This window comes from Struthio camelus, chromosome 20 (genome assembly GCF_040807025.1).
Source record: "Struthio camelus isolate bStrCam1 chromosome 20, bStrCam1.hap1, whole genome shotgun sequence".
NCBI lineage: Eukaryota > Metazoa > Chordata > Aves > Struthioniformes > Struthionidae > Struthio > Struthio camelus.
Window position 1 is genome coordinate 11,832,480 of NC_090961.1, and position 60,948 is coordinate 11,893,427.

The window sequence follows — 60,948 nt, forward strand, 5'->3', positions numbered from 1 at the left end:
GGGTCTTGCTTTGCTGTACTCAGTTGTGAGATTTTTTCAGGGCATTTCAAGTTCAAGGGCAAAAACATCTGCCATTCTCTTGGAATTCCCTGTTCTGCACTAGCTCTGAGAGAGCAGGACCCTGTAGCAGGGACTCTATCGGTAAAACTGAATTTTAGCATTAAAAAAAAAAAAACAAAAAAAACCAAAAGGACACCAGCCTTCCACTTTCTACTGAAGCTTCTGTGAACTGCACCTATGTGCACGCATCCTGGTCCTGAGCCAGAGGCCACGGTGACCGTAGGAATGAGTTATCCCTGGCCAACCGCTGGAGCCTCCCCACCAGCTCAGCTTTTCAGTGTTTACCAGGTAAGAACTGTTCCACAAGTAGAACAACACATCCATTTTTGCACAACCATAGGGGGAAGATCACATTCAAACACCAAAAAAACCACAGACACCAGGGAGCAGGGGAGAGGCTGTGCTAGCAGGTTATTGCTGTACATCATAGGCTGGGCAGCCCCATTACACAGAATAAAAGGTTGGATCCACTGGCTGCTCGAGGGTCCGTGGGAAGATGTTCATTAAACGCCGAGCAGTGCACACGCAAAGGATCCTCTTACTAAAAGGTTTACAGGGCCATTAATACTGTGATTAACCACCCCTTCAAGACAAAAATCTCTTTGGACACTGAGATAAGGAAGAAAGACCAGAGAGCCAATTAACTCTCTAAATAAGGCTTGCCTCACCACCGTGATAACGTAAGGCAACCCAGAATGCTTTTCGTCTGTCCTTACGGCTATCAATTTTAAAGATACTCTAAAAGCAATACAATAATATGGCAAATTGTGTTGTAGTATTAGTTCTTTATCATTTACTAAGTATGCATGGAAAAATGCAATGTCACTTCCCTTCAGGTAGATTTTTAATGTCCATTATTTCTATTCCTTGTGATCTTTTTAAGTTTTTCACACTGATTTGTAGTATGTTGGGCAGAATTTATTTTCGACTCAAAACAGCTACTGGTTACTATCACTCTTTGATATCTAACGCATGATCTCCACAAGAGATTGTGCATTGGCATTTTTAGGCAGGCAGCAAAATCTGATGTTTTAATATTAATTCTGCTGATTACACAGCAGGATTACGTGGGAGTAACCATGATCACAATCAGGCTCACAGTCATTAAACCACCCATTTACTCATTCAGCTCCAGCACACAGAGTTATCAGCAGGCCGATTTGTCATTGAATCGTAACAGTTTCCACTTGACTTTGGCTTGCGTTTCCACAGCCGAGAAGTAAAAAACAGACTACAGATGTAGAAAGCCATGGATATTCTGGGATCAGCGGCACAAAACACAGACTCATGCACAACTTGTCACAGATGGCTTGGAAAATGATATTGCTGCTTGATATCCATCAGGAGGATATCGGTATGGTATCCTACAGGGAGGTCTGGCTGATTCACCAATTCCTGGGAACGTCATTGTGAAACCCAGGGTACAAAGTGGTTCCGCTTAGCATGTACCTGTAAATCTTGCTTCCCAATACTGGCAACGTGTCCTGATCGCTTGAGGAAGGACGACACTATCGAACACATCCTCTGATGCACAATTTCGACGACGCGTGCCAATTGCCAGTGACCCTGGAAGGATTTTTTTTTTTTTTTTTATGATAACATACCTTATCCTGGACCAATGCACCATTAATAACATGTCACTCTTAAACCAGGTTTTGATGGGTTGACTGTTTACTGCTAAACCAAGCGAGCAGAGCAAGGCTGTCGTTCCACCTCCTGCCTGGGTTGGGGGTAAGGGCAGACTCCCCCTTCCCGATCCGGTCGTGTTGGCTATTCAAATCAGCCATTTCCAGTCTTTCAACTCACCCCGCTTACGTTGCCCGGAGATGATGAAGCAGCATTTGCCGTTGTGCTGCCAAGCAGAGCCCTGGGAACAGGAACTCCCGGCCACAGGTCAGTAAGGCAGCAACGTCCCAAAACAGCAAGCAGCTCTTTGCCAAATGAGTGCGGGCCAAGAGCCAGGGAGACGCTGAGCGAGCGAAGGCAAACAAGGAGGAGCATCTCCCATACTCGCAGGGACTGTATGGGAAGAGACGGTGTGAGCACACATGCGCGCGTGCTGTCCCGATGCCGCTGGAGCCGAAGTCCAGGCTGAGAAATGAAGAACAAATTCCTTTCCAGAGTCTCCTCAGCAAAGCAGCGTTACCCGGAGGCAGAGCGAAGCCCACCCCGGGCCCGCGGGACGCGGCTCGAGCCGCTCTCGAGGCACTCGGAGGCAGGACTGGATAGGACGCCTGGGCACACGCAGCAGAGCCCTCGCACGGAGGCAGGGCAAGGTGGCTGGTTGGCTTTTGCAGTCAGGTGGTTCGCTAGAGCTACAAGGACTTTTTTGGTTTTGGTTTTATGCAACGAGGGCTGGTCTGCTAACTTCTCGTCTCGGGTGCAGAGGTAGGATGCAAAGGGAAGTTGGTGGCTGCAGCATAAGGAGAGGCCGAGGAAGCCGTATCTAAATTCCCCACTTATTTCTACATTTCTCAGGTAACCGAATTTTCTTCTCTCTTTCCCAGCCAAACGAGAGGGAAAGAAAAACCTCTCTGGGAAACCCTGTATAAGACAGGTGCTACATGCCAAAAGAGGAACCCTCCAAAGCCGCTGTAGCAGCACGAACACTCGCTGCACACTGATGCAGTCGCATCCTTTTCTGCTGTCTTGCTACAAGGCAACAACTCCCACACGTGGTTGGGGTGAACAGCCGGGGACAGGACCCAATTTAGCTATCCTGACTATCTGCTCCTCTCCAGGGTTAACCAAGCGTCCCTGTTATCAGGGTTTCTCCTGGCCGTGCTAAGGGCGAATCCTGACCACACAGGAGCTGCGGCGATGCCGGCTGGGCCACAGCACTTCCCCGCGGCAGGGCTGAGCTGGAGAGCAGAGCCTGCAGAAAAGCGCGGGGCGCCACGGGATCCTGGCGCGAGGGGGCTCCTGATCCGCTAGCACGGCAACGTGGGGACTCGAGCTCAACCACAGCGTAACGCGCTCACGAGCATTAACGTTAATTAGAGGTGAGCTCCAGCAAACCAATTCAGACAGCAGTTGCAGACTGCGCGTGAGCAAACCAGTCGCATGGATGCGCAGACAGGCGCATCCGAACAACATAGTTCAAAGGCAAGAGAAGCATTTTGGAGTGGAAGGACAAACTGTCCTGTGCGCTCAGCAGCCAGGGTCCCCCAGGCCCAGGGCTGCATGGGTGCACAGGGCGCAGGGATGGGTGCTCGACCCCAGCGGAGGGGATGTGCCAGGTCCGACTGTGCTGCGTGCCAACTGGGAAGCACCTGCCCCAGAGGTCGTCCTTTATAGGGTGGTCCAGTGGAGGAAGTCCCAGCACGTATTTTCACTCTAAAATTTAAATAATGCAATTTTTTTGCATCCTATCCTCTGCTGATCCCTTCCTTTCTCAGCAGCCACTTAAAATTCAAGCTAAAAGGGGAAGACTTTTTTTTTCTCCTTTTCAAAAGTGGCTCACTCCAATGCTCCTATTAGCACAAAGAACTTTACACGTCCAAATTCTATGGTCTTTCCAATCATAGGTTTTAGAGTATTCCATCTCTTTAGTCAAATGAACACTACAAAGGAAATAATATGCTCATGTCATAACATCACAAACTACGTGGAATATAGATCTTTGGAAAAGAGAGAAATGCATTCATCATTTGTCATTTTACTATACTATAGTCAACTGCACCAGTAAAACAGTCCGTTATGTTCATTCACGCATACATCTTCCTACAGAAGTTCTGCAACTGTACAAGCTACCTTTCCACTTTGCAACCCTAGCTCTACACATGTTCAATGATAATAGATATACAATAGGTCTACAGATAAATCACTGAAGTGGATACATAAATGGGCCCTTTCAGAGTTACATAGGATTTTCAATAGTTCCACAATGCTACATTCATGCTACCAAGTTCACTGGATTAGGGTTTTACTTTAGAAAGGAGAGAGGAAGAGCAATTTATCTTTCTCTAGTTAGGAGCATAAACATAGGAGGTGAAAAGGTCAGAAAGGGAGGGAGTTTTGTGTCAGCGTTTTAATCCTGCCACTATCGTTTTCTTCTCTCAATAACACATGGCTTTTTGCTTGCATAGCACCTACGACTCCCCCCTCTCGCAAGTACAGCTGGCGGAAGCCACCGTGCTAGGTAAGAGCTAATAACAGCAAATCAATGTAATTTTTTTTTGTTTTTAAAACGTGGCATTTTCTTCCACAAGTCAGACTGGTGCCAACTATCCCTTTCACTACAAATCTGGAAAGCGTGACTGCGAGTCAAGAGGACGAGAGTCCAGCCAGGGATGAAACGTAGCCACCGTGGGTCGTTACTGCGGGGTGGGCAGGCCCAGCTCCCAAGCAGAGCGGCGGGAAGCAGCTCAGACCCAGTTAGTTCAATGTGCGAATTTCAAGGACTCCCAACTCTCTCTTTCCACCCATTCCCTTACTTACTGTATGTACATTATGTCTCCAAAAATTTTGCTATAAAAATACTATAAACGTACAGGGTTCAGCAGTTCTAGCCAGAGGCCTGCTCCCCAAAATTACCACCACAGATACGTCACGGAGGGAAGGAGTACTCTACAGATCAGAACAAGTAGTTCTTTTTGTAAGTATTTAAAAGATTTGTACATGTACTTTCTTTCACTTCACGATCAACTGATTTTAGATACCAGGAAATCGGGAAACCAAGGTAATCTTTCCCTATTATTCTCCAGTATATTTTACTTATATAAGAAATAAATCGTGTACTCCCCCAGAATAGCCAGAGTGACTTAGGCAGACTTTGAGTAATGTTTATCCTCTGAACAGGTGCGTTGAAGACTACAAAACCTCCCAAAACAAAAAACAACGCCCAAAACAAACAAAACGTAAATATATTCCAAAATACGTCCTCAAATGTTAACAACAAACCTGGGTTCTCAAACCACAGCTGCTCTGACAAAGCTCCGGGTTACTCTGTCCTGCACAGGAAGGGACGTGGAGGATGGCAGCCGAGCTCAACAAACAGGTCATTTTAGCATCGGAAAGGAGGTGGTTTGTGCGCAAACAACTGGCATTTAAGTGAATGTAGGGAAAATTCAGACTCGTGCTACGAACCCGTGCTGTATCCCTCGAGAAGCGTTTCTTCCAGATGCTTCAGTAAAAGTCTCCTTGGAGGATTTCCGATGGTCCTGTAACCTCCCCGCTCCGTACAGCAGACGAGAAAGCAAACTCGTCTTCCAACACGTAGTAAAACGCTGGCATGAACACGAAATTACCATGGTTATTAGTTTCTAACTCATTGTAACACCATAATGAACCTTACTGAATTCTCAGTCATGTAACTGTATTTCTAACCTAAAATACTCCAGCAAAACTAAAGTCATATAGTTTTGCAAGCAGCAAAATAGAAAGTAACAAAGTTGTGTCTAATTGGAGGAGAAATACACATTCGTGAGAGCACATACAGTTAGTGCAACACAGCTACTCTGAAAGTACCAAACCAAACTGGATTAATCAATGCAGCAGACATGCAGGGTCTGCTAAGTTACGTTAAAACCATGTTTGCTGGTGATTAAATATGTCTACAGAAGATATATTACCATTTTGAATATATTTTCAAGCAGACCAAAAATACCTCATCTATTGGTTACTGGTGTGTTATTTTTAACTAATTAAATATTGGGAGGGATTTTACCCCTCTCTCTATAAAAATTGCACTTATTTTCTATTAAACAAAACAAAAAAGTTAGACTTCAATTCTATATTCCAGTATATATGCACATTGAAACTGGATCGTTTTGATCTAAGCTTGCAGGAGTAGGTGTAGCAGTCCTTGCTCTCCAAGATCCCCAGCACAGAAGGTCCCATCAGTACAAACCCCTCCTTCCTCTGTGCTCTGGTCACTTCTTTACTGTAGTGCATGGGTAATTTGTTTTATTTTTTGTAAGAAAACCTGAGCTTCAAAAGTCTTTAAAAGGACCTGGAATCAAATCTGGCCCATTCTGACCCAAAACAGCTCAGTTCTGCAAGGAACTCCATCCTGTCCTCGTTTCACACAGCTCCTCCTGAGACACCACGGCTCTGCCCTGAGGCGAGCGAGGTGTCAAACCCTTTCCCTCCAGTCTCTCTTGACCCAGGAGACTTTCCTCCTGATACACTTCTGAGGGCTCCTTCTTCCCTCCCTTCAGCGCTGCTGCCTCCTCTAGGGCTTTGAAGGGCTCCCTGTGCCAGTAAAAAAGTCTCTCTGCAGTAAGCATGACTTCTTAGACACCGGTGATCAACTACTTCTTGCAAAGTCTTCTCCAGCTCATAAAATGTCATCATAATCCAATAGCTTAGAGTGCTGGCGGGTCTTCCAGAGGCGGTAAAGGCGGAAGTCAAAGTAAGTCTCAATCATCTGCTTACCTAGGAGGAGAAGGGAGACGAAGCAGAGGGGTTACAGCCCGCAGCACGAGGGAGAGACCAGACAGGCTGCAGCAGCAGCAAACCCACCCGCAGGTATAGGCACAGGAGAACCCATCTGGATACCTCATTTGGGGAATACTGCCATGCCACATGTGCCCAGGGCACGTAAAGGTGCCCGTAAGACCCAAGTATCTTTTTAGGTATCCTCAAACACAGAAAGGCTCCTCAAAATCCCTTGCAGGGTCTGTCCATGGCGGTGGGAACTGAACTGCGTCTGTCTCCAGACTTTGACCTCTCTGCATTGACTGCAAGAAGGAGGGGCTGTGGGGTGTCAGCAACAGCCCCGACACCCTGCACGAGAAAACCTGGGAGTCCTGTGAAGGGCTGACAACCCACAAGAGCAATATTTGGGCATAAGATGTAACAACAAAGGTCCTTCCCTTCAGTTGGGGAGTACTTTTAAATTGGGTTTCTTTCAGGTGCAGGACAGCTCCAGCCTCCACAGGCTTGTGGGATCTTAGAAAATTACCAAAAAAAAAAAAAAAAGTAACGGTTTGTGGGAAGTGTTAAAAATAACTAAATTTTAAAATTCAAAACAAAAAGTATTTAGGGAAAATTAACAGTTAAAATTAACAGGGTCTCTCTGCCCTGCAGAGCTGTCTCTTCTTGCAGCAATAAGCTCATTTTTGAACGCGTGTTCTGCACTGTTGGCACCTCTGACTGAGAGCGGGGCAGCGGGGGCTGTCTTACAAGGCAGTCACAGACTCAAGGCCATGCAGGGCTGGTGCTGGAGGCAACACATGTACCTGAAAACACCAGGGACAAACAACCCTGGACTCTAGCACAAGGTTCAAGGAGGGGATTTTCGCTTTTGAGGGCTGATTAAGATTAGTTTCAGATGACTTTGCAAAGGATTAGAGAGGTTACATTATTAGTGCATCCCAGATTGATTAAAAGGGATAAATTCAGACGTGTTCTTCAGCCTGGAAGATCAAATGCTCAAACAAATGCCTGCAGAACCCGTGGATTCACCTGCCAGGCTGCATACAAAACCAGAAATTTGCCTGCAAGTTGCTTCTTGGCACACATGTACAAGCACGTTTGCTGTGAGATCTGCGCAAGCACTGGATAAAGGTGGGTCCAAGCCTCGGTGGGATTTGCACAGAAAACCCTGTGCAGTGCTAATGCGCTCAACCCCTGTACATTCCTATGACAGTAAGTGGGAGTTAAGAATAACTCATCAGTGCTGAGGCCAGCAGTGAACAGGAGAGGAAGTATCTACAGTGTTACAGCCTAATGTCTTTCTCTTCCAAAAGAACAAAGTACCAAGGACCGTGGCAAAGATGAAGTAACAAGGGCAACTTCAGAACAAGCTGACTACATGTCCCTCAATAAACTGCACCCACAATTATTTACATTGACCAGAGAGGAAGGACTCTGTAGTCCTTTGAATTTTTGAGCTGCAGGCAAAAAAAGTGAAGCAAGCTGAGATACTGAATGGCTACACCAGGCTCCATTCAAGCCTCCCTCCTGTTGATGTGACAACCCACTTGGTACCAGTGGTATGAGTCCTCTGGAGAAACTTGGTTACAGACAGGGTTCTGCTCCCATTTGCCTCTCTCCCGTGGATGTCATATACCCTAGTAATCTAGGGTGAATCTCCTAAACTCAGCCCAGAAGGCACGGTGGTATTTAGACACCTTTGCCCTTGCCAGTAGTCTGGAAAGGGACTCTGCAGCCTCAGACATAATAAAGCTGAAAATGTAAACAGGAAGAATTGTGAGGGGCAAACCAGGTTCTGCAAATGAACAACACAAGGTGATTACAAGCAAGAAGGCAGCTGTGGTATGTGCTTTTCTCCTGGCAGGGCTCACGGGAACTCAAAATTGCTTTTTCATGAAGATGCTCACTGAAGGAGGCAGGCTGATGAGGAAGACATGCTTATTCGTACAGAAAAGAAGTTACCTTGAGCTGAGAGTTCAAGTGGAGACTCAAAGGCAACCCTATAAGGATTCATTAAGTTTTTCAGATTCTGAAATAGCTGAAAGGAAAACATTTTGAGAGTTAGCAGGTGAAAACAATGAAGAACTCCAGGACACCCAGGATTGCCCATCCTTATTTCCTACCTTTAGGAAACCTCTCACTACATGCCCTTGAAAACATCTAGCTTGAAAACATCTAGCTCATCACCAAACTACAAGTGTTTGGACTGACTAGTCTCCCCTGAGGATCTGTCCCTTCCTGCATGTCCGTTGCTCTAACCATTCCTCCCGTGCCCTCTGGGAAAGACACAATCCACTGGGTGGCTCGTCCATTTACAGCCACTCACGGGATAGGACGGCAGCATGTTTCCACCCAGCAGAAAAGAAGGGGTTAGACCGCTCAGTGTGATTTTTGCCTCCCTGGGGTTGGTACTTCTTAGCAGTCATTCCCAGAGAGGCAACTTGGGAAGCTCTTACCTTCTCCCCATTGGGGTTTCCAAGAACATAGCAGCCCATGATGTGAATGATATTTGGTTCAGGATTGATTTTACTCATCAGCCGGCTCAACCTCTTCCAGAAGCTGGAAGAAACAGGAAAAAACAAAATGGATCATTTAAAAATCTATCCAATCACATGCAAGCACGTGCAGCCTCAGGAGCAAGCTGCCCAGAAAGAGCCTCTTGTTCTTAGACAAGGAAGAGCAAGGGCAGAGCAAGGGCCTGAGGAGCAGGTCCAAGTCACATAGTGGAGAAGGAGGAACACCCATTCAAGCCAAGAATGGGCCAGAAAGTTCCAAGGAGAAGGGAGAAAAGCCCACCAGAAGTTTTTTTTTTTTGACTAACAATTTTACTAAGCGTTCTCTTCTCATGACAGTTCCCTCCAATTTCCCCTCTCCTGTTTTTACCAACACCACTCTTTCTAAATACGAATGTTATCAGTACACTGGTTCATTTCCAGGGCATGAAATCAGCAGAGAATAGCTAGAGAGATTCTTCTTCTACGTAGCTAGAGCGATAACACCAAAATAGACAGTTCTATGTTAGCCAGTGCTTGTTGCTGCTCACCGGAGTCAGACCTGGTTTATTTAGTGACTGTTGATCAGGTGCACTGTGAGATACAACCTCCTTCTCTGCACAGTGGGTCACAGCAGATCCTCTGGTGGGCTCTGAAGCCCAGCAGTTCTTCTGTGGAGTTTGTGATGGGATGTTGGTTTGCAACATTACCTTCTCCTAGGCATGTACATGTTGGATGGAAGCATTCACCTACAAGCCTGCAATACTGCAGCTCTGTGTTCACAGCTGAAGGTCCCTGAATTACTGATCTCAGATCATTTATGCTTGGAGTGTGTTCAGAAGCCATGTGTTTGTGAGTGCACGTGCACACATGCCTATGAATTTCAGTAAGGGTGTTTGTGCCAGAGCATGAGAGTGTTGAACAGATGTTGATTTTAATACTCAGCTCTCATGCCAACACTAAGCTGTGCATGAGCAGGTTGGTGTACATGCTTTCCCCCACAATGAAGTGCTGTTAGCCAAGTGAGTTTGAGCCAGCACAAGCAAGCAGATATCAAAACAGGCGAAGTTTAACTCTCTGCAAGGAGAAGCAGAATTGCCTCAGCGACCACAGTTCACAGGCTGGCATGCTAGTTAAAACCCTCCCTCCCCCCGTCAGCGGTTTACAGTAAGGTGCTGGACTTTGAGCAGACTTTGCAGAGACTGAGAGACAGATTCCAGTTCCCCCTGCCACTGGATGCTGCCTTTAGACAGCTGAAGGGGGAACAGTTTGGATTTCTGCTACTAGTCGCCTGCTGAGAAATGCTACCTCAGCCACTTCAGAGCAACAGAGGCATGAGTGCACGTTCTGGTTTCTGCTGCAGGAAGGAAACCTGCAGCAGAACAACAGAGCAAGTATCTGGGTGGTCAGCAAAGCCTTTGTTAGGAGAGAAACTTTTTTTCCTCTTTTGGTAATCTATAGCTGAAAGCCCAGAGACACTACACAGCAGATAAAAGCACGAATCTACCAGTGCCCCCCTACCCAAGGGTTAGCGTAGAAACACAGTCAGGGAAGTGTTCGGTGGGAGAGACCTCTGGAGGTCTCTAGGCTAACCTCCAGCTCAGGGCAGGACAATTGCCAACACTACGTCACGTTGGCCGCAGCTTTGTCTAGCTGAGTCTCAACAGCCTCCGAGGCTGGAGATCCCCCAGGTTTCTGATGATCTGTCCCAAGGCTGCACCACCCCGGAAGAGCTTCATTCTGCTATCTTTGAATTCCCCTTCAAGGAGTTGTGAGCTGCTATTAGATCCCCCCCCCCCCCCATCAGCTTCCTCTTTCCCAGACAACGCCAGCTCAGCTCCCTCCATCTCTCCTGGTAGGCTACAAACATTAAGTAAATAGAGTAGAAAAATGCTATGCAACTCTGCAGTGTAACCAAGCCACTCACAGGATCATATCTTCCTCCTTCTCCACTTTGGCAAAGGTGGCAACTTTGTTCTTTAACAAGTATAAGTGACCAGGACCTCCCTGCAAGAAAAAGAGACAGACGCAAACTACCTTGCACAGGCTTTAAAGAAACAGACCCTGGATGTGTTTCTTGCTCTGCGCAGCCATACCCAGAAGTACCACAAGGGAGCAGAACGGACACGCCAGGCTGGTGTCGCTGCTACAACCTCCATAGCACAGACACCCCAGCCCTTATCCAGGAAATATTCACATACAGTTGTGTTGTGGGTTGGATTCTCCGTTTTCTACTATTATATAACTCACCTCACTCTAGAGAGACACAATAATAGACAAAAAAAAGTCTTCACTGTGGTGGCTGGAGAGTAATAGGGACGACCAAAGAAAGTCCCTTTCATTTGGGGACGTTAGGGGACTTGCTGTGGTCGGCAGACAAGGAGCTGAGCAAAGCAGGGATAAGCAGGTAAGAAGTTGCTGCAGAACTGGGATTTGGAGGTTAAAAGAATAACAAGGAGATCCAGCACAACATCGGGAAAATTAAGAGTTGCAATATTCAGGTCACTAAACTGCAAACTATTTTGCAGAACTAGGCATTTGGGAGGAAGTTCAAGTTAGGTTAGCTTCCTAACTACTCACTTCAAGGTTCCCTGCACTGCTGCTGGGGGAGTCCAGTGCTGGCCACCCTCAAGAACCAGATACTTGCAAAAGAAATCCCCAGCCAAGCACCAGATGCAGCAGGGCCTGTCCCACCCACAGCTCAGTGAGCCTCATACCTGACCCCTCTCTCCAGCAGTATGCTAGCCTCCACCGTGGCTCCAAGCCATGCCACCTGCTGTTCTTATCCACAGCACCCACCACTGTCAGTGTCATGATGAAGCCATGTGAAAACTACGACCATCACATTGCAAATATCTGATCCTTTCTCTGAAAGCTTCCTTTTGAGGTCCGTTCTAACATTAGTTTGCCCAGGTTTCCTTGAAAGCAGCTGAGAAGCAGCCAAGCCCTGGAGCTGGCTACACTAACTCAAATTTTATTTGCTGCCTTCGCAGCAGCTTGAGACCGCTCACTGTCTGGGGAAATGAGAAGTGGAAGCTGTACACATGGGGTTACTTTAACAGAACCTGGCTTTGGAATACCAGTTCCTCCATTTAATTTCCCCGACAAAGAAATCTGTAACAAACAACCCAAGGGCTTAACAACTGTCATGTACCTGGCAAAATATTAGCATCTTCCAGATCTTGCAGCCTTTCCGATAAATGTTGAGTTTCTTCTCTATTTCCTCTGCAAAAAAGCATGTTGGGAAAGATGAGCCATGGAAGAAGATAAAAACAAGTCTTGCAGAATAGGTCTTATTTCTTCTCATTACTGCTTAATCTTGAAGGTGGCGGGGGGGGGGGGGGGGGGGAAGCTGTGAGGGGTGCTCAGCATGCACATTCCCACTAATGTCAAAGCAAACCCTTTGCTTTCATGCTGTGGGAAGTAGAAAACCACAGCAGAAAAATTGCAGAGCAGGTAAGGTATGGTGCAGCACCAGACAGTGTTTTCTAGTAATCACAGCACTGGACCAGACTCAGAATGTCCTGACCCTCTGTTAATACTTTTACTCACCTACTGGGATGCACTGAACAGCTCCCTTTGCTGCCCTGTGCCTCAGCTTCCCCTTCATAAACTGGGAGCACAGATATAGAAAACACACTATGGAAGTGAAGTTTTATTACTGCAGCATATCCAACATCAGTTGACTGACTGTCAGATGTCACTGGGCTGATAAAATGCCTTTGTGAATGACAGCTGAAGCACAGGGCAGTGGAGTGACATTAACATACTGCTCCGTTATATTTGCAATGGGCAGAAGTTAAGAAAAGGGAAGCAACACTCACATACCTAGGATGTCATCAAAGGTGGCGTGTTCGTGGTCCTGGAAACCAACAGAGAACATTAATCAAGACTAGCTGTCACTATGCCAGCTTCCATGACATTATCTACAGAGATGTCTCTAACACAGCATGCAGTCATGTTTCCAGGGAAACACATGCTCTAAAGCACAATCAAACCAACTGATGACCTCTGGGCACATCACAGGAATTACCACCCTGAAAACTGTCTCAGCAGAGAAGCTGAAGACTGAACGATCTGTGAAGACCAACTCCATCCAAAGGTTCAGAGATGAATCCCACAGACTGATGAGGGGGACACAGGTCCAATGCAAATACCACAAATACCATCAGATATGGTCAGCACCAACAGTGCATACTTGCCTCTCGGCCCAGGTTTTGTAGCCAACCCATGGCTTTACGCATGCCCAAGGTGGCTGACAACAGCCACACTCCCAACACACCTGCCTCAAGCACTGCAGTTAGATCTGGACCAGCAGGGTCACTACAACAGTACAACTCGCCAAGGAAGAGAGAGGCAACGAAGCTAGATGCCCAGCAGCACTATCTGCTGCACACTGAAACTGAGTTTTCTGGGCAGTCCAACCCTTCCCTTTCAAATTAAGTGAATATTAAGCAATGAGGAAAAGAGACCCATGATTTCCTGCTGGTGTTTCGGGCACCTGCTCAGGCCTTCAGACTCCTAGGGAGGCCTGTGTAAAAATCAAGGTTAAATTCATGACTGGCAGGGATGTACCTGTGCACATGGCGTGATGGTTCAGTCCATTCTCCACTACAGAGCTCTGTGGTCCTGCACTATCTAAGAATGAGCATAAGAAGTCCTGAGACTGGCAACATACGCCTCTGCCCATGTGCTCAGGCCTGCCCCCCTTTCCCTTGTTCACCTTCTCATACCACCTGGCTGGGCTTGCACAGTCTGGCAGCCCACATGTGTAATCTTCACTCCACCTTGCCCTTCTCCCTAGATCTGAGCCCCTCACAGAGCGGCCCTAACAAATCCCAAACTGGGCCTGACACACCCCTGGCCCTTTTCTGCCAGCTTTTCTGAATCACATCTGTGTTTCAGAATCACCTTACCAGGAAAGGGGGACAGGGACAGAATAAATCACTGTATGGAGCCAGCGCCCACACTCCCAGAGGTAGAAGAAGTGATATACTTACATAGAGAATGGGGATGATGGAAGGGTCGTCCCTGCGGATAATCGTTGGGACATATTCAGCTTTGGGCACCTTAGAAGAAATGAGCTGAAAGAAACAAGTGCACCAGGGTTAGGAGGAGCAGTAGAGCCTGGACAGAAGCACAAAGGCCATGATAACAGTGCCCTGTTCAGTCGCTCCCAGGTGTTACCCAAACTAGCAGCTAATCCAGCCTATCTGCATCCCCGTGGATGTGGATCAGCGCAAGAGCCTGAGCTGAAGGGCCTGCTACCATTACAAGCTGAAGAGCTACGGGAACACAGGCAACTCGGCTGCGTTGTGATTTCAGGCACCTCTGTTCATCCCTCTGAGTGGAACAGGCACCGTGCTGGCAGGCCTATGCGTGCAGCTCGGACTCCAGCACAAGGCTGCCTCATGCTTCAGAGCATGCCCTCCTGGCAGGTGGCACATCGCTGGTTTGGTCACAGGGGAGCTTGTCAAGAGGCAGCGTGCCCAGAGGGAGAGACACTAGGGCAGGCTGTACAGCGCAGGCCACAGAGGTACTCTGGTGACCCAAGTAACTCCAGGAAGGACACTCCTCACAGACACCACCAGGGGAGACGCACTGGTGGTGCCAAGGACTGAACCATCCCAAGGTTTCCTAGCGATCAGCTCTCACCTTGTTACCTTGCCCTGAGAACGCTTCAGGGCTGAGACTGCACAGACAGCCTGGGAACACATACTCATGGGCAGAACACATACGTAGACGTAGCCACACCAGGACAATGCAAATATAGCCAAAGGAACCCTGGACAACATTTCATTCCAGGTGCAGGGCTGTTTCTACCCCTGCTAGGGACGAAATAGCCATGGTATTCACGAGCCACTCTTTGTTCTGGAAGGATAAAGTAGCTAAAGGCACTTCTTTGTTCATCTGCAGAACGAACCAGTGGGTTTCCTACCCTTTCCTCGCTGACATTACACAGAAGCCATGGCTTATCCTCCTCTCATTGACCAACTAAAGTTTCAAGCCAAGCAAGACTTGATAACTAGAGGGAGACAGGAACCCCACTTCCTGTTCACGTGGATGTGTCCATGGCAAGGCTGGTGACAGCACTGCATATTCTCAGCTTGGTCACTCTCTGAAGGGCCCCTGCTGGACTCTGCCCTGGCTTCACCAATTGCAAGCCCTGCTGCTCCCAGGCTGCTGGTTTCCATTCAGGCTGTGCTGAGGACACCAGGCATGTAAGAGCTAAAGGAGCCAGCAATGGCAGAGAGGCTAGTCTGAACCCAGCAGTTCTGTACCTGCCCCAAACGTTGCCAAGGCACCTGCTCAGGAACCAACCTCCTCTGGGCCTTCAGCTCATGTGAATTTTATGGAACAAGTTGCATGCTCTGACCTTTCTTCCTGTTCCAAATAACTGTGGAATTTTATGCCAAGCATGGTTCTCAAGTCCTCCCCAAATTTACATGGTAGCAATTGCATATAAGATGTCAATTTGGCCTCAACTTTCCATTTTCTGCTCAGACTCTGGGGAAAAAAACTCTTTTGTAACGTATTAAAGCAGACTGTCTCCATGCCCCTCACTTCTCCAAGTCTTAGCCCAACCTGTTCAAATACAGCATTGCCTGACTGGCAACGCTGCCCAGAAACCAAGCTGGAAGCTTAAGACTTCATTTTTGCTGATTACCCTATGCATTTTTCCAAAGAAGGGATGTGCCAGAACCTAGCCCTATCTGAAGGGCCCCAGAGAGCAGGGGGGAAGCGCAGGGGCGAGCCTTGCGTCTAGGAATGATAAAACAGCAGAAAGCATCTCAAAGGATGACACGTGGCTCCAGAAGAAAACAGGGGAGTAACAACAACTGGAGGAAGGGATCACTGGAACTGGAGACTCAGGCCTACATCATCAGCGACTGTCAAGATTCCTGCTGACCTGATCCAGCGTTGGTAACAATCCTGGTCTCAACGAGGCTTGGACTACAGGTCTTTTCACTTCTCGTTTTCTTTCAATACATTATCCCCAATGATAACAGATGCTGAAGACCATGTCATGTCTTGGCTGATCTCTGAGTGACACTTGTACACACTCTAGAGTTGCCCACAGGTAACCAAGAGACCTGTCTTCCCCATAAACATCCTAAAACTAGCAGCTGTGAAAAGACGGACGGGATCTGAGCAGAAAAGGTAACTGGGTTGGAAAGCCTCACCATTATTTTTGGTGGAATAAAGTCTTCTCCGTCACACGCCATGGCTTCAATCTCCTTTTCTGCTTCCCAGTTCAAGTCAAAGTCTCCATCCAAAGTGCCAGAGGAATCCTGAAGGTCATGGCCTGCCAGAACACAGCATGCATTACAAGGGCAGAACAGCTTGCCTTCACCACTCGATCCTCTTTGTCTGGCAGCTACATTGCAAGATGTACCACAAGCCATGAGACTTGTGCCTTCCTTTCCTACATAGGGTGACAGACACCACAACTTCAGGGCTGGCATCCCTGAACAGACAAACACTCTTATCAAGTAAGAGTACACAGAGCCTGATATCACATATCACATAACATTTCATCACTCTCACAATCACCAGTTTTAACTTTCAAATGCTAATTCACGACAATCCTCCTGTCATTTCAGAAATGGAGAAGGGGATGAAACGAAAAAAGCTCTCTACACTTTAACACTGCCAAGTTGATGAACAAGGGGACTCAAGACTTCAAAGGTGGTCTCCTTGTAATAATTACTGCTCTCACTACATCTTCCAAGTGGCTTTAAAGAAGCTCCACCTCGTTAGCCAAGCTGATCCTGGCAGAGAAGTTCCAGAGTATGAGGACAGCCATAGCAAACACAGTAGTAACGCAACGATATACTTGAATTTGCTCTCCAACTTACCTGTTGGCCTTCAACGCTTCCTGGGGGAAAAAAAACATCTGGAAGGAATATAATTGACTGTTAAAAGTTAAAAATAGAAAGGATGCCTCCTTGAAGCCAGGGACTGAGGAAGAAAACTGAGATGTCTCTAGTTGTGCCTTTTGGGATGTCCGAATGTCACTGGCCAGTGCCTGGAGCACAGATCACGCCTGTCTGAATCATGTCTTTTCCATTCGCCTCTGAGTTAGCTGAGGGAGCGGGGAGGAATCAGACTGCAAAGGAACAATCGGGTCATGTTTTTGAACCTGGCCTTTCATACAGCTCCCCCTACAACCTGGTGCAGTGTCCTCTATAGCTAGGAGGGCTGAACCCTGTGCTTACCTGAAAGGTCCGTATGTTTCATTAGTGAAATTCATTTATGATCTAACCCTTTTCAACACGGGCAAACTCATATCCGCAAAGTCCCTAGAGGACTTTAGGGCACAAGCCTAGAGGACTTCATTAAATAAAGTCTGAGGAGACAGGTAAAACAGTCACTCCCTTTACAAAAAGACAGTGGGAAGATGCTGGCATTTCCTCCTGCAAATTAACACAACAGCATCTCGGTCCCTGCACACAGAAAATCGTAGCATTACCGGGGATTCCCAGAGGAATTCCTAGCTGCCCAAGCAGAGATCAGATTGCCCCAAGCTATCATCTGTGCAGCAAGCACGGGCAGGAAATCAAAGCTACACCTCAGGGAGCACTGCAGCTGTGCTCAGAGCTACTATAGCCTATGAAAGAGCTCAGAAAAGGCTCTTGCCTAGGAAGCTGGGCAGGTTAGCCCCACTACGGTGAACATTAGCCTAGACTGGTGTGTGTCAGCATCTGCAGATGAGGTGTTTGATCCCAAGCAAATAAGGTATGATGGGAACAGATGGCCATAAGAGAGCTGTGCCACTGGGTGTCCTTTGGCAACTGTACATGAGGTTAGAGCACATGTGCATCTATATGTAAATACAGGTACACACAGATGAACATGTGCATATACCTGGAGTCTTATTTGCTCAGATCTCCGTAAAACTAAAGGATCACAGGTGGGGAAAAAGGACACAGAGAAGCTTCTCCAGTGGGACTCCAGTCAACGCCTCAGCTGGAGGGTTTGGCCACAGGAGGAAGCTCAGAGGACTCAGAACTCACTTTCTCGAGAGTCATGGAAGGAATCAGCTTTGATGGGAGTCGGGTCACTCCAGGACCTGCTGAAGCTCCTCTCACGCCGTTCGGCAAATGCTAGGATAAAACCAAAGCATGACATTAACAGACTCCAAAGCCACCTCGTTGCTGCCAGCAAAACAAAACATCCAGTAGATTTCCACCAAAGCTAAACATCACGAATTCCCCTGTACTTGTTCTTCCACTTGCCAAATACGAGTCCTTTGCAAACAGCAAAACAAGGGTCTACCTTCCAAACAGCAGCACACACAGCGCCCACCTTCCGAGCAGGGCCATTGTGGAGCAAGTAACAGAAAAAGGAGGACGCTTGGTGGTCTCTCCGTAAGCGCATACTGCTCAAACCTCAATTTAATCAGGCCTATTCCAGTGTCTCAGCGTAAATGCTCTGACTCAAAGGCCTCACAGGAAGATGTATTCCATACCTAATGACCTATGTGACCAGAAAAAGGCAGTAGTTGTCCAGTCAGTTCTCCCTTCACATCTGTTTTCGGGCATGCTTTTCGCATTTTAGTGATACGCCAGTCAGAGCTGGACTGAACAGAAAGGCCTTTGGAAAGCTCACATTTCCTAAATTTTGTTGCAAAAGAAGAATTCCTTCAGTTTTTGCTTGCCAGAAATATTGTGAGCAATTTTTCTCGCCCTTTTCTTCCCCCCAGAGATGTTGTATTTTTGGAAATGGCTTTTCCCAAGCAAAATCCAGGGAGCTCTCGCCCAGCTGGCTGCCCCATTGACAAATTCCTGGGAACTGCCAACCACGATGTCTGACTAGGCAAGTCTGCATGAAAGCCGTTCGATCAACAGCAACTTATAGCCACTAATACCTATTTCTGGTAGCAGGCAGGCCAAGCTTGCTGTAGTTTATCTAGTAATGGCATGGCATGTCAGCAGCACAAGAAAACACTGCAGATCTGTGTTACAAGAGCTGAAAGGCAATCTGTCCTCTGCTGCAGTGTGTCCAAGTGTGGCTGTACTCTCCAGGGAGACAAATCACACAGGAAGCTCTTCAGGTGTTCTCCATCCTCAGCTTTCATTTAAAACCAGGCATTTAGCCATTAGGCACATGAAGAATGCTTTGAAAACATGACCCGAGAGTTACCAAGGCAGAGAGACATGCCTGAACTTTCAGACAGCTCTGGGAGAGGTGGGCCCTGTTCGCTTCAGGCAGTGCTAACTCAGATGCCAATAAAGACACTTTAAAGGACAATGCTGTTTACTATCAACTTCCTAAAGCATATGAGAAAGGAAACGAAAGAATGCAAATCCAGTTCGGCAACACTTTGCTCCGGGCAGTCCTTGCATGACGGCTGGCCAGGAAGGGAAGAACAAGCCGTTTCCTCTTCTGGAATAATTCTCATTACTCATGAGCTCTCAGGCCTGGGCAGGTTACAGCAACAAGGGAGCTGCCCCAAGCAAGCTCTGGAGGAGTGCTGTCTTCCTCAGGGAAACCGAACTGCCATTTCCCAGGGCCAAGAGCTGACTTTTTCCTCCAGTGAGGCATAGCACACCCTTATTTCCCCCCTTTCTCCGATCTGTTCTCTCTGATGTTCCTCTTCTTTCTCTTCCACCTTCCTCTCATCTCCCTGGGCAACTTTCCCCCAGGTCCTGCTGTGGAGAAGAGATGGTGCTGGGACAGGAGAAGAGAAGAGAAAGCCTCCCCCCCCCCCCAATCCATATAACACACGAAGCACTGGCTGTCCTCGGGGAGCCACGGCGGGACCTCCACTTCCGTAAAAGGCCAGGCAGCCCTCGCTTGCTCTGCTAACCTCTCAGCTCTGGTCCTCCTCACAAGCTTCTACGTCAATGATCACCAAAGCCACGTGCGCGCAGGACAAGCATGACGGTGGGCAGTTCTCCTCCCATACCTCGGACTGAGACCACAGAGATCGCCTATAGCCATGGCAGAAGTTCCTTGGAAATAGCTTAAAGGCTGCTTGTAGAAATTTGTGTGCCTTGGAGACTTGCAACAACAGCATCAATGGGGCGAATCTTTTCTTGGGTCCTCTGCTGGGTCCTTTCTACCCATGTCTGTGCACAACATGGGGCTCCCTGTGTCTCACTGGCACAAAACCCAACTTCTCACAGCCACATTTTGCAGTTTCTCACTTACTTTGTGCTTTAACCCTTCGGCTCCCCACCATGCGGAGATGCTTCCGAAAATTCCTGAAAGAAAAGTCAAACAAAACCTCTGAGAAAGGTGATGTGAAGCAATACCTGAGCCCAGCAGGACTGAAAAGGCTTGGGAAAAAAATTGGAAGACAGCTTATTTCCTTCTGGGCATTCAAACGCTGGAGACAAGGTACCCAGCCTGCATCTATTCAGTGCTGGAGAAGGTTACGTCTGTCAAGAGTGCAACTGCTTTTTCTGAAGTCTCTGGGCTGGCGGTACAGGGCAAGTGAGATCCTACATGGCAGTCCCTTTCTCATGGCCTGCTTTGGGCTTCGCTCCCACTTTCCTATGACTAAGGCACCTGTGCTGAAGAGACTGATGCCGCTCGTGTTGGCAACGTTTCCTCTTCTCTTGGTAAGCACAGCAACTGCTCCCCTCTGTCCTTTCAGCAGGAAAGTGGGGTGCTCTGGGGCTCTGCCCTACTAGGCAACATGCATACGCCATGCTACGGCGCTGCTCATTCCCAAACGTGTTCACAGCAACTGCTACAATCCCAGCAGTACTGTCAGCAACCATGCAGCCCATGCTGCTCTCCTGGGCAAAGAGCTAGGAAATACTGAAGCAGCTTCTTCCATCTTGGACGGCACCCTTCAGCAAGGCTGCACGACTTCTTGGGCCTGGCCTCCACTAACCCTGCCACCCTGCCCATCTCAACACGTGCTTTTCTGCCTGAGACTGGCAGGCGGCGTTCAATGGGGCTGCACAGTATACAGCTGCAGGGGAAAGTCCACTGGAGGGGAAGCCTCAGGAACGCAGCTACACCCCGCAGTCAAGTCTATAAAGCGGACGGTCCTGGCCGCTCCTGAGAGAGCAAGGCAAAGCGACTCTTTGTCCAGCCCTTTGGACATAAGAGACCACAGTTTCACATAGTTTCTCATTACTCACCCAGACAGTAACCAAACAGGACAGGAACCAAATAGGACAGCAGAAGGGACAGAGGGAATGAGTAGCAGGGGGCACTAGCAAGAAATGGCTCGCTCCTCCTTGAACTGTACTTAGTTAGGGTGACTCTGCCCTGCGCTGCAGCTTCCATGGCCCACAGGGGACATCAGTGAGCCCCCAGCAGCCTGCGTGGAGCGGGGGGACTTCCTAGCCTCCTGCCCCACCAACATATACCACAGACAACAAGCAACAGAGACTACAGCCAGGGGAAGAGGACAAGTCATCTGGCTCACGCACAAGTTGGTGGGATGAATAAGGACATGTTAAAACTGCGTAGACATTCAAGCAAACTAACTTTAATAGAAGATACTTCCAACACTGACATTGAGCGATTTGGATGGATACATCAGGTATCTCTACTCTGATGTAAAGAGAACAACCCGGACACGTCCTTTGTGAGAGGAAGAGCTCTTCACCTACACCACCTTCTGCTCTGTCCTCCTCTTTGGCCTTGGATCGCATGCAGTCATCAGAATTCAAATTCAGCAATTCAAGAAGGAAAATCTGTGGCATGTAGCGAGGCTGCAAGCAGTATTATTCTATGACAAATTTCCATCTGCACTTGGGCTATTAATGATCCTTCACAAACCTTTATTTGACCTTTACTTGGATACAGGAAGATTCATTTCTGTGGATCAGACAACTGGCTCTCTAAAGAGGTAACCAAAACAAGATGCTTTGCAAACATATGCTGGACTGGCTCTGCATGCAAAGCCCTCTGGGGGGTGTGATGACCAATGTCCTGGGCTGTCTCACTGCATTAAATCTAAATAAATACAATATTCTAAGGGAAGGAGGCACATTCTTTAAACTTACGTTGTAACTTGTTGGAACAAAAAGCTTTGTGACCCAATGCAAGACTGAGCTCACATCAGACTCCAAGCACCAATATTAATTGCCCAGGCCACTGCTACATCCTTTGGGCTTTTGTCATTTTGGAGCAAAACCTATTTCTCTATTAAATGCTCAGTTCTTCTCTTCGCAGAGGAGCTTCTTCAGCCCTTGGTGGGGGGGGGGGGGAGAACGACAGAGACAGGGGTCCTTGCCATAAGAGAGTGCTCCTCCCAGCTGCCTAGATAGCTCGCTCCCTCCCCGAGGCCGAGCTGGGGGCAGCTCACTAGATAAGCTTCTAAACTCTGCTGAGAGCAGCTCCCAGGGAACCCAGCTGCTCTGCAAGGTTGCCACTGCACTGAACCCCTGGAGAGTGAGACAGAGGTCCATTTCTCTCCTCAGCTCATCTAGAAAAAAAGCACTTTGGAGAAGAGGTGTGAGCCAGGGACTGTCTCTTAATGTGGGCATCCTGTGGCCATTTAGATCCTTCTGAGGGCTTTTTGCAGCTCTATCATCCTCAGGCCCCCCACCTCTGTGGACTGGCTCTGCACTGCCCATTCAGCAACCCCCGGAGGAGCAGAAACCCGCTCCACGGGCACTGGGGCTACGTAAGCCGGCCCAGGCTCCCTGCCTGGCTCCTACAACGGCACCCAGCAAACCCAGTGTTATCTGAGCACTAGTGAGATCAGTTCGCCCATCAAAAATCCAGCAAGCACCACTCAAGTTACAAACAGTAATAAAAGCTCCTTATTACTCCCTTTCCTGAGCGATCCTCCTCCTCCTGACAGGCTCCAGCTTACCACCGAGTTGGCACGGACACTATGCCGCCTCCACGATATCCATCCCACCCAGGGGATCTCCGAGCTGCGGCAACCCAACTCAGCGCACCCCTCCGTCCAGCCCTCTGCTGGCAGCTCTGCCTGCATTGATTCATCATCCAAACGGAGGTCAGGGACACCAAAAGAATCACTGAAGTACATCAGTACTCAGCAAAATTCCAGCAACGCCTCTCACCTTCTACACACCCTCATCCTCCTCAGCCTCTGCCTGCACGAGTCACAGGCTTCAGCAAATCACTGGGCATCGCTCGAGGCAACATCCATTGCACCAGCACACGTGCACATGTGAACGCTGCACCACGCGAAATGTCCTCCTTGTGCACCAGACACACAGGACCAAGCGCCAAAGGGGCTACGTGCTAACGAGTGAACTTCCAAAACATCCTCACTCCCCGGAGAAAAGAGCTGGATGCAACTGCAGAGTAATCCTCACGGCTGGCCAGGGTCTGCTGGGATAGCACAGCCAAAAACCCACACCGACTTCATCGTCTTTACAGTCCTACCTCCTCTTCACCACAAGGTAAACGCAGATGGGCCCCCGCTCCGCAATCCTGCCCAGCCCTTCCGTGTCCCCATGAAGGGACACGCTGTCCACTCAGCAAGGATGACATGACTCTCTCCTCTCCTTAGGAGTCAGCATCACCAGCGTGCCCGACTCTTACGCCTGCATTTGAAAGCCACCTGAACAAGTCATTTTCTAACAAAGGCTCGTCTCTGAGAAATCTCTTTCTTTTTAAAGACGCACTGTCCATTTATTTAAAGAGTCTTTAGCTTTGGTTCTTATTTCTCTTCCTTATTGATGAAAAAACCTTGAGATGCTTTAAAAAAAAAAAAAATCTTCCTGGCACTTTCCCAGTTATGAAAACCTCATGTTTTTCTCCCACTTTGTTTTGAACAGTGCTGAAAGCATCACGGCAGTTTTTAACCAAGGATGCAAATCACAAATGCTGTGTTATCCTGCTTAGGTGGCTGCCAAAATATATAAGCCTTAGCACAGTTAAGAAACCAGAACGGTTCTGATTACCACACTGGCTATGTGTTGTGCCCTGTGAAACCAGCAGAGGGAAGCCAGAAACCTTTTGTAATATCAGGACAAGGAATTATTCCCCATCCCCTTTTCTTTCCTCTCTGTTCCTCAAGAAGAGATTTTAAAAATGACTTTTGGTCATTAGAGATGTTAACTTTGCTTAGGCTTCAGATTTTTTTTTTTTTTTTTGCATTTGTAGATGCAACGTAGCTAATAGGTTTTAGGTGCTAGTGTATTCAGTCAACCTCAAACAAAATTCCAAAGACTGGGGGTGCGGGGGAGAAATTGAATCTTTAAGTTAGATACATATGTTTTTCTACTTGAGAGACAGATCCTGTATATTATATTTGGAAGCATAAAAGAAACTCGACAGTGTTCCTTTAAGAAGGCAGAGATGAGCTACTCTGCATACTGTAGCATCATTCACCTCCACGTTTCCACCATCGCCACTGCCAGCGTCCCTACTGAACAGCAACACAGACAGGGACAACCACGGTCCACGTCATCAAGCGTCACTAATGACACCCCACGGGCCCATGCAACACCAGGCAAGGTTATGGCTGTGGGAGAAAATGGGCCCTACCTCTGTATAACAGCTGCAGAATCATTCTCTCGTTTCCGTCTCTTCCTCTCTGCGTAGCCCCTGAATGCCCTGGGAAACCATTTTAAGCCATTAACCAACTACACAGCTTTGAACTGGAGATGACATGAAACACATAGACAAGAGAGAAAGCTCTCACCAGACAACAGAGAGAGGTTAGGCTGACCGAGGAGGAGAGCCAGGCCTTGCAGAAGCGTATGTGCGTCAGGGACCGGGCAAAAGAGTCACCAAACCAGAGGTCCTCGCTCTCTAGAGTAGCTGGCTGGAGAAATCATTGCTCCTGAAGTAAGCATACGAGTGGCTAGAGCACGGCCCAAAGAACGGGGAAGAGCCACCACCAATCCCTACTACAGAGGAATGGACCTAGGAGACCGCAGACAAAACCTCTGTCCACCAGCATCAAGAGGCACAGAGGCACGCTAGCAACTGCAGCCTCCATACTGAAGATGGCGATGGCCGCAATGTGATCCACGTAGGCCTACCAGGTGGAGTCACCTAACCTCTTGCCAGCTGACAACTAGCCCTAGCACAGGGAAAGCGCAAGTGAATATGACAGACAGGAGAGGAGAGGAGTTTATCCAGGACACCAACAGACAAGGAAACAAAATACGAAGATTATACTTACGAGATGCTAGAGATTCCAGGAAACGCAGAGAAAAAGAAAAAGAAGAGGAATTCATTAGTGCTCAGCCCCAGCCAGCAATCTGCGGGAATCCTTGCTCCAGAGGAACAAATATTTCTTTTTGGGTGGAAGAAAATTGCTTTTTAAATTAGACAGTTCTCAGTGGTGAAACTCCTACTGGACCAAGCTAAATCCTCCCTGGGGCAGTGTCGGCGTGTGGCTCGGACACAAATTGAGTTTCGTGTGGACCCAGAGAATATGCAGATGTATTTGTACAACTGACAGCTGAATGTGGCCCTTCAGGCTGCAAGAGGAGCTCAGCATCATGGGCTTCTGCAGTGGGGAGGCCTCCTCACCAAGGCTACTAAGACTTGGGAAGTCAGCTCACAGTATCTAGTCTCTGAAGGATGGAAGCACCTTGGGCTGAAAATACCAGAGCAGACGCTAGAACAGAGGGACCTGAAGGAACCATCCCCACCACCTCAGGGAGGTGCGATAATCTTTTGGAGATGTTTCTGTGCAATTTCCAGAGGTCGTACAGTATCTCCAGAAACGTTAACTAAGGGAGCTGTGCTCCCCGAGGGCTTCCTTAGCGCACATTTCCCCCAGCCAACAACCTGGCTTTGGCTTCCAACAGCTCTAAGCCTTGTAGCCCTGCCACAGGCCACCAACTAGCAACAAACCTCGTGCACAGCAAAGGTGACTTCAGAGAGCAAAGAACGTGTCCAAAGGCAAAGGGAACACCCTGGTTTCGTGGATGGTTTTGTTTGTCAGGTCAGGACTGTAAAATGCAATTCACTGTTTCCAATCAACTTTTGTAAAGAGTAAAGCAAGAATGCATCAAACTGCCCTTGGACTGCCCAAGGGCCCTGTCAGCCTGTCTGGTGCCAAGCAGCGTTAACTGCCTGGGGGTGCTGCCCAACTTACCATCCTTGGAAAGGAGGCGAGGGACCCAGGGGCTAGCATGAGGGCAATACAGAGGGCAGAAGTCTACAGAGGCCCCTCACTCCTCCCCTCCGGGTGAGGTTAGCGTGCCATCACTGTGCCGTCAGAGCCCACCCACTGGCACCAGGCAAACGCCTCTCCGGCCAGTTCCCGGTGCTGGGAGAGAGGGTGGCTCACACCTGCAGCTGAGCTGGGAGCTGAGGAGGGAGAGGCGAGGAAGGCACGCAGCTTTTACCAGGGGATGCAGTGTCCCTCCACACTGCAGCAGCCACCCACCCTCCTCCCCAACACCGAATCCAGCCCTCTGCGCCTCAGCCCTTACATGTCCGACTCAGTCTGGGTTATCCCAACATCAACAATCGGCTTCTGTTGGGAGTTTGGAGAGGGGGAAAGTACGTGGGAAAGAGGAAACAGCAGAGAAGTTAACTGTGAAAGGGAGACCAGGTGAGACGAGCAGAAAGTGAGAGCAGTAGAGCAGAGAGCGACACAGACATAGACAGGAAGGAGGTAACAAGGCTGGAAAAAGGCCTTAGAAGGCCAAATAGCTTCTCATTTTCCTCATGACCTGCCTTAGCTTTTCAGTCAGATAAGAAACACTTGAAATCAGGAAGACTTCTTTTACCGGACAAGCGTGGCACAACCTTCAAGTGAGGCTTTGCTCACTCTCTTCAGTGCCTTGGGAACTGCTTCCTCCCAACACAAGAGCGTCCTAGGGGCACCAAATTCTGAGCAGAGCGTGAAGGGTGAGGCTACGGCTAACTCAGATTTGCTCATGCTCTGCAGAGATTTTATTGATGTCTTCAAACAACCAGACCAGCGCAGAGGCCGTAGGTCTGCATCTCACCCTACAGAGACATACATCCTCTGGAGCGATGGAGGCAGGGCAGGCCTGGATTCACGACTCCTCAAGGCAGCGGCTGCAGCAGGAGCAAATGGCAGAGGGTTTCAGCTGGCGTTCCCGCAGGACCCTCGCTCTGCAGAGGCAACCAGGGCCAGGGCACAGCATCACAGAGCAAATAAGGGAATCGGGGAGGAGCTGGGCTGCCAACAAAGGAGTTAAAGAAGGGGAAAAACAAACAAGTGGGAGTAGTAGGAAAGAGAAATAACGAGTGCAGGAAAGAACGGATGAGAGACAAGGTTCTCTCTCTCACTCCCATGCTGTGGTGCCAAACATACAACTCAATTGCTCCAGGCTCTGAGATACAGCTCTCCGTGAACCACATGCTCTGAGATACATGACCAAAGCTACAACAGTCGTTTCACTTACGCTTGCATAGTTGTAGTAGCAGTTTGGAAACTGAAGAGGTTCTCTTTTGGGAACCAGGTTCGTATAGGGACATCATCTGGAAGAGAGAGAGCAACACCTGAAAACTCTAGCAGGCAGAGACGGACTGCGCACACCCAGACTTTCCAAGCTATTTCTCTTAACGCTTTTCTTCAACAGCCTGCCCTGTACTAAATAGGAGAGTCCCATCTTCCTCATATATGCACATGCTACCACCAAGTGTTTTGTAAATTTGTGCTAAGCCTTCTGAGTTGCACTTGTCTATCGAGCTATTAAATGAAGAATGAAAGCTCTCTGCTAAGCATAGAAGATTAGAATATTCCAGGAATTACATAAAGAGGAAACATTTGGAGAAGGAAGAAAAAAAAAAACCAAAATGAAAAGAAAAAAGAAAGAAACATTTCTCCTTAAAAGCATTTTCCAGCCTCTGCCTTTTTCTTAGCTCATTCAAATGGTTCTTTCCGATACAAACCCCTTGTTGCAGCTGAAAAGCAGTCCCTTCTTCTAAGTAGAATTATAAGCCTGAGATACACTTGTTCTCCTCCATTCAAGTTTTCCAATATGCCCCTTACACAGCTCATAGCCATGATAACCTGGCCTTCAGTTTTTTTTTTTTTCTTCTGTTTTTAGCAGTCAAACAGTACATCAGGTGTGCAGTCTGGAAATCCCCTCCATACTTATTTGCTCCCTTATGTCTGTAAACTGCCCTGCCTGAACCAGCTGTGGGTTACTTTCCAATTCTGTTGGCATTAGGACACCCCATTATCTTTACATAATGGCCACTAACGGACAAAAAACAGGCAGCAAAATAAGTTATTAATTATGTTTGTGGAATGTTCATGTCGCAGAAGAAGGAATTTGACCAAAAAGCAGTTGCTACCAAGAACTCTCCGGTTAAAATCCATCAGCCAGGGAATCAGAGGTATATTAATACCCACTGCCATGAGATGTGCGAGATCTCATCGGATTGGATTCCCAGGATTTCACTTCCAGCTTCACGGCTCCCTTGGTTAACACCTTACCATACGTTGCTGACCATGCGTCTTGTTTCACTCACTGGAGTGTTAAGATCATTAGCAACTCTAGTATCTCAGTCATTAATATTCTGGCATTGTCAAGAGTATTTTTTATTCACTTTTCCCGGCCAAAACCCAACCCAACCCTATATGCCTACTGCAGATACAATTACTACAGATCAGATAACTCACCAAGCGTTTCATATAGGTCATCATATACCTAGAAACTGATCCTGCAGTTCCCTGAAAGCACAGGAACATGGGTGCAATTACAGATGCAAAAATGCTAAATGCAAGTGGGGAGGCTTCCTTTGAAGTGGAGCTCGTATAAATGCATGTCCAGTAGTAGCCCCTAAGAAATCATGCAGAAAGCTGTAACAGACACTCCTTCTCAGCTGACAGTTTATGTCAAGCCTTGTATACAGGCACCTAAGGAAATATATATTTTAAATGAAAACTGCATTCTAGTATCCTAAATCCTTATTATGAAGTCCATATGTCTGCCCTCCTCCAAAAACCAGATAGAGGATAAATGCAAAATAGCTGAGAATATAAATGAACTATTTGTTTGAAGTCTTGATCCCACAGAAGTGTTGAAGGAGGAGAAGCTGTACGAATCCTGGCTTAGCCAATGCTTCTGTGCAGATGTCTCAGGGACTACACATCTCAAAGGACTGACAATGTCTTAATATATTTTCCAGCTTTTAAATCACTAGTTTTGATTCAAAACAGAGCTTATGTGCAACAGCTAATACCCTCACGAGGTACTATCTGAGAAATGGCTGGAAGCCTCCCCTCGACTTCCGATAGACAGGAGTGGATAGAGGGGAGGTATCACTCCCCCGTCCATAGCAGTCAATGGAGAATAAAGGAATCTGCAACTCTTCAGAAGTGCTTCTTTATCTGCCAGAGGTGGAACAGCAGCAGAGAAGCACCCAGCTGGGGCTAGGGAGCCCAGTCCAGCTTCAGAGCTCATCTGGCAGATTGAAAACTCTGAGTTTGAATATAGCTACTTTGCTTCCAGGAGCAGGGAGCAAGCTCCTCCTTTTTTGCCAGGCAGAGCATCTTCTTTTCCCTCTTTTTTATCATCTACTGTGATGAAGTAGCCAAGGAACCATGGGCCTAGGAAAGACTGCAGAAACAGTGACATCACGTTCAGCCTTTCCAGCACCTGCCAGGCAGCATTAAACATCTCAGCACCTCCATCCGTTAATGGATGTGTTTGTGTCAGATGCTGAGAGCAACATGGGAGACAACAGCTTGTGCTTCTCTGGAATGGTGCTAGATATCATAAACTCAGCATAAAAATCCATATTAAATTATGCCAATCTGGCCTAACTGCCATGAGGATTGGTTTGCAGCAGTAACTAGCCATGTAAATTCAAACAGAAAAAACAGCATCATGAAATGAATCTCTGGGGAAATCTCTGCTCAGTCTTTCTCCTGTCTCCATTCATCTTTGCTCTGTTTTCTCCCCTAGCCACGCGTAAAGGACATTACAGGAAACACTTCTTGCAACTTGCCATTCAGTTATTGGTTTTTCTCTCAGTAACAACGCTTGGATAGAGAGCACAAATTAGGTCAAGCTGAGAAAACTTTCAGTACATGGCACCAGTGCATATATGATGGGAGTGCATACGATGGGTCTCCGAGGCACAGTGCTGTCTGTGCTGCCACACGTGCAAGCACTCGGAGGCTACAGTCGAGCACAGAGGGCACCCGCTGGCTGGTTGTACAAGATGTGAAATATTCATGGCAGCATCTGCAGGTCTGATGCTATCCAGTGCGCTCCCATTTAGGTAACTACTCTGATATATTTTCAGAAGGATAATCTCCATTTCACCCTGATAACTGGCCCTAATGAAAATTGCTGCCCATTTGAAAAAAATACATATTATAAAGCCCGTTCTGCATCAATTCAGAACAGGTCTTACAGCTGGAACCGATTCAAATGAGCACTCTGATCTCCATATGACCAAGCCCCTCCAGGCTGTCGTCTCTCTTCCTGAAAGTCCAGGCACTGAAACACTTTCTTTTTCTATTCTCACGCAAGTATTCCTGCTGTATTCACATAAGTATTCCTATCCTAAGTAAAGCACCCCTTAACAGGTAAAACATATATGATCAGAAAACTATAAACAGAGGAAAACACTTCTCACTCCTTCTCTTGTACCTAAGAAATAAAGTTTAAACCTGTACATGTAATGTCTCAGGTGAAGCCCAAAAATCTACAGGGAACAGAGAAATAGCGCTTGGAAATTATGCACAGCCTCCCCCCACTTTTTTCCCTTTTAATATTAGCCCACGTATGATTTTAGTCATGTAATTTCAGACATCCAAGTATGAAAATATGGTCCCTAACTTAAACTTTCTGCCGTTTTACCCGCATGTAAATATCCCTATGAACACAGGGAAGACATACAGTTTGATCCCCACAGTCCTTATATGCTACTTGGTTCCTTTTCAAGGGGAAAACCTTGAGCTACCTCACTGGACACAGCCCTAAAAGCCTCAATGTGCGATTACAGAAAAGTCAGGCAAACTAGGTCAGCCTCATTGCCAGCCACGTATAGAGCTGACAGATACAGAGATGGATTGCATCCTAGCTTATAATTCAAAGCACACAGATTGAGACGTATATTTGATTAATAGTTAAGTTTTTAAAAACAATCAAGAATTTTTTAATGCAATTGAGTAATTACAAGGCATATTCCCTGAAGACATTCAGCAAGTGAAGGGAGAAGGAAGTCTGATATCATGTTATTTGGTAGTATTTATGGAAAGACTATGAGGTGGCACTATATGAGGGACCCAGCCACGTACACAGGCATTTCAGGGACACACCAAAGTCACCCTCACTGAACTACATTAAACCGGCATGAAAACTACCTCAGCTTGTCTGCTGTGGACAAGCTGGAAGCAGAGCTCCAACAGGGCTGCTCTTGTGTTTGATTGCCTATTTGGAGGAGCTGGCCTCAAACCGAGCTCAGCTTATTTTAAACTCCGCCTTTCTGCAGACACTGGTGCAAGGTGCCAGCAAAGTGCTGAAGAGGAAACACTACAGGGCTCAACCCAAGCCACTCGGCAACGATACCCTCGTGCCGGGGAAGAGATGGGCATCGACCTTCACTTGTGTGTCGATGGGACCCTTTACGTCCTTTCAGTACCTAGCACCCACCCTTACTTACCAGACACTCGATCGACACTATACATCCTCTCCAGCCTTTTCCTGTGCCACCCTGACTCGCTGGATTGATGCTGCTCCAGGTCAAAGGAATGCTGGGAAGGAGGAGCCAGCCGGGTGCAGTTTGGGCACTCCTTGGAGCCCTGCCGACTGCCCGGCCAGCCTTTGCAATGCCTGCTCACGCCGTGAGAGCCGCCAGCACTGTGCATAGGGTGGCCGTGGTGGCACTCCTCTTGGGCGGCCCCCTTCATCACCACCAGTTCCATGCTTTCGTTCTCATGGTCCGACAGCATCGGCCGCTCGCCGGAGATCGTGTAAACTCGTGGCTTTGGTCCCTCACTTGGCATCTTCTCCGCCTGCTCCTCGGAGAAGCTCCTCTCAAACTTGCCGTCCGAGATGACGGAGAGCCTGCGCTTGTTCTGTGCTGCCTGCTGCATCTCAGGGGAGTCCTCTTGTCCAATATAGGAGTCTGCTAACAGGTGATCTGAAACAGATGGCACACATTACTGCTTAAATCTGAGGCATCCCAGGCACAGATAGATCCAGGAAACCCTTTGCTACTGCTGAAAGAAAGGGGAAGGGAGAGAGCGAGAGAGAGAGGTGTGATGGTGCCCCCCCCCCGAACCTTTTTAGATGAATGTTTCCACATAGCTTTCTAAATCTCCAGAACTAGTACTGAAATGAGACACATTTCTCACAGATATGCCCAATAGTTTAAACTTGCAAAGAGCCACCAACAAGGGCTAGGAGTAAACACAGCTCTGGGTGCATAGCCTGAAAGTGCTTATGCGCAAAGCAGCCCTTGTTCAGCTGTACAGTCCTAGCTATTTCAACAGGTTTACCTAGACAAGGGCGACTGAGCTGGGGAAGGTCTGCAGGACAAGGACCAGCCTCAGCTTTTGCCCTGGTACCCCTTTGATCCTGGTAAGAGTGACAAGCTCCAAACGTTCTTTGTGTGCCAAGCTATTACTTTCTAAACTAAAGGAAAGAGGCAAACCATCAGAAGTTTCTGGCTAATTTTCTGCCAATTGGTTTGATATGAAAGAAATGCAAAAAGCTGACAGCTGCGACACAGTGGCCCCGCTCTCTGCGGCACCCCTGGCTAGCCTCTTGCCTGCAGATGGTGATGGCCACCGCCTACAGAAGCTGCCCTGAAGAAAGATGCAGCAGCTCCCTTTATAGGGTAGCAAGATCGAAAGGAGAGAGACCCATCAGTGCAGCTGCCTTTGGAGCCCACACAGCGGATGAAGTGCCAGGAAATTTCAGCATTTCCATGGCAATTCCATGCATGAACCCAACCGTAGCTGCCACCCACCTGCTAATCCCTTTTTCAAGTGGCTGTTAATTACCTCTTACACCTCCCTTCAGATGGGAAGCAGCTAGGGGACTGTTAAAAAGGCTCAGCAGGGAATGCATTAGTCATGTGACTACTACCTCAGAAAAGATAAAATCATAGGCATCCAGCACAGACAGTAGCATTATACACAGAAGCAGAAGGCAAACCCATTCCTTTACTTCATCATATACTTGATGAACGTTTTTCCTTTAGCTGCTGAGCCGTGTTCTGGAAGAACCGAACAACCACCTGAGGCTTGGTTATCTTTTAATTAGCCATGAAGAGATGAAGGATGAAGAGAGCTGTCTCATGACAAGTCTGCTGTAGTACGTGTGCATGCAACCTGGACTTTTCACTGCTGCCGCATCCTGCATCGTATGAAGTGCTCTCATGCCCCCCGGAAGAGAGTCCTCCCATGCTGAGCCCTCCGCAGCTGGCCCCAGGACCTATGCTATCCGTATGTGAATCTGAAGTCCATCCTGAATTATGCTCACATTGCTAAGGGCCTCTCCTCCTGCTCTGCTTGCAGCCAGGACTGAACTGAATTTTCCCAATGGTGGCACAGTGTGTCATCCTTATCTCATTTTTCTGCTTGAGACACAACTTCCTCCAGCAGTACTAGGAGATATATGTGTCTCTAGCCATTCTGCTCAGGAGACGGGTAGAAGAGATCGTCAGGACGAGTCAGGCTGACACAATGGAGTTTTGTTTCATTCGTCTCCTAGCGAGACCTCGGGCTCTCTGCAGACTGGAGCTGGCAGCTGTGCAGTTGTCTCCTTGAGCTGACCAGTAGAAGGCGTCATTAGGAGTCCTAAAAAACCCCTGTGTCTTCCAAATCAATAGCTGACGCTATCTTTCCAGGCTTCACACGAAGTCCAAAATGCATGGATATGCATGGTGAGGGGTCCAGCACCTCACCAATACTGTACAGGTAAAGTTTCAAAGGCAGGCAGTGGTCTACTGAACCCATGGCCCTGTGCAGAGAGACAGCATGGACATCTGCATCTCTTCCAGCAGGAGGGCCTGCTGGACTACGTGGGCCTTCTCCAGAACATGTTCACACCTTACCATTCAAGTAGAAGTAGCTGCTCCATCAGCTGTCATTCAACAGCTCATCCACTGAGTCCTACCAGTTACAGGGTAGGATATCATGCACCAACCAGTACAGTAAGGGTTCACAGCCTTCAAAGCCTCTCCAACCACTTTTCACCCCTCAAGAGGCAGCAGGATACTGTATTTGTTCACCAGCCACTCAATCCCCCTCCAGTACCATGTCTAACCGTGCTTCAAAGTACGCATGCATTGGTAAAACATCATCATTGAGCAAACCTGTGCCAGCTTTTTTTCCTCCACTCACAACTCTGCAAAGTTTGCGATTCTAACAATCCCAAGTATACCATTTTTTAAATTAAAAACAAAAGACCAGTTCTAGGCATTTATCTCAACTTGTCAAATTTACTAATCTGTGTGGGCACAATGACACTAGATATTCCTTGAGACACCACAATATGGTAGCTGACAGCTGCTCCTGTTCCTCCCAAAAGCTTTACTTCTATGGAGTAGAGACAACATCATTATAGCAAACCAACAGGATTATGCACCTTTACCCATGCACTGACAGCACTGCAGTTTCTGTGCTTCAAACAAGTCAATCGTTGATAAGAGAACTGAGAATTTCTCAACTCTGGTATCTGAAGGCAACTGGTACAGAACAAAGTTTGAAGTCTGAACCTTTTATTTAGGTTCTAATGCCTCAGTCACCTCTGGGAAATAGAGGGGCCCAAAACGTACTACATCTGAAGATGTTGAGGATTACAAGTGCAGAGAGCCAAATTCCAGTCTCAGTTTCATAAACACAGAGTTCTCTTGGCTCCCTCAAGATTTACAGACATGTACACGGGAGATGACTGGTTTCAATTAAGAGTCAATCTTTTACTGAAGTCACAGCAGGGTCACAGTTCTTGGGTGGATATACTTGCTATAAACTACCTATCTGATGAGAACATGCTATTGTGCAGAACGTGAGGCTAATTTCTTTCTTACCTTACTTTTCCTATACTCAAGGTGTTTTGACTTGTACTTAGCCAGGAGTTTTCATGGTGAAATACTGTAAAGGACTACCAACACACCAATATGCTCTCTCTTTGTCAAATAACTAGCTAATCATTTATTTTCCTCCAATTACTTAGCACCTCAGAAGCAACTTCACGTGCAAAGGGAATAGGAAGCTTTGCTCAAGACTTCTAGTTAATAAGGAATTTATCTACAGAAAGAAATTAGTATGAAAGGAGAGGAAAAAAAAGTCATCCATCATAATGTATTTCTGGCCTCTAAAAATGAACCCACGCTCATTTGAGGTAGTGAGTCTGCGCTAATGTTCACACACAGGTGGGTGCACACATGCATGTACATGCTTATTTATGCACACCAGCAGCCCCGAGATGTTAGCGTGCTTGAAAACAATCGATTCCATCCTCTGTGCTTGCACTGAACTGAATTCAGGAGCCAAAGCACTGTAACTGCTTCCACTATGGCATTTTAGGTTAACAGTTTGCTTCCGCTAGGGAAGAAGTCAAGCTGGTCCAGAAATCAATGCTGAATTAAATCTGAGCCACAGGGATGTTTAGTGAAGAGAAACTGTAACTGGGGACTTTAGCAATAACTGAAATTGCCTTCTAAGAGTCATCTGAAACAGCCTGCTGTTAACACCCTGTGCCTGGTTTCTGCTGCTCTGTTTCATTGCATTTTCACGTTGCTCTTGCCACCTCTCCCACAACCAGCTGCTCCATCAAACCGCCACGCCAGCCCAGGGCAGAGTGACATAGGCAACCTGGCATGGCGCCCTCCTCCCTCTAGGCACTCGGATGAAGCTGACCCAGGAGCAGCTCTGTTCTCCCATTCGCTTTCATCAACAACACGCTTGTCCTGCACAACTGCAGGGTTACCTCGGAGTAGATACATCAGGTTCCTCAAATAGATTTTTCATCCAGATTTGTGCTCTGCGTGGATTTGTTGTGTTGGTCTGCTTACTTCTCTGTATCCTGCCATTCAACGTCTCAGACACATTTGGCCTGTTGATCATATGCCTACCGATAACAGCAACGTCCAGACCATGTATTTCCATTACTTCCTCGTCTACCCCTGGGCTGAGTCTAACAGCCTGCCCCGAGTCTGGCGGCTTACCAGTCCAGTCCTGAGAAGCATTCGGCTTCCCACTCCTCTTGCCATTTACTTGAATGCGTTTCTCTTCTTACTGGCTTTACTTGCTCCTCTATGATATTTCTGCCCAAAACAGTCATGAGGGCGTAAGTACCAAAGACATGACCACTGACAGCAATGATAATCTGTACTCATTAATTTGTGATCCTTTAGGTGGATAGAGACAGAACCAAAAGAAAGAATCCATGTTCTCAGTAAACGTATTCTGATTATTATGCACTTATTACTATCAGATACCTAAAAATCTATTCTTGGCATCCAGTAACTCTAAATAACTTGAACACACAGTCTGACCTATGCAACTAACTTTTAGGGCTTTCCTCAATTTCTTTCCCTGTGACAACACTTCAAGAAGAGAAAACACACTGGGATAAGTCTCAGGTGACAGATACCCTTTCACATCAGTGGAGACTCACCCAGCCAAAAAAAACTCATGTCTGATGCAGACTATCTATACCCATAAGATGAGATTAAAAATCATGGCAGAACATAGCCAGTAGGCACAGACAGAAGCCTAAAAATATATATATAACTGTATTTAGCAGGCAAACTGATGACTAAAGCACCTCAGACCTAAAACCTCAGCTCCACCATTAGAAGCAAAGTAACTAATGGGAATCTAGATAAATGCTATTTAAAAAAAAAAAAAAAATCTGTCGTTTCGGAAAAGTAGAACTTAGAACCATTTTCTCTTCTCTGCTCCTCCTCAGCCAGACCTCTCTGGACCAGATGCTTCTTCAGTTTATGGTACCAACATCGCATAAAGAATTGGCCCCGACCACTGAACCTTAATTGAAAGATGCTAGGTTTCAGGACATGGACTTGCAGTATTGTTTGTAGTAGGAGGAATTAAATTAATGTTTTTTTATTTTACACCATTAGAAGACCAGGTGATGCCCTCAAAGAGGGGTGCACTGGCTAGAGCCCAGCACATTGCTAAAAAGTAGAAGGTTTCCAATACAGTCTGGGCAGCTTCTCCTGCAGTTTCAGTTCTGAGACATCACATACTTCTGGCAGGGCCCCTCAGGTGTGCTAGGATGCTGCCAGCTCCTGTTCTCCTCTACTCCCACAGGACCCAGAGATGGCACCTTAGCCACAATGTAAAGCTCCCCGTCGCATCAACTCTGCCCTTCTCAAAACCACTAACATAACACCACCTTTCCCAGATAGCACACTGAGCCTGCTTCCAGAGACAGTCTGACAGCTGACCTCGTTGGACTGTGAGGCTGGAATATAGTCAGGAAACAGGCATGGTCAAAAAAAAAAAAAAAGAAAAAAGAAAAAAAAAAGAAACCTATTCAAAATATTGACGCATGAGGCAGAGAGATAAAAATAGAGATATAAAAATTCTAAGAAGTCATAGTCATTTTAGCCATTCAGTAGCTTCAGGGTCAAGCAAGTGGAGGCTCTGTGACAAGCTGGTCAGAGATGACAAGAGCACCGTTTCTGTGACAAGTACACGCTCTCTGCAGGAGTCTCCTAAGCATGACAAAGCCAGCTCCGCTGTGACTTTATCCGGTGCTCTAACCCTGCCACTTCCAAGGAAGGAAGTTCACCCAGTTCTCTGCAGAAATAAGGAAATGTAAGGAGACTTCAGGACGTGAGCAGCTCTGAGAAAACAGAAGGTCACTTAAATAGGGCAAAACGGTCCCAACTGCTCTTGTGAGCTGCAATAGGACTAGAAAATAGACAAACTGAAGATGACGTTGATGCTGTGTCTCATGGAGCTGTAACCTTTTGGCCTGGCCTATAACATTAATGTGAATAGATGAAGTTATTACTGTGAGATAAGACCCAAAGAAGTGAGAGGCAGCAACTACTACCTACCTTAGCATTTCCATGGTAACACCGTGACCTACGTTTCCCTTCACATTATAAGGGATCAAGGCATTTTACGGCAAGTCTTATGATATATCCACACCACACCTGTGCTGGCTAAATCTGGAAGCAGTCCAAAACCTTCGGATTCACATCCTCATTCCACCCTGAACTCAGGCTGCCTGCAACCTCCTCTGCAGCAAGCGAGTGAAGCGCTCTTCTAGAAAGGCCACCTCAAGCTGCTCAGCACCAGCCACGATGTCAGCACAAGGACACAGGGATACACCGAGACGACTGGGCTGGACACACTGCTGGGGTCTGTCCCTGGCACAGTGCAAGACACTCTCTAGGGAGAACAAAGCAGGCTCAGGCCCTCAGCTATCTACATGGCTTACCCTGAATCAGGCACCAGAAGTTTGGAGGCAGCTCCACAGTTTGAACGTCAGCTGACTAAAGGTCCCTCTTGGAGTACAGTGTAGATGCAGCCTCACAGAGGCAGCTTCCCAAAAAACCATAGCTCGCAAGTCACCTACTTGACCTGAAGCACCTGCAAAGCCTCACCCTGGAGTTTTTCAAGCCCCAAATAAGTCCCTGGCAGCATGACAAACCAACTCTGTTGCACGGCTGCTGCCTTCCACACACACTCGCATCCATTCTTCTGAGGCAGCAAACATCGAGGATGCAAACACAAGTGATTGCTTCAGTAAAGTGTCTGCATGTGGCACAATAGCCTCAGCAAACAGGTTTTTCTCCTGCCAGCACTCCCCATTGCTATTTAGCCCGGGGAAGGTCGCAAGCAGCCTCTTTCTCTTTATGCATTCAGTGTTTTCACTGATGGCTGAAACTTTCTGCAAAGATGAAGAGAAGAAGTGAAGATGACTTTTTTTGAGCTTGAAAAAAGTTGGCTCCAATTTTGGGTAACCATCCGGTTTGGTCTGTACCAATGCAAACCAATCAAAGTAGCCACGCTATTTTTACTAACAATCACAGCAAATCTGAGTCAAGATCTGCTAGGGAACTCTGGCCCAAGTCCCATCATCCCTGGTTAGACCTGAGCTGGACCCTACAGAGAAAGACCTGGTATTCCAGCAACAGCAGCTACCCTCCAAACAACCCAAGTGGGCAAAACAGAAACTGCCTGAAAAAGAACGAGGAAACAAAGCCAGCATAGTTCCCATCCTTTCTTCAGCGAAGGAACCCTGGGTCTGGATCTACCTACTGGGATGCATCACTGTTGCCCCCCAAAGGAAGACTTTTCTCAGCTGCTTTACTTGCCCTCATTTTTTTTACTTTGCTGCCCCATGCCCTGGGTATCTTTCTCTCTTACTCCTCCAGTATATGAACATAAAGGAACCTCAGCCTGAATATAAAGGAACCTAATTGAGATATTTCTCATTGTGGGGCCTCTGACACCTAACCTGGAAAGGGGATCCTGTGGAGGTCCCAAGCTCCTCATCCCCCAAGCACTAGTGAGACTTTGAGTGATCATATCTTTTTCATTTCGATCTCTGCAGCCTTGTTGCATTCACCCTTTACAACACTTCAGTCCCTTTCCCTAACTTACATCTAGATCTTTCCTGAGGGAGACCTACTTCTACATTAACCCCATTCCCCAGACATGGATGGAAGGTCTTTGGAAGGTACCAGAAAGCTGTGAGAGTCAACAAGGATTCTGACAACAGCTTTGTAGTCAGAATTAAGGCTCAACGTGGAAGAGTGCTCTTTCTGGGAACCCTCCCAGACCTTCTGTCTGCATGAATAAGCCTACAATGAACAGAGGCAGGAAGAGAGCAGGAGATGCATTATCACCTTGGCTCCAGTCCCCTTGACAGATCCATGGCCTGTGTCAGCTGCAGAGTCCAACCCTCCCTTTTTTCCTAAAACCTCAGGGTATCTTAAGGATCAGGTGGGGGACACTGAGCGGTCCCAAAGGGACAATCCTCTGTTAACAATGTCCTCTGTCACCAGGCAGCTGGCCTGTTCCAAAAGGGAAACAGAGAAGAAAAATCTGCTGTAACCTAACAGAACATGGCCAGAGCACGGTGAGCAAAGTGACAGAATAGGTGAATGTACCTCCCTGGTCACCTGCAAAAAACACATCCAGGGTAAGACACCAAAGAGTTGCACAGGCTATGAGTCAGAAATACTGTGCAACTGAAGTCCTCAGACTTCACATCAGGAAGAATCAAAACTGCAGAAGTTGTAACCAGCAACAAACACCGTCCTTCATCTGTTTCTCCCTACAGGTACACCCTACAGTACCCTGCAGTCTTGTTCACCTTGTGATGATGTTCAATTCTTTACTCATTACTCTAGCAAAGGAAGTAGAGCATGCACAGACTGCAGTTGCGCTGCAAACAGTCGGTAAACAAAGCCTTGCAAATAAATCACCCCTTGTCAAAAGTCTTGGACACGGTAGTTAACCCATCCTGCTTACATACAATCCCTCTGTAGTTCTGTATCATCTCTCCCCAATTCCTCAAAGCCAATCCCTGCTCTCACACATGCGCAATCTCCAGCCAACAGGAATAGACTCTGGGGGCATAAAACTTACCACAAGGTCTCAGATCAGTAGTGCAATGTGAAACAAGAGGTGGGACTGCAAAAGCCATTATACCATCTCCTTTCCCTCAAGGGACTCCAAAGACCAAAAAGTCAAACCAGCATAGATATCCTCAGAGAATAAAATGCAGCAGAAATTGAGTAAGTTGAGGCAGCCTCTGCACACTTGGCATCTCCATGCAGAAGGTGGGTCTCCAGTGTCTTCCTGAGGAGTTACAGAGCTCCACCCTTCTGCCTAGGAGATGGATTAGAAGGTAGAGCAGCAAAAGAAGAGGCATCCCAACTGAAGATTCATACCTGCCTCATTTTGTGAATGAGGATTTGTCCCTTTGCCAGCTCCTCTGCAAGGAGAGAGGAGGGTTCTACCTAATAGAACCCTCTATTCTAGAGGGAGAGGAGGAGGATACCGCCCTTCCCTCCTCCATTTAGGCCTCCATCATGACACAACATGAATGTCTTGGGCTCACTCAAAAAGGGAAAGAGTTGAACACAATAAAGACAGGAGGCAAGAACAGGACAATCAAGAGACTGGGAGGAGAGGGCATCAGGGCAATAATAAGAGAAGAGTAGGTTAGATTAGGGAGATGGCCAAAACCAACCAAAACACAATCATAGGGCTGAGCAACAGACATGGAACAAGGCAGAGGAGGGAGAAAGCAAGAACAGATGATTAGGGTGGAAAAAGCAAGGGAGAACTGGCACTACGGAGAACGTCTAGATCCAGACTATTACACTGACAGGCACATACCACTGGCTCTTCACCTGCAGGGACTGTACAAAAAGTGTACCAGTACATTACTAGCATTTATTCCACTCAGACATCACAAATCTGGATACAGGCAGTGAAGCCATATGAAGCAACTGCTGCCACAAACTCCAGCACCGGGCAAGAGAAGCAGGAGTGAGAGAAAGGAAGCAGCTAACCAGGAACACATACATCTCAGACATCCAGTAACCAGCACTGAAAAGAAAGCAAACATTGTGCAAGTACCTGGCTATTTCAAGAGAAAAAACACAGGATGGCAACCTTTTCTCAGACTTTGTCAAGAACCGTTCCTAATACATGGGCTGTCTCACTGATCAACTCCTGGCCAAACGTACCCTGGACTTACCAGAAATGTTGCTCTTCCAAATGCTCAACTCTGGTTAACCTTTCGGTGTTGAACTAAGTACATAGTCATCACTGCCCCGTTGATGGTTCTGCCACATTCTCTTCCTGCTCCTCAAGAACCACAACCCTTCCTCGTCATTGTGTTCATCAATTACTTTAAACTCCATTTAGGAGTTTCTTAAACCTTTTTCCGGACTATAAATTACTGAAGTCAAGGCCTGTCTCCTTCAATTCACTTGCGTGCTGTAGCCTTGATCCCAACTGCAATCTACTGGCAGTGCCAAGAGCAATCACTCCAGTACATACCTGTGGTTATTACTCCAGAAAGCAGGCCTATCCCACCAGGTAAAGACATTCATGGTAACAGTCCAGAACGCTATGAGCAAAAATATACCCAACTACATACAGAACATACACAAGGGGCGTTTACACAAGCACTGACAGCTCAACTCTTCAGCGTGCTCAGCTTTCTGGACCTGAGCTAACTACACACGAGTGTGAATTTAGCTGCAGCATACTGGTGGGCTTCCTGCTCTCTTCAGCCAGGTTGATGAGTTGGAGCAAATTCAGGTACTCCTATATGTGCTACATCTTCAATTATCATGGAACAGACCCTTCATTCGTTCCACTGGAGTCATCAGATCAAAGCTAATCATACAGCTTAGGCGCTCTGTTGAGCCACAGCTGTTTAGAAACGTGCAACAGCAACACTGAGATACACAGCATTTCTGCAGGAAGGAAAGAGTTCTCCGTAATTAGACAACTGGGACACGTGAAATGGAGTCAGATTTTCTACTCTCAGCATTTTTGTAAAATAATAATCTTCCTACCATGTCTGTCTATAAAGAAATGTTACAAACTGTCTTAAATTATATGCAACAGAATTTCAGAAGATGAATTAAAAATGATGTTTCTCCTCTTCTGTAGACATTTAGAGTCATTTCTAGGAAAAGTCATTAGTTTAGTTACAATTCAACATCCCATAAGGATTGTGGTGTATTCATGCATACCCCTCTCTACTTGATTCATATCTAGAGTAACTAAATTCACTGGACTGAAATAGGATCTCAAGTCTTATATACAAAGATAGCACTGGGTAAGAGAAGGTTGCCCTTGAGAGCATGGATATGCTATAAGCACAGACACATACAAACAACGCGAGCTCTGTTATTCCCACGTGCAGCGACTCTGGGGAGACCCACAGCAGCAACACTGTCCAGCCACAACATGGTCACATTAGCTCTATTTTCATGTTCTCCTTAGCTAGGGATATTACAAAGTGGGCAGCAGGAGGCATCCCTCCTGCTGGGAAACTGGGGTCAGGGACTGCAGAAAAGGACCAAAAAAGGCTTCAGCTGACAGAAACAGCTGTAAAAATGGCCATGGTAAAGGATGCTGTTGCTGTTCTGGGAAGTCTCCTCAGACCTGACTGGCCTGTCTCTGCACAGCTTGTCCAACCCTTTCCTTTCCCCTGCCTCACAGACTCTTGATCTCAGTTTTAACAAATCCCAGCCTTTTCCTACTCTTTCCTCCTCACCATGACTGTGGGTTGTTCTTAGAATAAATATTGTTAACAAGTAACGCATCACTGGAGTTTCTCAAGGCTGAAAAATCAAAGAACAGCACTACATCTTTTTAAAGTCCTTCCATTCACACAGTAAGCACAATTCAGCCAAGGACAACTTGAAGGTCATCAGAACAGATCCAAGAAGAAAGGCAGAGACTCATTCAGCTGGCCATCAAAGGCTAGTGTGATCGGGCAAGAAGCATTTCCAGCCTAAATAAACAGACATGCTTACATTTTATATAAAATAGAACATAACATACCCTGCAGATGAGATTGATGCTATTGAACAATCTGCTCAATAGCAGTTTTCTTAGGATTTGCTATAGATTCTACAGGATTTTCTGTAGGACTTTTTGCAGTGAATTTAGAGTCTGCAAAATGTTTTCTTTCCTCACAGAGAAAATATAACCCTGCTAGCAGTAGAGCAACTTTCTCTTATGTTCCCCAGGCCATCGGTGGAACTCATCACAGGCTGACGGGGACAATTTCGGAGGCTAAAAAACTAACATGTTAGCTAGCACACGCCGATGTCCTCAACTACACAAGACAATTCTCTTTTTCACCCCCTGTCGAAGCAAGCCCTGGGAACAAATCCAGAGGTCATCTTGGCCAGCAAACACAGCTCATTGCACGTATGCTAAGCACATCAGCTAACACACCGTAACTCACCTTTCTTTATTCCACAGTTAAAGCAAGATCTAGGAGTGACAAACCAGCGCAGTAGCCTTGTGTAGTGCCATCCTTATTTTTCAGCTGAAACATCTTCCAAGGACACAGCTCTACAGGTGAATTTATGACAGGGCACTTGTCCCCTAAAAATGAACTTGTCCCCAAAACCCACCCACCCCATGAGTCACCAAACTGCCTTTTCTCCTCAAGGGCTTCACAGATCCATAAAGTGACTCCTCCTGTCTCTCACCTGCTGAGATCGCATATAAGCCCTTTTTGACACATAAATGCATTTTTTAATTCTAAGACCTATTAAAAAAAAGGTGTCATCCACATACAGCGATAGACAATACATGCCACTTCTCTTACCTGAGCCGTTTCTACCTTCAGGATGGTTTTGTGAAAGATATTCTCCAAAAGCCCTTGCTGCTCTGCATGTCCAAGCATCATAGAAGGCGGTGAAGGAGAGAAAGAAAGAAATGGGTAATGGTTAAAGTCCAAGCAAAGATTGAAAAAATAGTTCAATATAATGCTGCACTAATGACAGCTGTTATATGACCAAGTGCAAAATGGCTTTGACCTCCAAAACGACCTGCTGCTCTGCTACCCGAGGGAGCATCATACCCCTTACCTGTTTAGCCAGGATTTTCTCCCACTGCTTTTGTACATCTCCTCCCAAAGGGGCAAAGATTAATCAAGCTGGCACGTACACCCCAGAGTGACTGGAGCTGGAAGTAGAGGGAAGTCCATTTGTCACCCACAGCCAGCAGCACGCGATCGATATGAACAACGAGGACGAGAGCAATTTAATCTCTCTGGGATTAAATTTTAGCACAGCCAAATACAAAATGCTTCGGAGCAGTGCATTTGGAGCTGCGCAAGAGGCAAGGTTTAGCCTTCTGCATCGTTACAGAAAAACAAACAGAGTTGAGGCTTTCCTTATTTCCAGATTCCTGCCTATCTAGTACCGGCCAGCCCCTTTAGACCCAACCTGGGTCGGCAGTCGCCCACACTGTCTTCCCCAGTGCCCGAGTACCTCCAGAGAAGGCCATACAGAGGCTCTAACTCATGTCGGGGAGCTGCACAATTAGCACGGCAATCCTCACTGCAAAGAACACTTTGCACCCAGATAGGGGGGACATAAGCCTCATGGACATTCTTTGTACCCACGACTTCCTCCCTGCTACCTGGGCAAAAAGCAGCACTTTGTCCTGGCAACGGACAAACGCAAATGTGGGAGCTGTAGCGTGGGAAGATCACCCTACATGGCTACGAGAGAACTCGTGAGCTACTCGCGCAGTCTATCTGAGAGGTGAAGAAGATGTGGCTAGATAAAGCCACGGCTGACCTGACTGAGCACTGGCAACAGCCCTGCTCTGAGCAGGCGGATGGGCTAGAGACTGCCAAGATCTCTCCCACCAAGACTTCTGGGATACCACGGCTTCCCGCAGAAATCTGTCCTTGCAAGCCATCACTAACACCATTCACAAACAGGACACCTAAACCCTTGGGAAAGGCTCTGAAGTTTCTCTTGTGTATCAGCAGTCATTCCATGTAAAAGATTGAATCATGTGCACGTGCTCAGGTAAGTTATCAGCAAGCGAGCATGGAGATTTATATAAGAATAATTTCAAATATGAAGATAAAATTTATTTTTTAACTAGTTCAAAGTGCATCTCAGTTCATCGACCACTGACTCCCATTCACTTCTGCCAATACCCAAAGCTAATCTGTCTGCCTTAAAATCTGAACCAATGCTTCACCTTTACCTTGCAAACCACAGTTTAAAAAAAATTAGTACCAAGCATTTCTTAAGACCCAAACTGCACATGGCTATCGTGGAAGCAGAGAGAAGCACTGCCACCCTCCACCCCACCCCGTCGCACAGTGACAGTAGTGCCACTAACAATAGCCCCAGAACTCAGGGGTGCTGCAGAGCCTCCAATCTCACTCTCCCAATCCCCCAAGCGGAAGAGGTGGGGCGGGGGGGAAATCTCATATGCCAGAGCTCCCAGAAAACATACGACTAGCCAAACTTCTCCTTGCAGATCAGAAGTACACTCAAGACAGACAGAGCTACTCAGAATGCTGCTGTCCATCTCAGGCTGAATCTGCAGATATGTCATTACTGTTCTGCTTCCACTGCTCTCAGGTGCTGCAGGCCAATCTAAGAGCTAATTAATGCAGACACTTGATCACAGTTATCTAGCGACAGCTAATAAGCCACTGAAGCCCGCACGGCACAATGTGCGATGGGGGTTTTCCAGCCAATTGCACCACAAACCTCAGACTAATTGTTTGCCTATTATCTCAGTGGTTCCCTTCTACATTTCGGCTTCCCAAGTGCCACCGGCTTCTCCTTGGCTGTGCCTCAGCTGATCTCCCACAGATGTCTCCATGTGCCCTTTGCCAAGGGGACTCTCAGTTGGCCATGGTTGTTCCTTATGCCTCGTCTCTCTTTGCCAAGCCTTTTGTGTTCTCTCTCTGCCCTCACTGTGCTCACAGTTACCCCAGTTTATCAGCATCAGCAGTACCACTAACGTGCCATTTACCCCATTGTCTTGGCTATCCACCAACATGACCAAAGTAAAGTCAATAAAAGTCGAACAGATGATAACTGCTCTGTTCTACCCACTCTTTTCTATTTCTATTGTTCACACACTATTAATACAAGTCGTATGATCGTAGTTTTCTCTCAGCTCAGTTCTGCCACTACTATCACGGCCAACGTAATTCAAGTCCTGCCAAGCCTAGTGATGGTGTAGACAGAAAACCCTTCATCTAGGCTCAGAGCAGAGAGACCTCAGGATAATTTACCTGGCAAGAGGTTAAAAAAGGAAACTTGTTTCACATAGATGAGATGAGGTACAAGATGCCTTAGACACATGGGCAGATGAGCTATAAACTTGAGTTTATATGAGCATACGACGCTGTGAAAGCTGCATACAAAGGAGCAGGAAGTACAGGGAGGTAATCAGCTGATGACATGACAGGTTTCACCCTGACTCATCTAGGGGGATGTTTTCATTTTAGTGGCAGATCAGACCTGCACGTTACACTGTCAGTAGAGCTTGATTTGACTTTAAGATATCAATCAGGGACCATAGCCCTAGTACACTGAGCTACCGGGAATAATCGGCAAAGACAAAACTGCCATTGCCTCAGAGAAAACATCACTATCTTCTCCAGCTGCTGCTTCATCAGAAGAACGATGTCAAGAGTGCAAAGGGTGGAATGGGGTAGCACAACACAGGTAGCAAAGGCAGCTGCCCTTCTGTGGGCATTTTTCAGTACTCACTGTGTGTTAAATGTTGAAGCTGGACCAAGGTCTGGAAAAGAGACAAACAGATTTTGCAAAGAAACACAGAAGGCTTAGACACACATCTGCTAGAAGTAACGGAGATCTCAATTACAACATGATGAGCATGGAAATGCTTTTATGTCTCTGAAATAATCACATCAACAGGATAAAAGGGACTCTGATGCATACTAACAGCTATGAGAAGTTAATGCACATAAATTAATGCAACCAACTAAACCAACACCGAACCGAGTGAAGAAATCTGTAGTGAAACACTCAAAGATACATGAAAGCCCTGCGATGACTCCATTTAGAGCACAGCAGCAGGCTAAGCGAAACCTGGAGCATTCAGGAGCATTACTGGGAAAAATAAAGACTATCCACCACCTTCTCATGTCCCTTCAGAAGGGCTACTGAACAGGTAATTTGCAGCAGGAATCTGCTGTGATAGCGTCTGACAGTGCTGCATCTCAGGAAAACAGGAGTGAAGGGATCTTCTGCATTATCAGGACGTGGGTCCTCGTACAGCAGCAATCCTGCTCTTTGCACTAAGTAGAGAGGGGAACGCTGCCTGCACATCCATAGCTAACAGTTCAATCATTAAAGACTGCAGACACTCAAGTTGTTTAAACTTAACAATAACAATATCCTCACAAAAGTCAGATTTCTGCAATATCTGTGTAGGGAGATGGTACTTGGAAGATGGCAAATTTTCAAACTCAAGAAAAAAAACGAATGTTAGAGATGGATCTTGAGGTCAGATACACCACAGTCTTGGAGGAACTTACATTCACAAAGCTTGGGCAGAATGAAAGCGTACACAGCACAAAGATGTTGAAAAGGGTAATCGAAAGCCTGAGAGAGTTTTTACCAGTCGCAAGCAGAAAAAGGGAATCTAGACTGCATGAAGAACCTCGATTTAAGCCAAAAACTCCTCAAGCAGTAAGAAACGTGGGGCAAGGAACACATACAAGTATCCTGGCATTTTGCCCATGCAAGATTTACCCTTTTTCAGTAACTAAACCTTCGTGGCTTTGTTTAAACTCATCCTCTGGCCCTCTCTGTGGTCAGCAGAGAGGGAGTGAGGCCAAATGCTCATCACTCTCTGGGCACCCTGGACTGGACATCAACCTACAGAACTCCCGAAACCGGGTAAGATGAATTAAACTCTCAATTCAAGTATTTCTTGGGCTAACTGTAGAAAGAAGAGATGATTCTGGAACGCCTTGAAAAATTCTCATGCCTATTTGCTCACATTATCATGCGTGCCTCAAAGAGAAGCTGTAGGCTAGAGTAACAGAGCTCCAGGAAAAGAAAAGACTTACTTTACTGCGGCATTGGGGTTGCCAGCGCTGTTCTGTAGGGGCTAAGGCAGCAAGGACCAGGAGAACTCATTCCTATAGGCGTGGGTTCATCCATGCCCTTGAAGATGTGATAAGGAAGCCCAAGGACAGTGTGTCAGACACTACTCAGGCAAAGACCCTGAAGAGACTCTGCACAAGCCCTAATCACAGCAGCCTGAGAGCTGCCAGTGAAGTGCCTGTACCAAGGTCACGCGACTCAAGGACAACTGTGTGAGCCCTCCATCCTGCACGTGTTCCCCAGAAGCTGCAAGGTAAAGGCACACTGTGCAAAGACTCCACGCACTTACGAAAGAAATACCGTATGACAGTGAGTTCTCACACATGAATGTTTTACATTTGAGCAGAGCAACACCACCAAACCATACGCACTTCCAGGGTGCGGTACCCAAAATCAGTGCAGAGCCTGCTGCAAATCTCTCGGGAGAACACAAGATTACAGAGACAAAAGATGGCAGCATCACGGATCCCCTCAATAATGCCACTGCTGGGCAACTATGCTATTATTTTTAAGGAGTTGTTTAAAAGACCTAGCACACAACCAACTGCATGGAGCTTAATTAATTCTCCTGGGACAGGAGACTCCCCTGAGTTGCTCTGCAGAGATTTTAATTTAAGGATCTAGAGAGCTTGCATCTTCTGCTTAGACCACATTACTCACAACAGCAAACAAATTATACTCCCTGGTCAGTAAGACAGTCAAATGCACACACTTACTTCAGCCACGCTTGATGAAAATAAAATACATCAGCTGCCACTTGGACTTGCAGCAGATTTCAGGAGATGATTTTTCTCTCAACAAAAACTAGAGTTTTCTGCCCCAGGCGAAATCTGAACAGGACAGAGCTCAGGAGGTGCAGAGAAACCATCCCAGATCATCTCCCTTTGCAACACACAAGCAGAATCCCACATAAAATCGCTGGGGACCTGATCACTGCAGCACAACTTGTTACCCATGTGGGCAACAAGTCCCCAGCCCTCTTGGGAAGGACAGAATATTCCAGCTCTGTAACCTTATTTACTGTCCTGCAGAGTCCTCTCCGTAGAGAAGGCGGATAGGCACAAAAGGGATTCACGGCGGAGGGCCCAGGACAGAGTAGAGGAGCTATGCATGATGTGCCCCAAGACACCTGGAGGAAAGCCTTCAGCAGGGTGGATCATCACTGCTTAGAAATTCTGAGGATGAGGAAGATGTGCAAGGCACAGACCGAGACACGCCAGGAGCTGCAGCATGCAGACGCACTGGCAGGGCTTGCTCCCCATCAGCACCAGCTTCACACAAACGAGCAACGCAGGGAGCTTCTCACCAAGTTTCTACCCTCCACAAAGGCTTTTTTTGGTTAGGCATTTCTAAAGCAGGGAATAAACAGGGGGACACACATATAAGAGCATATGCCCTGTGGCGTGGTCTACATGACCGGATACCCCTTAACGACTTTATGTTCCCCCAGTCAAGCCCACTCAGCTAACTTTTCTGAGCAAAGCACCACAATTCACGCTACCAACAGACACCGCTGAGCTCCCACACAAAAACTAGCAAGAGTACATCGGTATTTACAGCAGGTATATAGCAAACAAGAACCCCAGTCCCTCTGGGAGTCTCCAGAGTTGATACTCCTTGACTAGCAGCTGCCCATCTTAATGTGGGCTAAGAGGCCGTGGCTTCCAATATGCCTTAGCTGCTGTCAAACACCCACACTGACATTTAAATTCTTCTTATCCATTACAGAACGTGTTATTTCTTTCTAATGCTTTCTAATCCTACTGAAGAGAAATTCTGCTTCCCAGAGATCCTTGAAAGCTTTTGTGCTGCAATGTGTGTCATTTCTATATATCCACTGACTGGACTGACACAGGCTGGAGAATCTCACCTCCTTATCTTTGAACGCCGTTGAAAGCGCTCGTGCTTTCATTCATCGTTAGGAACACAGCGCGCCGTGACGTGGGGAAAAGTTCCCGGTTCTGCCAAGACAACTTTCTGCAGACATGCTCTAGCCTTTGAAGGATGGGTTTCTTTGCAAGACAGCCAACACTACATATACCTCTGGATCAGTTCTCCTCGAGCCACAAGACTATCTCCCTTCCAGCCCACTAGGGATGTCATACTGCTGCGTTACAGTCTCAGGTGACCGAGAGCTCTGTCAAAGCAGCACTGACTTGAGTCCTGCACAGGACTCCTGGTTATTCTCAACGCCTCCTTGGTGCTAGACAAAATGACGTACGTAATGCAGCTGAGAAGTTTATTTCTTCCCATTTTTCCAGCAGTGAAGAGTTAATCTGGATGCAGCAGAGACGCTAACAGATCTACCCTTTACACAGCCGTGCTGTAGAATCGGCTAAGAAGCTGCACCAGTGCCCCCAAATTGTCACCGGATGGTTGCTGTGACACTTGCACTGCAGAGCAGAAGGGTCACTGCAATCCTTCTGGGCAACAGTCAAAAAAGCAAAGCTTGTCTGCAATAGCTTTTTAAACCTAAAGCGCAAGTGAGCAAAAAAAAATGTTTTCTAAGCTCTCCTGCGTTTGATTCTAACAGCACTGGGAAGAGGCAATAAATGAAACTCTGTCCCGTGATACAAATAATATAAGAACATAACTGCCACCCTATAAAAGCCAAATCTGTCATCTGGTCAGTATACTGGCTATGGACATTGGAAGGTGCAGATCCGGCGGGTCGGGATTTTCACGCAATAGGCTCTCCATACATAGGAACGAGACCCCTTCAGGAAAGCCGCTGACTTTGTCCTCGGATGCGCAGATGGGATTTCAGCCAATTACAAACCGAACGCGCTTCCAGGTCCCCACGATCAAAAAGCGCCAGCCTTTGGCAAACCCACATCCGAGCGGCTCCTCGCAAACGCTGCGTGCTCCGCCGGCCTGGGCTCTAGCGCTGGGTACCGCGGAGCAAAACCCCGGGGCGACGCCGGCCGAGCCGGGAGCAAAAGGGGCGGCTGACACCTCCGGGCACGAGCCCCCTCCGCCACGGCTGAGCGCGGGCCCGCTCCCAGCGCCGTCGCCATCGGCGGGCGCCGCGTTTCACGGTGACGGGCACCGACCGGCCCGCAGCTCCCCGACGGCGCACGCCGCTCCCCGCAGCGCTCCCACGGCAGGCAGCCACCTCCGAGCTCCGAGGGGGAGAGCAGCCGGCAGCGCCCGGCCCCGGTGGCGCCGCCAGACCGGGTGCCCGGGGGCTCGGCGCGGCCCCGGGGCTGGCTCGGCCCCTGCCGCACCGCCCGGCCGCGCCCTGAGGGGCCCCCCGGCGCCCCCCGGGGCCAGGGGGCGGGCAGGGCCCCCGGGAGCCCCCGCGGCGGGCGGGCGGGCCCCGGCGCTGCCGAGCTCCGTGAGGCGCCGCCGCGCGGCGCCCCCCCACCCGCGCCGCCACCCACCTGACTTTGGCCGCTACCGACGACATGGCCTCGTTCCTCAGCGTCTTCCTTTTGGACACGGCTGTGCCCATATTCGCGCGGGGCGGGGGGAAGGGGGAGCCGCCGGGCGAGCGCTCATCGCACGAGCCCGCCGCTGCCCATGCCGCGGCCGGGCCGGCTGCCGGGCCGCGCCGCCCGCCCCTCGCTGCCGCGCCCGCTCAGCGCCCCGCCATGGCGCCGCGCCCCCCGCCCCGCCGCCGCCGCCGCGCTGCCCCCGGCGAGTGCGGCGCTCCGCCGCGCCCGCTGCCTCCTCATTGACTGCGGCAGGAGGGAGGGCCCGGGCGCGGCCCGCCGCCCAGGAAACGCCGCTATATTTGGCCGGCAGCGCCCTCCTCCCCGCCTGACATCATGGCGGGCCTCGGCGGTGCCGAGCGGCAGCAGAGCTCCCGGCGGGCGGCGGCCCTGCCCGGCCCGGCCCTGCCCGGCCCTGCCCGGCCCGGCCCTGCCCGGCCCTGCCCTGCCCTGCCCTGCCCTGCCCTGCCCGCCCGAGGGCGGCCTCGGCCCGGCCCGGCCCTGCCCGGCCCTGCCCTGCCTTGCCCGCCCGCGGGCGGCCTCTGCCCGAGGCCGAAGAGCCGCTTCCCGCCTTCGCGGCGGGTCTCGGGGGGCCCCGCGGGCTCCGCCCCGGCCGTGATGGCGGTGGAAGCGCCCCTGCCCCGTGTCGGTGCCCGAGGAAATGGAAGGGGCTGCGCACCGCTTTTATTTTTATTTATTTATTTTTTTAATGGATGGCCCAACCTGAGGAAATATTGCTCGGGCAGCCCGTCGCGGCGCGGGGGGGTACCCCCTCTGCTGGCGCTGGGGGGCTCGGAGGGGGCTAGGCAGGCGGGACGACGTCGCCAAGGTCGCTTCTTCCCCCTGCAGGTTTCTAACGCCAGAGCGCCCGAGGGTCGCGACAAACGCTCGGTCTCCTTTGGTAACGTCACCCCTTCCGGCCGCCGCTTGCGGGGAAGGGTCGCTACCGTCGCCCCCGGGACAGCCGGAAGAGCTGAGCTGGGGGCCGCGGGGAGGCTGGCGGCGGTGGCCGGCCCCGCTGCAGCCAGGGCCCTCCCCGTGCCTGCCCTCGCCGCTGGCATGGACGCGTCCCTGGCGTTCCCACTCCCGCTAGCTGCCCCGTTAGCCAAATCCCGAGTGACTCGCAACGCAATTCCCGTATGTAGATTTGGGCGCCCAGGAGCGTTTGGGAAATTGGTTCTCCGTGAGCGAGTGCCTCGTAAATCTGCTCTCGGGACACCCTGGGCGGTGGGAACGCCTGGTCTTCACATGCTGTTCACAGTACGTACGGAAACGGCGCTTGCGCAGTCCCGTCGGTCCTGCAAATTAGTGCGCAGCCCTCAGTAATTTAGAGCCAACTTGTTCCGCAGTATTTGACAGAGGGGTGGAAGTTTTGAAGGTGACTAAACTCCCTACAAGTTTTGGGAGGACAGACAGTGGAAGGAAAAGCACACCCTGCCTTTTCTTCACCTGGCGAAAGGCTGTAGCATAAGCCAATGCCTCACTCTCCTTCAGAAACTGGGGATGGAAGAGACTGAAAATCTAGGAAAAGCTTCAGCCCTCTCTCTCCTTAGACTCCAAAGTCAAATCTGTAAGAAGCAGACTTCATTTGTTCAGGTCCTCATGTAACTTGGTTTCTGTTAATCTACAACTTGAAAAATAAAGTCATTCAAGTAGAGAGCAGGAAAAAAAACTCCGGAGGAATAAGCTACTCGACTTCCCTGTCGTGTACGGACACGAGAAGCAGGATGTAATACCTCATTGATTGAAATTTCATCATATAGACAATGGGGCAAATCACAGGGAACACCACCACGTTTGCAGAACTGTGTCTTAGCTTAGACACAAGTTGGGAGTCAAAAAGGTTCCCCGTGCACAAAACAGAAAGATAGCAACCTGCTTTCTACTTTGGAGCAGCTGACCAGCGCAGAGGTACTCATGGCTTCGGATACGCCATCACTGCCACGAGCGAGCCGGGTCGCTGGTCCCGCGTGCTCAGCAGAGCTGCCTTTTCCCAGGAAAATCGCTCCTTTTCCCGGGGTGATCGCAGCCTAGCAGGGCTGTGCAGTAACCCAGGCGGTGCCTTCCTGATTCCTACAGCCAGCCGTTGCATTGCTCTTCCAAACAGCAATGAGAGAAAACAGCTAGAGACCAGGAAACCGGTGGAGATGAACCTGTTGTCTGACCCAGGCAAATGGCCTATGAAATGTCACACATCTCTGGGGGTTTTTTTGGTTGGTTGGTTTTTTTTGGAGTCATATTTTTCCATCCCTTTCTCTGGGCATTGAGCTATGAGAGTGATGAGAATTCTTTAAACGTTACCGTCTCGATCCTGTGTGCTGGCACTGGAGAGCAGATTTCGGGTAGGTACCGTTCAGTCCTGTGTGCTGGAATCAAGAGTGGCAGAGCTGATTCATGCTCATCTAATTCAATGCCATGTCTTGCTTCGCACTGCTAGGAACGCAGAGACACAGATCGAGAGGCGCGCACACAGTCAAAGCAAGGGAGAAAAAACAAATACACGAGAATATTTTAAAAATAAGGACAGCCCGAGCCTTTTAGCTCCAATTTCCTTTTTTTTTTTCTCCTCAAACAATTAGAGGAAAAAATCTGTCTGTTTCTATGTTTAACTATTTTGCCAGTTGTAGCAAATCCTATTTTTTTTAAATGCAAACAAAAATAACAAAACCAACAGAAAGTTCTAATCCCTGACTTAATCCCTAGAAGACCTAGCTGGAAACATGCCAAAGTTGCTACCAGTGACACTGTTAAGGTACAGAACGTGTCAACACATAGGACTTCTTCCCACAGAAGAGGGCTCCCATTAAACTTCCAGTAATAGAAATCAGCCCACTTTTTTTGCACAGTCCAGAACACCAAAGAATTTCTACAACAGAAAATGAATCTGTCTATTTTTAGGCAGCAGCTTAAGAAAAAGCAGTGAAAACTTGAGACATTCAAGCAGTTATGGTCTAAGTGACAGTGCCCAGCGCTGTCAATTCCAGAGTTAAAAAGCAGGAATGTGTCCACTCTCACCCCGTTTCTGGATTGCTCTCTCCCACGTTTCTCCCTCTTGGAGCTCTCTCAAATTCTCCCCTGTCATTCCCCATCAAAGTCTCTCTCGGCGGGTCTAGTCCAGCCTCCTGCCCAGAGCAGGGCTGACTTCAAAGCCACATTGGCCGATACAGGCTGAGTTTTGGTGCTTTCCAAGGATAGAAATGTCACAACCACTCCAGTCTCTGTCCTGGGGCAGCACTGGTCTCACTGGGAATAATTTTTTTTGTATATTTAATGGGAATTTCCCTAGCTGCAACTTGTGCTCGTGACCTCTTGGCCTCTGCACCCCTGAGAAGAGCCTGGCTCCGTCTGCCCTGTAGCATCCCTTCGGCGCTGGAGGATCTCCCGGCAGTTTCCTTCTTGCCCTCTGCTCCCTTCCCCACCTGCAGTTTGGGGCTCTCTCCTGCCCTTGGGTTTCTCGCAGGAATTCAGGGGCCCCGGTGTGGCACAGCACAGGAGGCAGCCGCTGTGCCGAGCTCCTTCGGCTCGTTAGATCCAGTGAGACGTCTTGGCTTCATGCTAGGAGAAAAGTCACGCGAGCTAGACAGACTGTTTCCCATCGCTTCTCCATGGCAACAGGCCTCCGGAGATGCACGTAGACAAACAGGCCACGGAGGCAGGGAGCGCTGCTGTCCCTCTGACCGTGCCCCAGCCTCTGCCCATGGGCCTCTCTCTGCTGCCTTCCCTTTATCATAGGGGAGCACACCCCAGAAAACTTCAAAAATCATCCTAGCTTGCCAGAGAAATGTTCCCCTCCTTCTGCCTGTAGAGATGAAACATCCAAAGCCCAAGAGAGGCAAAATTCATCCTAGCCAGTGACAATTTTTATCTATATAAATGTGTCAGACTTGAAAAAATCTAGTATCTCAGCATCCTGTCAAAGCAAAAAGCACATATCTATCCGGGAGGAAACCCAGAGTCTTAGATCTGGTTAGATCCAGGGCTTAGATCAGGCCTAGCTGAGATGAGACTCATTTCTCGAGCTTTAAGAATATGGTCTTTTTACACTTAGAAAAGTCAGTTTTGTCTAAACAAGGAAAAGAGCTTGTATTCTGATCATTTGAATGTAAAAAAAGACAATTAGGCAAGCTAAAAACGGTTTGAAGAACAACCTGCAAAAGGCAAAGGCAAAAAATAATAAATACTTCTTCAAACACAGCAGGCACAGGAAGCCTGCTGGAGAGGCTGGAGAGCTAGAAGTTGGCCAAGATGTAACAGGAGCTTTTGTACTAGATAAGGCCAGAACAGAAGAACAAAGTGAATATTTTGCATCTGTAGTCAGTGAGGAAAAGCTTAGAGAAGTTCCTGTGCCAGAAGTCTTTATATGGACGCGGCATAGGATTTGGCTCATGCTTAAGTGTCAGCAGAAGAATAGCCAAACTGAAGCAAATTCACCAGGCTGAGACAGCATTCCCTCGCATTTTCCTTGAATAGAGTAATGCCTCATAAATCAATTATGGCTCTTTAAAGGCGTCAACAAGCATATGGTATAGTCTACCTGGATTCCCAAAAGGTCTGTCACAAAAGTTTCTTAACGGAAATGCAGCTGCCATGAGATAAAAGGAAAGGGCTTGAAATGGATAAATACCTGGTTGTTTAAAGGATTTCTCAAAGAGTAGCTATCAACAATTGGGTTCTTGAATGGCACCCCACAGGGACCAGTGGTGGGGCCTGCATGCTTCACACTTCAGCATATCCATAAATAGTCCTGAACAGGAATTGAAAAATGGGTTGACAAAGATTGCTGATGATCCTAAGGCATTCAGGGTCATAAATACACGAGACGCTGTAAAGAATTGAACAATGACAGTGACTAACTAGGTAATAAAATGGCTGAGGACATCCAGTGCAGATAGTTACACAGATATACACACTGAAGAAAAACAAACCTAAATTTAGTGGCGTAGTACTGGGCTCTGCCCTGATCCTTATCCACAGAACCGGGCTCTTTCTCTCCCGGGTCGTCTGACTATCGTCCCCACCCAGGTTGCATTTGTGCGTCACACACCAGTTGCTGGCTTCGCTTCGTGTCCAGACACAGACAACTAGCGGGAAGGGGTTCAGTGATGTGGTGATCAGCTGGTGTGTGGAGGCTACGGGAGAAGGGGGGCCAGGAGGACTGGCTTGGACAGAGATGTTTTAGCCCCCTGCCCTCTGCTCCCACCATTCTGCACAAAACATCTGGCCCAAGTGTGGTGAAAAAGGAGTGACAAAGCACCAACCTGGAAAGAAGAGTCAAACCGATGTGCCAATGTCCATAAATGTAATGTCCCAGTTCAGCTCTTCCGACATGTCCCAACAGCTTGGCGAGATGGCGATGAAACCAAGGTGGCGGGGGAACATCAGCAACCCAGAACGGGAGCTGGCTTCATGCTCCTGGGGTCCTTGCGGCTTCCCTTCTTTCTTTGCCTTCTGAGTTTCACGCTCACAGGAAGATTGGATGGGACCGCCAGAGGGCCCTGGTCCAGCTGCCTGCTCCAGGCAGGGCTTACACCAAGGCTAATCCCTTGGGCTTTCCACTGCCCAAAGCAGAAGAGCAGTGCTGCAGGACCAGTCTTTGACTTGAAGTGGAGCTTAGTGCCTTTGAGGACCTGGTGTTTCTCATTTCTAAACCGCTGACATCAGTAGTAGCTAGAGGAGCTGTCAGGGTTTGTCTGTGAAACAATGCTTGAGAGCAACAGTCCAATTGCACTGGGAAGCTCAAGATCTCCCAAATACCGGGAGGTGACTCTGAAATAGCCACCTCCCTGCTCAGCTAATTTAGTCACTTCAAGATGTTCCCCATTGAATTGATCTATTAGAAACTCACTCTAATGACACTGTAAGAGAATAACTTTCCCAACACCGGCATAATTAAAATTAGGCAATACATCACGGGAGCAATATCAATAACTAGCACATTGGAGTTAGCCAAGAATTAGGGTTTTGCCTTGAGTGGATTCATCTGGACAGGGCCATGTGAAAATGGCCAAGCACTCAGCATCAGAAAATCAGGGTCCCAAACATAGCACACCGATCACTGGAAGAGCCGTTCTGAACCAGCTACAATACGGAGCAGTCAGACCTGACATTAGGCCAATTCTCCATCGCTATTTTTAGTAAAAGACCTAATCAGTAATTATCGGGGCTGGATACAGCCTCTCAGCCTTCCTTTGTGTTCTGCGACACATACCAGGGCAGAAGCAGCCCGGGTCTAAACTGAAGATTTAGAAGACAGGGCCTATGCTTAGCTGGGGGTGGAGAACAGGGAAAAGCAAAGCCTTTCTATCCCAAATGTGGAAAAAAACAAGCCTTCACATGAGGAAGGTCCTGGAGCCTCACTTCCCATTCATCATTGCAGTTTGGGAGGGAACTCGAAGGCTGATGCACCTCCTCCTCCTCCTCCTCTTGCCCAGTGCTGCGGCCTGGGACGCTCGCCTGCCCACCCCACACAGCCATCGGCCGTTTAGGGGCAAGCGCAGTGGCCTGTCAGTGGCGCACACCACCAATGTTCAGGGCATGGCCCCTAGGCCTGCATCCAGCCGAGCGCAGCTTGGAGGTGCGCTGCACGCTGGCTTGTCTTCTTGCACCAGGGGAAATCGCCTGTGCGCAGGCTACCAGCACCTGAACGCCAGCAGCAGAGCGGCTCATCAGCCCTTGCTGGGTTTCCAGACTGGCTCAGATGATGACTCAGGGCAGGAGCTCTTCCAAGACCGGTTCAGCAGCAGCAGCAGCCTGCCTTTTACTGGGAGACTCTCATATTAGCCGTGAATTGGTATGGGTCTGGCCAGCTTTGCAAGCGCAGACCAGAGCTGACTTTGCTGTCATTTGGAGCGAGGGGAAGATGACAAGGCTCCAGGATTTATTTTGCTTTCTTACCCATGGGTAGTTGCCCTTCTTACCTTCTCTGAGCACTCGCTAAAGATGGGCAGGATGGGCTTCAGCTTGGCACCTCGACAAAACTACCCCTCCAGCCAGGCAATGCCTTTCCCTGCTCCCGCTGCACTGCAGCACCAGCGCTGGCACGGCCTGTCCCTAGTGGGAGGCATCACACTACTTAAAGAAAATTACGTTGCTGGCCTTTTCATTATGTTGCCCAACAAATGTTCCCATGAAATATAGGCCTAATTATCTACCCACATTCAGATTACTCTAAGATGCAATTTTCTGCTACTCTGTGGAATTTGCTTTCTTTCTGTGGGTACCATGATTGAAATACACTCAATTAGCTATTACTCTGCTGGCTGAAATCTTGAGCTGTCTTCCTGACAAGGCTGCTTCATCCGGGTCTAGCTGGCATTACAAAAGCCAGACGACACAAGCTCACATGCAAGCCCCGTCAGGACTGAGGGCTTGCAATGTGAAGCACTGAACAAGCCTTAAATTATGGCCCTAGAAAGCTAAAATCATTTTCTAAATACAAGCCATACCTGACACAGGTATGACTGGATTGGACCCAGTCCATGCGCAACCCTTGTTAATATGCATGCACACCCATTCATGAAATAATAATAGTAATGGTACAGCCTGAGCGCTTAAAGAAGCACAAGTTGGAGCATCCCAGATGAGCATGTCCAACCCCATCACATAATCCCTTCCATCCTTTCCCAAATCCCTTCTGTCCTTTCTCAAGCTCCGTCTTAAGCACAGCCAGCAGCATTTCTCACCACTCCTTCCTACCACCCACACTCCCAGCCATGGCCCCGCTCTCTCTTTTGTCCCAGCAGAAAGCCTTTGCTCCTCGCTGCTGAGTTCATTTGCCACCCATTTACTGAGCGCACGGGAAGGGCTGAGACAGCGCCAGTGGTTGGAGACAAGCTGACCTCCTCTGGCAGCTCAGGGACCCACGTTGTGGCCAGCTGGGTGCACATGGTGGGCACCCTGCACTGCCCAACCCTGGAGGTGCCCAGAGGGATATATGAGCCACATCATGCCCCATTGTACAGCTGACTGCAAATTTCTACAGGCTGATGCTACCACCAGAGGAATTTGCAGTGATGTTGGCATTGACCAGTATCAGGCAACTGTGCATGGTCTGTAATGTTCAAAATCGAAACGGGCAAGAGGAGCTACCAAAGACCCCAGGCGACAGGACCACCCACCAGCACATGAGGCTGCTACAGGTTGAGTCCATCGCTCAGGTGGGATTGTCTCAAAAGTGTGCTCCTAAATCCCTGCAAGGGAAGTCACTCTGGCCAGGAGAGGAGCAGTTTGGGTGAGAGATCTCATCTCTGACGCAGTGTATTATTATTTTCCTCTTCTTTTTTAAAAATGATACTCAGGTGAAGATAAGCAAAAGGAACCTGACAGTCAAAAGAGCATTGGCTATAGCAGGAGGAAGGATTTGAGCAGGATGCACTTTGTTCCTGATCGCTAAATTAGTGCTTTCACATTAACACGAGTCAGTCACTCAGAATAAATCACAATAAATAAGACCAAGTGATATAACAAAAGAAATAGCAGTGTGGATATCTGATATAGGGAAAATAGTCCTTAACTTCTCTGAAACATGGAAGCGCTGGTGGGAAGGACCTCTGGAGGGCTCCGATCCTGCCACCTGCTTGAAGCAGCTTTGTTCAGCCACATCATCACAGCTTTGTTCAGCCACATCAGGGCAGCCTCCCGGGACAGGACTCCTCGCCGGGGTGACGTGTTCCTGGGTGGCACCACCCTCCTGGGGACTGGAAGCTGGTTCTGCACCTACCAGCAACAGGTTTTACTCCTATGGTCCTCCAGCCTCGACAGGGGCCGTCAGCAGCCTTGGAGGTGCTGGATTTGGCCCTATTGATGGAGGTTCTTCAAGGCTGGGATTCCCAAAACAGCCTCCGGAGCAGGTCTGGGGCTGACTGATTGCTCAGTGTTTCAGTGATTACTCAGTTTTTGCTCCATCCACATCTCAGTACTTCATTGTCTGGCAAAATAACAGTCTGACTTTGTCTTGACATTGGTGCTGCACAGCAGAAGAAAAGTTCAAGTTTCAGGGACCTGTGTTATATTTAAGACTGAAGAAAGCAAAGCTGATGTTAAAAAAGAGTTTGCATGAACACGTCCCTGTAACCACTGCAGTCAGAAGCTCTGCTCCAATCCAACCCTGCACTACGTCCAGCCCTTGT

General features: G+C 48.2%; 1 protein-coding gene across 2 annotated transcripts; it reads right to left on the reverse strand.

Annotated features, from left to right (window-relative positions):
* Window positions 1–3,698: 3,698 nt before the first annotated feature.
* On the reverse strand, window positions 3,699–51,928 carry NSMF (NMDA receptor synaptonuclear signaling and neuronal migration factor). 2 transcript variants are annotated; one of them, XM_068914821.1, is made up of 14 exons: window positions 51,770–51,928; window positions 44,093–44,154; window positions 31,446–31,925; window positions 27,224–27,299; window positions 20,091–20,143; window positions 17,951–18,040; window positions 16,118–16,239; window positions 13,934–14,017; window positions 12,762–12,795; window positions 12,088–12,158; window positions 10,861–10,940; window positions 8,898–9,000; window positions 8,404–8,479; window positions 3,699–6,438 (listed from the first exon to the last, which is right to left on the reverse strand). In XM_068914821.1, the coding sequence occupies exons 1-14, from the start codon at window positions 51,838–51,840 to the stop codon at window positions 6,341–6,343; spliced, it is 1,500 nt and encodes a 499-aa protein (XP_068770922.1). In that variant the 5' UTR covers window positions 51,841–51,928; the 3' UTR covers window positions 3,699–6,340. The 2 variants fall into 2 exon arrangements, with proteins under 2 accessions (XP_068770922.1, XP_068770921.1); XM_068914820.1 differs by lacking the exon at window positions 17,951–18,040 and having other exon boundaries at window positions 51,770–51,925.
* Window positions 51,929–60,948: the final 9,020 nt, after the last annotated feature.

Coding starts and splice junctions, on each gene's coding strand:
- NSMF (XM_068914821.1), bottom strand. CDS start 51,840: ATGGGCACAGCCGTGTCCAAAAGGAAGACGCTGAGGAACGAGGCCATG. Junction 12,159..12,761: donor CACCTTTGATGACATCCTAG/GTATGTGAGTGT, acceptor GCTTTTTTGCAG/AGGAAATAGAGAAGAAACTC. Junction 10,941..12,087: donor AGATGCTAATATTTTGCCAG/GTACATGACAGT, acceptor TTTTTCTTGCAG/GGAGGTCCTGGTCACTTATA.